Below are 60,975 nucleotides of genomic sequence, written 5' to 3' on the forward strand. Positions count from 1 at the left end.
TGCTGACTACACACTGCATTGGATGATGATGCCTATTTACATCATACTCATACAGGTGTTTCATAAATAACTGTCAAATGTTGGAGGTGTGCTTACATCTTAACTCACTTATTTTTAACAATAGGGCACGGTTCCTTGTTTATTTTGAGCATACATCTATATCAATGTATGCTGGATCCATCTGTTTGTTATTTAATACACACCAGCAATATTTGTTCATACAGGCTTGCGTCAGGAAGAAAAAGGAGAAAACTGAAGAAAGAAAATCCTCAAATATTTTGTTCCACCGCAAAACCTGATTTCCCGAGGGGCCTTCACACCTACTGAAGGTAAGACGCCGCTGCTGCTTGTTGTGATGAGGCCCCCGAGGCAGACCATCCCACCCCACCCTTCCTACCCTCTCCCTACCTCATTCTCCCTCTTTCCTCACTTCGTCTCATTGCCTTTCTCCCCAGTCTTTCTCTCTCATACTCTCACTATCACCCCTACCCCCCTGCCCCTACCTCATTCCACTCTCTTATCCTCACATCGGCCTCCTTTCCCTTTCACTCTTTCCCCTCACCCCCAGTCCTCTTCCTCGCCCCTCTCCCTAACCCACTTTCCACTCCCCCTATCCTCACCTTCACCCTCCTCTCGCCTCACCTCATTCCTCACTCCCTCTATCCTCATCCTCGTTCCTCTGCCTCATTCCCCACTCCCCCTACCTCATTCCCCCTATCGTCACCCTCTTCCCCCTTTCCCTTTAGCTAAGTCCCCATTCCCTCTAGCCTCACCCTCGTCTTCCTCTACCTTAGTCCCCTCTTTCCCTATCCCTCCCCTTGTCCCTCCCCCTACCTCATTTCCCGCTCCCTCTGTCCCCCTTCCAATCTCACCCCCTCCTGCCATCCCTTCCTCACTCCCATGCCAATCCCGGCCAACGCACACCTTACACCTTCCTGCTTCTCAGATGAAATGGGAACGCTAGAAATAGAGTCCGCCATTGTCGGGTACTTTCTTTTTGACCATATCATTCGCTTTCGTTCATTGTTACATGAGTTTTTCATTGAGCAAAACAGTGGCACCGATATAACCATGTGGTTCCAATGCCCGATTACATAAATGTCCCTCAAAGCTTTCCCTATCCCTGGGGCTACTACTACTATTACTACTACAACTACTATTACTACTACTACTACTACTACTAATTTTTTCAATCACCTCCATCCATTTGAGAATTATGTTATGAAGACCAAAACCAACTTTCCTCATGCAGTTCACTATTTGAAGTTGCAATGTGAAGGTTAACACTAACCCTCATATTACAAACCGTTGGCCCCAGGCACGCCAACGGCTGTGGTTACCAGTCATTTACTACTACTCTTAATATTTTATTCTTATTTATGAACATTACAGTGTGAATAAAGTCGATAATCTATTACAATCGCTGGGATGTGCGACTCTGGACCACAGTAGCTTCGTAATCCATATCCGCCAAAGAGACAGGCCTGAGGACTGATGATCTTGTTCCCTTGAGCCATAGGAGTACAGACTTTGCGAGGGAGAATGACAGTCCACATATCATCCAAGCCATAACAAAACTCAAGGGTTGACGCTTCTTCTCAGAAAGAACCTCCTCACCTCTGCCAGTCTCGAGTAGAATTTCACCGCCTCTGGACCCATCCCACTGATGTGAACACAAGGGGAGTGAATCGACCGTGGTCCAAATGTTGGATCCTTTCTTGATGTGTGTTTTTTTTTTATTCCTTTTGTGTGCAGCTTCGAGAGCCAGTTCACGATGACATGCTGCCATAGGATCAAGTATCCTAATATCGATTAAAGCCTTCTGCCGACGCGTCCAGAAACCTCGAGCACTGACATCCACTCTTGCATCATTTGATGTATATATTGGTCTGCGGATGAAGTCCTCGCCGTCCAGAGGTAGCAGAGTTGGCTCTATAGTGACATCATGGCATATTTCATGTAGCATTCTCGCAGTGTGGTCGCATACCTTATGATGTCGAGTGCAAACAAAGCCTCCCTTTTTGCAAACCATTGCATGCTTTGCATCAGAGGCAGTGCCACAGGCACAGTGTTGAGGTAAGTTCTCTACTGGCAACCCATATCTCAAGGCTATGGCGTCAGTGAATTCTTGTTTGTTGAAGTAGAAGGATTTTGGCTTGAGAGGCAGGGTTGCCAGCCAGTTCGATGCCCCAGCCTCCTGTCATATCAACTCTTCTGCACTGGTCTGGTGTCAAATGTTTGGTTATGTGCCGCGGCTGGTGGTGTTGTCTTGCTTCTAGCTCGTTGCTTATCTGTGTCTTTGTATCTTTCTGCCTTTGGTGGTCGATTTTACTCCTCTTAACCTGGGCACAAATCTTATGTGACAAGGTCTCGGTGAGCCTAAGTAAATTTCTATGTAGCTTGCCATGGCTGCTACTCGTACATTTATAATGCTAAGTTCCCCCATCGATGGTGGCAGTGTTAAAAGATCTCTCTCATCTGGTGTGGGGATAAGGCCATTGGTCAGTAATGAGAGGAATGATTCCTTGATAGCATCCTCCAGTGGCAGTAGCAGCAACTCGATGTTGGGGATGGTCCGCATCACGAAGGTCCACTTGTGCTTTACAACACACGTAAATGCGGCGTATGCTGCATGGGTTTCTGTTTTGGCGTGGCTGGGTAATTCATGAATTTCTTTTACCCATGTCTTTACCTTATCTCTCACATATTGGTCTTTGAATTCCTTGATTCCAATTACGGCACCTAGACGCCTCTGACCTCCTTTAGTCACCAGCACCCTAGTGTCTCTAAAGGCCTCCTGTGCACCTTGATAATAGGCTGGTTTCACGATCGAGATGAACTTACTTAAATTAGCGTAGTAAACTATTTCAGGGCCATGAGATGTTGGAAGACAGAAGAGGGAGCGTAAAGTGAACCGTAGACAGAAGGAAGAGGAAAGAATGGAGGAAAGACAGACAGACGAGGAAGGAAGGAAGAAAGGAAAGGGTAGACACTCAAAGCAGCGCTCCATCGAGTGAGTGGATGGTGTGCCCCACCTATACCTATATAATACTAATAGTGTATATTTTACAGTCAGCTAATAATCACTAATTGAACCTGGTGTCATAATATAACAGGATTCTCAAATTCAGAACCAAATGTTTGTCAATTGTAGTTTACCATTAAATGAACGTCAAAATTTGTTTTCTTTGATTCTTGTAAGTTTCGTCCTCTGTAAACTAATCAAAGGTAACTTTTATACAGTTCTTGTTCTTGCCTACTTAAGTCATTGTTTTAGCTCCTATAAACCTTTTTACACTTATTCATTGGTGTGAAGTGGATAATAGAGGGCAGGGTGAGATAAATCGAACAATTTTTATCCAAGTTTATCCAAATTTAATAGAATGGTTGAGGATCACCCCATGAAAACCGAACAATATTAAGAGAAATAGGCCAGAGACCAAGCTTAGAAGGCACTATCAATTTTTTAACCTTTCCCTGTGATCTTGACTTTTGACTTGTTAAAAAAAAAAAAAAAAAAAAAAAAAAAGTTTCCTCACTGGATTACCCTCAACCTTCCCACCACCTTTTTATGGCAGAGATTGTAAAGGTGCAGCAAGGAGTGAGCAGTATAAAGTGCAAGGAACGTATTGACACGAATGTAAGGGCTTCCATGGCCGGGAGCCATCTGAGTGTGCCTTGCGCATTAGGGAAGTTATTCTCTCAGTCATACACTCCTTTCTCATATCCTTTGATTAATGCAAACAAACCTTGGTTTAATCACGCTTGTTCTAATTCTGTCCACAACAAGGAGAAGGCCTATATAGTGTACCGGAGCCAGCCCACCCTTGAATCACATTGTTTTTATGTTTCTGCCCGGAATCGTGTTACAGGTAATTCTGTTCTTCGCTTCTGTAACCCGAATTGTTCCCGCTCCTTCTACCACCTTGCCAAAAACCTTCCTAACAATTTTATCCCATAATCCTTCCCTCCTCTTTTCTACTCTGATGGCTCTATAGCTATTTCCTCTACTGATAAAGAACATCTCTTCACTCAGACTTTTTCCTCCAGTTCCACCTTAGACGATTCCGGAGCTGTTCCTCGATCGCTTCCCCCCTCCGACTTCCTCGTGGCTGCCATTGAAATTTCTTCAACTGATGTATTTTCTGCCATCACTGGCCTCAATATTCACATGTCATAATGGGCCTGATGGGGTCCCTCCTGTTGTTCTCAAGAACTGTGCTTCTGTGCTTACACCCTGCCTAGGTAAACTCTTTCACCTTTGTCTATCAACTTTTACCATTCCTTCTTGCTGGAAGTTTGTTCTCATTCAGCCTGTCTCAAAGAAGGGTGACCATTCCCAACCTTGTAACTGTTGCCCAATTGCTTTAACATCCTGTGTCTCAAAACCTTTCAAGTCAATTCTTAACAGAAAGGTTCTAAAGCATCTTTCCTATCACAACCTTCTTTCTGATCGTCAGTATGGGTTCCGTCTGGGACGGTCCAATGGCGATCTTCTCACCTGCCTTTCGGACTCCTGGTCATCCTCCTTTCGGGACTTTGACGAAAGCTTTGCCATTGCACTTGACATCTCAAAGGCTTTCGATCGAATCTGGCATATATCTTTAATTTCCAAACTGCCCTCTTACGGTTGATATCCTTCTATCTGTGCCTTTATCTAAACGCAGCTTAATTCCTTTCTGGTCGTTCTATAGCCGCTGTTGTAGACGACCACCGTTCTTCTCCTCGAGATATTAAGTATGCCATAGCCTCATCCTTTGTTTGCTGAAAAAACATCTGTTGACATGGACGCTGTGGGAAGCGAATGGAAAGGTGAAGGGTGGAGTCATCAGTATATGAGTGAATATGGCTAGATGTACAGTTTAGAGGGTCACTGATGAATAGATGGCAGAGTATTGATGATAGGACAGAGCCCTGAGGAGCACCACTACTGACAGTCCTACGAGAAGAACGGTGGCCGTCTACATCAGCCGCCATAAAAAGACCAGAAAAACGGCAAGAGATGAAGGTACAAATAGAAGGACAGAAACTGCAAGAGGGTAGTGTGAAAATGAAAAATTTGTGCCAGACTTGATCAAAAGTCTTTGAGATGTCAAGTGCAATGGCAAAGCTTTCGCCAAAGTCCCAAAATGAGGATGACCAAGAGTCAAAGGAAGGTGGGAAGATCGTCAATGGAACATCCCTGGTGGACCCCATACTGACGATCAGAAAGGTTATGATTGGAAAGATTTTTTTTTTTTTTTTTTTTTTTTTTTGTTCAGAATACATTCCTAATGTTTAGAAATACAGGATATCAAAGCATTTGGGCGACAGTTAGGGGGCTGGGAATGGTCACTCATTTTTGAGACAGGCTGAAAGAGAGCAAACTTCCAACAGGAAGCAAAGGTACAAGTTGAGAGACAAAAGCAAGAGTTTACATAGACAGGGTGTAAGCACAGAAGAACAGTTCTTGAAGAAAACATGAGGGACCCCAACAGGCCCATATGCCTTGTTAGTATTGAGGCCAGTGATGGCAGAAAACACATCAATTGAAGAGATTTTGATATCAGCCACTAGGAAGTCAGAGTTGGGATGTCGTGGAGGAAGAGCACCAGAATCGTTTAAGGTTAAATTGGAGGTGAATGTCTGAGCAAATAGTTCTGCATTATCAGTAGAGGAAACACATATAGAGTCATCAGAGTGGAAAAGTGGAAGGAAGGATGATGAAGTAAAGTTGTTAGGAAGGTTTTTGGCAAGATGCCAAAAGGAACAGGAAGAATCCCAGTTTGAGAGTTCAGAGCATTAAGTATGAAAGAAATTATTCTTTACAGAGCGAAGGACAGACTTAGCAAGATTCAGGGCAGAAACATAAAAGAGGTGAGATTCTGAGGCGGGATGGCTCTGGTACCTTTTGGAGGTCCTCTCCTTGTTGTGGACGGCATTAGAACAAGTGTGTTTAATTATTTTTGCTTAGTCACAGGATGAGAGAAAGGAATATATATTTCCAGGCCCAAGAGAACAACCTCCGTAATGTGCTAGGCACACAGATGGTTCTCGGACATAGAAACAATATTTATTTCATGGAAAATCAAAGAAATTTTGCTGGAATATCAAAGAAGTATTGTTTGAGGGCCTCCCAAACAGCAGCTCCAAAGTGCCACTGCCGCCATTTCTTGGGAGGGTCCACAAGCATTACTGGAGCAATAGGACAGGTTAAAGTGATAATGCCGTGATCAGATGAGCCCAATGGAGAGAAAAGATTAACACCATTAGCAGATGGATTGGCTCTCAGGAAAAGGTCAAGTATGTTAGAACTCTCTCCAAGGGGGTCTGGGATACCGAAAGGTTGCTGTAACGCCCATCTCAGCAGTTACTTCAACAAACAAGGGATGAGGCTATGGCACACCTAATGTCTGTCTTGGCTCGTATCTCTGATTGGGGTAAAAATAATCTGGTTGTTTTTAATGCATCTAAGACTCAGTTCTTACACGCATCAACCCGACAAAATCTTCCACAGGTATACCCATTAATGTTTAATAATATTCAGCTTAATCCTGCATCATCCTTGAACACTCCTGGGGTTTCATTTACTCGGGATTTATCTTGGAAAGATCATATTACATCTCTTGTAAAATCTCCTTCCAAGAGATTAGGTGTGCTAAGCCGACTCCGTTCCTTCTTTACCCCTGCACAATTGTTGACTCTATTCAGAGGTTTTATCCGCCCCTGTGTGGAGTACAACTCTCATGTGTGGGGAGGCTCCCCACATACAGCTCTTCTCAATAGGGTGGAGTCAAAGGCTTTTCTTCACATTAACTCTCCTCCTCTTACTGAGTCCCTTCAACCTCTGTCTCTTCGCCGCACTGTTGCATCTTTATCTCTTTTCTGTCGCTACTTCAATGGTCACTGCTCCTCTGAACTGTCTGCATGCATTCCTCCACCTCTACGATGGGCGCTTAGCACCCGTCTAGTAGCAAACTCTCATCCCATTTCTGTCCAGCTCTCTAATGCAAGAGTTAACCGTTACTCCCAGTCCTTCATTTATGCACCAGGGCAACTCTGGAACTGTCTCCCTCTGTCTGTATTTCCCACTTCCTATGATCTCCAGTCTTTCAAACGCAGTGTGTCCAGGCATCTCGAAATGATCGGATCTTGAATTTGGCTCTCTCTTGTATTTTGTTTTTCTCTTGGAGGGAACTGTTATTGCGGGCTCACGGTCTTTGGTTCCTTCTTCCTCGCAAAAAAAAAAAAAAAAAAAAAAAGCTGCTCTAGATCATTAAGGATAGATGGTGGTGAACTCTGATGTTAATATGATCATTAGATGTGAAAGGGATGTCTGTAGAGCAAGGAAGAGTGGCTGCACGTGATAGGGATGAATGCAGAGAAACTGTGAATGCATAAATGATGACAAGGCCCCGGTGGGATGTACTTTCGCATCTAATTTGATCAGCTGATCAGGTCTGATGTGAGGAAGATGATGATGTGGTAGGGGTAAACCAGCTCTGTTGTTGGGCACTGCTGCGGATGTTACTGGACTGCACTGAGCAGTTGACCCTGGTGCAGTGTGGTGCAGTGTGGTGCAGTGTAGTGAGGTGAGGAGCAGTCCCGTCTCCCTTTAGAGGCTAAGATTTGAGTAAATGTGTGTGTGGATGAGTAATTTGGTGAGTGTGTCGTCCTGTGTCGGCTAAAAAGCCTAGGTATATAGATACAGTGTTCTATCTTAGAAGATTATATTAAAAAAAAAAAAAAAAAAAACAGCCAGCAGAATTAGGAGATCAATAAACAGCACAGATATATTTAGTCAGGGAATGACAGGCTAACTGAAGCCAGAGAGTTGGGAATTCAGAAGATTCAAGTTTAGGAACACGAAAGCAAGCTATGTTGTTGCATACATATACACAACCACCACCTTTGGCTTTGAAGTAGTGTAGAGAAAGAAGGGGCATACAGAGACTGGTTTGCTATTAGTCGCCTCAGACAGCTGAGTCTCAGTAAGGAAGAGAAGGTAAGGTTTAGAGGAAGAGGGGTGGTGTTCAACAGAGATAAAATTAGAGGAAAGGCCGCGAATATTGCAGTAATGAAGAAATAAGTCAGACAGCGGTTCAGAGCATCTCTCTTACCCGTTACACGGGAGAGGGGTGGATGGTGGTGCATGGCTTAAATGGTCTTCCCCATTGGGTGTTGAGATCCAATTTTCTTTTTAAAATTTAGAAAAGGAAGTGTGGTGTATTATGTCCATGCAGTTTGGTGCTGACAGCTGGAGGAAATTGTATAGAAGTGTACTGGCCTACTGTGCTACTGAAACACTGAAAAAAAAACTTCAGCAAAGGGGGCCGGTCAGAAGCTAGTTCCGAGGGCTGTTGCTCCAGCTGTCCCTATCATCAGTTTTCCCTCCACCTTGGGAGTACTGTCCTGTTCGACTGGTGCTACAGTCTACCCCTTGCATGTATCCATGTTTGTGTATGTGCACGTGTGTATTTTTTTTTTTCTTTTTTTTATGTGTCCGACTCTGGGCAAAGGCTCAGGGCCTATTTCTTGGGGGCAGTTGCCTATCCCAAGGCCCAGTAGTCCTCCTACACCTCCACATGTGTTCATATAATTATGTAAATGTACATGCAGATATGTGCGTCTGCATTAATGTGTATGCATCTACATGTGCATTATACATGTATGCTTATATGTATGTACGTACATGTACTTATGCATGAATGTATGCATTTACTTATGTATTAATGCTTGCACTTTTGTATATACGTATGTATGTACGACAGTGCAGTACTGATGCATGAATGTATATATGTAGGTATATAGGAATGTGAGCATGTGTAAGAGAATATGTAAATGAGAATGTACATATGTGCATGCACAAAATGTTCCACAGGTATACATGGCGTGTGATGAGAAGGGTGGGTGGTGAACTGAATGAAAGGAAGGCAATGATTGATTATGTGTGTATGGATGAAAGGATGCGAAAATGTCTAATGGATGCAAGAGCTTATAGAAGTTGGGGGAGTGGACTTTCTGACCACTACTTGGTGGTGGCCAGAATCAAGGTCCAATTAGGATGGAGAAATAGAAGAAGGGAAGGACGGGAAGAAGGAGTATTTGTAAGGAGAATGGAAAGGTTACAAGAGGATGAGAAAAATGCAGAGTATAAGAGAGAAGTGGAGGAACGATTGGGCAAATATGAATTGGAGCAGATGGGGGACGTGGATGGTGTGTGCAGGATATTTACAGAATAAATATGTGCAGCATGCTATGTTGTGTGTGGGATGAAGAGAAGACGGAGGGGTGTGCAAGGAACAGCGTGGTGGAATGAAGAGGTGAGACAGGCTGTGGCACAAAAGAAGAAAGCATACAATGAATGGATGAGAAATAGGGACGTGGAAGAAGTTGAGAGGCGGAAGAGAGAGTTATATGTAGAGGGAAAGAGAGAGGTGAAAAGAGTAGTAAGAGAGAGTAAGAAGAGAGCAGATGAGGAATTTGAAAGGAACTTGAGTGTAAAGTGGAGGGACTGTAAGAAAATGTTCTGGAAAGAGGTGAAAAGAGTCAGACAGGATGGAAGTGAAGTTAGCAGGGGAGTGAAAGATAAAAATGGTTGATTATTAGTGGAGAAGGGAGAAAAAGTGGGCAGATTGAAAGAACACTTTAAGGAATTGTTGAACATAGAGGATGGAAGTAATGCGAGTATAAGTGGCTGGGGAATGGCTGGGAGAAGGAGGGAGGTGAGAAGACGGGAAGAAATCAGTAGGATAGAAGTTGTGGAAGCAATGAAGAAAGTTAAATTGGGGAAAGCCCCAGGAATTGATGGAGTGTGTGGTGAAATGCTGAAGTATGGGGGAGAGATAGTAGTAGAATGGATGTGGAAAATGTGCAGATTGGCCTTGAAGGAAGGTGGAGTCCTGGAGGATTGGAAGTCAGGTATAATTATTCGCTTGTACAAAGGAATACGAGAAAAAGAAGTGTGTGGTAATCATAGGGGCATCTGTCTTCTTAGTATAATAGGAAAAGTGTATGGTAGGATACTTATTGACAGAGTTAGGGAGATAACAGAGGAATTAGTTGGAGAAGAACAGGGAGGCTTTAGGAAGGGAAGAGGTTGTGTAGATCAGATATTCATTCTTAGATCTTTAGTGGAAAAGTTTCTAGAGAAGGGAAAGAAGTTGTATGCGGCTTTCATGGATTTGGAGAAAGCATATGACAGGGTGGATAGACAAGGATTGTGGAAAGTATTAAGAATATATGGAGTAGATAGGAAGTTGTTGAATGCTGTGAAGAGTATGTATGATGGTGCTAAGGCTGCAGTGCTTGTGGATGGTGAACTGAGTGAATTTTTCTCTCTGAAGATTGGGTTGAAACAGGGATGTGTCATGTCTCCATGGTTGTTCAATCTGTACATGGATGGGGTAATAAAAGAGGTACAAGGTAGGGTAGTGGATGTTGGAGTGGCCCTGGTGAGAGATGGGAGTGTTTAGAAACTCCCTGTACTGTTGTTTGCAGATGATACTGTGTTGTTGAGTGAAGACGAAGGAGAGCTGCAAGGCTTGGTGGATGAGTTTGGGAGTGTGTGTAAGAAAAGGAATCTAAAGGTGAATGTAGGGAAGAGTAAAGTGATAGTCTTTGAGAGAGGTGTAGTCAGTGAATGTACAGCGAGGTTGGATGGTGAGGAATTGGAAAATGTGAGTACGTTTAAGTACTTGGGTAGTGTGATGAATAAGCATGGAGGTTTGGAGGGTGAAGTGCTTGAAAGGGTACAGCAGGGAAGAAAGGTTGCAGGTTCCTTGAAAGCAGTGATAAGAAGCAGGGAAGTGAGCATGGAAGTGAAAAAGTTACTACATGACAGTATTGTGCTACCAACTCTAAAATATGGAAGTGAAGCTTGGACGTTGCTGGAAGGACACAGGTCAAGAGTGAGAGCAGTGGAAATGAGTTATTTAAGAGGAGCCTGTGGAGTCACATGGAGAGGCAGGTTGACAAATGAAGATATAAAGGAGCGTTGTGGTGTGGATTTGGATGTGATAGGAAGCGTTAGGAGGAATACACTGAGGTGGTTTGGCCATGTGAAGAGGATGGAGAGTGAAAGACTAAGAGAGTGTATGTGAGTGAGGTGGAGGGGGGAAGACGGAAGGGGAGGCCGAGGATGAGATGAAGGGATAGGGTGGAGAGGTATATGAGAGAGGGGGGTGTGAGTTGGGAGCGGGGCAGTGAAATGGCGGGGGACAGGGCGACGCGGAGACGATTTGTTTGTGGCCACCCCGAAAGTGATTGAGGCGTCTGGTAATAGATAGATAGATAGGATGTGTGGTTAGATATATGGAGGTACTTTTGTATGTGTGCATATATGTATGTGCGTACGTTTTCATGTAAGTACAAATTTGTGGATGTATGTATGTTTATGTATGTATGTCTTAAAAAATGTACACAAGCATGTCATTGCGTATGGGTGTTTCCATGTTGATACGTACATTTGCTGTTATGTTTGTGTGCATGTGTGTATCCGCTAGCCCAGCGCATTTTGTGTGTGTGTGTGTGTGTGTGTGTGTGTGTGTGTGTGTGTGTGTGCGTGTGTGTGTGTGTGTGTGTGTGTGTGTGTGTGTGTGTGTGTGTGCGTGCGTGCGCGTGCGCGTGCGTGTGTGTGTGTGTGTGTGTGAAAATACTTATAGTCGTCGACAACACAGTACGTTAAAGAAAATCTATGAATATGTACTTTGCGAAAAGGCAGGCTGTATGCCTAAAAAGCATAAAGTGACACTGAAATGTATAAAGTGAAATCCCTCCAAAATTAACCAAACTCAAGGTCCACCCCTAGTACAAAATACCTGCATTTAGAACACGGCAGAATAACCTTACTTCGGTGTGGTGGTAGGGGTTGGGTGGGGGCGATGATGGTTGTGGTGGTGGTGGTTGTGGTTATAGTGGTTCTTCCCAAATACTGTCTTCTGTGCTCCTGTCCTGTCTTCTCTTTTATCTTCTTTTTTTTTTTGTCATCCTCAACTCTTCAGGTTTAAATCAGTCTGCAAAAATATATTCAGATTAATACAGGCTCTTCAGGCAGCTAACAGGAACACAATAATCTCCATCATAACCATCCCAACACATTTGGGGGAATGATAAAAGATTACAACATTTCCATTATTTCACTGAAGTGGGAATGGCACAGAAATAATAATACGGATAAAAATATTGATGGTGGGGGTGGGGGGTGGTGATAGGGGTGGTATGATGATGATGATGATGGAGATGGAGGTGGTGATTATGGGGGATGCTGGTGGTGATCATAGGGGTGCTGATGGTGGTGGTGGTGGTGGTGGTGGTGGTGGTGGTGGTGGTGGTGGTGGCAATTAGTGGTGGAGATGGTGGTGCTGGAGATTAATGGTGGTGGAGGGGTGATGGTGATTGTGTTGATAATGGGCTGGTGGTGATGGCGATTGGTGGTCGTGATGGTGGTGATAGCAATTAGTGGTGGTAGTGGTGTTGACGATTATTGGTGGTGGTGGGGAGGTGGAGATAGTGTTGATAATGAGGTGGTGGTGATGGCGATTAGTGATGGTGGTGATGGTGAATGCAGTGGTATTGCAGCTGCTGTTTTCTTCTGTCCCATCACCTCCTGTCTTTGTCTTGTTATCTCAGCTTGTCCTCACTTCTTTGGCTATCCTTGTCACAACTTATCTGAAAATGAACATGAAATAAGTGACGGAATAATAGTGGCCGTAATAATTAGGGCAATAATAACAGCTACAGTAATAATAGGAATAGCAATGTAATAATAAGTAATAATAGTAACAGTCTTAAGTAATAACAGTAACAGAGTAATAATAGTAATGATTGTGATAGCAATATGAGTAATAATAATAGAAATAGTTGTAGCCTAATAATAGTAATAGCACCAATACCTAGGGGAATCGGGTATGTTTTACTTTTAGGAGTTGAAGTACCTTATTAATACAGTACTTATTAATACAGCTTGCTTTCTGTACTCTCACTATTTTCATGGTGGTAAACAACTGTTCTATGTTCACATCTGTATATCATTATTATGTTCATCTGCCTCACCGACGTTTGCAATGGTGGACATATTAAAAACCTTCTCGAATATTTGTTATATTAGGTTAAATTAAACTGCCAGGTTATGTTAAGTTAGATTAGGTTAAAATGTAAGGTTAAGAAGAGGTACTAAAGGACTACCGAAAAGTATGTATAAGTGTCCGCGATTACACTCGAGAAACAGTTGATAATGGCGGGAGGAACATGGAGGAAAACAATAGGGAAAGAAATTTATCGCGGAACGTTCATTTACCACTCCTAAAATAACCAGAAAAATATAAAAGACTACCAGGAAGAAGAACTGATTTGGTAAGGTGCTTTTGCTGCTTAAAGTAAAACACACGTGTACCGGATAATTGTAATCACAGCAGTATCATTAACAGAACAGTAATAATAGTAACAATAGCAATAATACTAACGGTACTAGCAACAGTAATCCATAGTAATCATCGTAACAGTAATAATGGTAACAATTCCACAATGTACAATGAGCACTCAGGACAACGCCCTCACTAGCCGACTGGTCTAAGGGCCCTATGTCCTTGGCCTTCGATAGATTACCGCAGATAAGGATAGGCTAGTTTTTAGAATAAGTCGCTAAGGAAAAATTATTGCTACAAAGCCTCCAATGCCACACAAAGTAGAAAAACCTTTAGGAAACTATCAAACAATCATACCCAATCACAAGCTTGTCTGGAAGTTTGTCTATCTATCTATCTATCTATTGCCAGACGCCTTAATCCCTTATACGGGGTGGCCACAAACAAATCGCCTCCACGTCACCTTGTCCCCCGCCATTTCACTGCCCCGCTCCCAATTCACACCCCCCACTCTCATATACCTCTCCACTCCATCCCTCCATCTCATCCTTGGCCTTCCCCTCCCTCTATCTCCCTCCATCTCACTCACATACACTCTCCTCGTCAGTCCCTCACTCTCCATCCTCTCCACATGGCCAAACAACCTCGATGTGTTTCTCCTAATGCTTCCTATCACATCCACATCCACACCACAACGCTCCTTCACATCCTCATTTGTCAGTCTGTCTCTCCTTGTGACTCCACATGCTCCTCTCAAATAACTCATTTCCACTGCTCTCATTCTTGATGTGTGTCCCTTAAACAACGTCCAAGCTTTACTTCCATACGTCAGAGTTGGTATCACAATACTGTTATGTAATAACTATTTCACTTCCATGCTCACTTCCCTGTTTCTTATCACAGCCTTCAAGGAACCAGCAACCTTTCTTCCTTGTTGTACTCTTTCAAGCACTTGACCCTCCAAACTTCCTTACTCATCGCACTACCTAAGTACTTAAACGTGCTCACATTTTCCATTTCCTCATCGTCCAACCTGACGGTACATTCACTGACCACCTCCCTCAAAGATCATAACTTTACTCTTCCCTACATTCACCTTTAAATTCCGTTTCCTACACTCTCCCAAACTCATCCACCAAGCCTTGCAACTCCCCTTCGTCCACACTTAACAACACAGCATCATCTGCAAACAATAGTACAGGGAGTTTCCAAACACTGCCCTCTCTCAATAGGGCCACTCCAGCATCCACTGCCCTACCTTGTATCTCTTCTTTAACCTGATCCATATACAGATTGAACAACCATGGAGACATGACACATCCCTGTTTCAACCCAACCTTCAAATAGAAAAACTCACTCAGTTCACCATCCATACGCACTGCAGCCTTAGCACCTTCATACATACTCTTCACAGCATTCAACAACTTCCCATCTACTCCATATATTCTTAATACTTTCCAAAATCCTTGTCTATCCACCCTGTCATATGCTTTCTCCAAATCCATGAAGGCTGCATACTACTTCTTTCCCTTCTCTAGAAACTTTTCCACTAAAGATCTAAGAATGAATATCTGATCTACACAACCTCTTCCCTTCCTAAGGCCCCTCTGTTCTTCTCCAACCAATTCCTCTGTTATTTCCCTAACTCTGTCAATAAGTATCCTACCATATACTTTTCCTATTACGCTAAGAAGAGAAATGTTCCTATGATTACCACACACTTCTTTTTCCCTTTCTCTTTGTATAAGGGAATAATTATACCTGACTTTCAATTATCCGGGACTTTACCTTCCTCCCAGGCCAATCTGCACATCTTCCACATCCATTCTACTACTATCTCTCCCCCATGCTTCAGCATTTCACCACACACTCCATCAATTCCTGGGGCTTTCACCATTTTCACTTTCTTCAGTGCTGTGTTTCGGAAAACAAGCTGTCTCAATAAAACACCTCTCATCCTGGCTCAAGTCCATCCATGTTTACTCACTTGCTACTAGAGTGTACTAAGTTAATATATCGTGATTTTCTTAACATATTCTTTACCTGTAATAGAGAAGAATAGCCCAGAAAAGCCACCAGCGCTCGTTCCTCCACGGCACGGCTCTAGTTAAAAACTACTGTAACACACATTATACTTATTCTCCTGACAAATTAACCCATACTGGCTTACGTACGTTTTAAAGTTGTCTAAATTAAGATGCCACGAGTTTTTGTACATATTATTTACCTTAAATGAAGAAGTACGTCCCAGAGAAGCCGTCTGCAACCTCACCCCTCGAAAGGAAGGCCTACACTGAACACGTCAAATGTGACGTCATGAAAAATTTCCCTGATTTCTCGGATACCTCTTCCAAAAATTAAACATAACGCCTAACTTGCAACTCAACTAGGCGATGATAGAAAACCGGGGATTAAAGGAAAACGTTAAGATAGAACGCGTCAGAGAACATGAATGAATGTAAACTTTAGAAAGAACAAACGAGTGTGCATACGAGAGAAGATAAGCTGTAAAGAACGTAAGTTTAAAAGAGAACATGAACCTGTGAAAGTACGACTTAAGAAACAGACAGACAAACGAGGAAGTAAAGGAGAGTTGTGGCGATGATGTGGATGTGGGGTTACGTGGAGAGACAGACAGACAAATGAGGAAACAAAGAAACGTTGTGGTGGTGATGTGGATGTAGAGTTACGTGAAGAGACAGACAGACACATGGGGAAGCAAAGACGAGATGTGGTGTTGATGTCGATGTAAAGTTACGTGGACAGACAGACAGACAAATTAGGCAGTAAAGAAGCATTGTGGTGTGGATGTGGAGTTACGTGTAGAGACAGAAGCAAAGGAGCGCTGTGGTGTTGCTGTAGTTATGTGGAAAGGAAGACAGACGAAAGTGAGAAAGTACAGGAGAGCTGTGGTACTGATGTGGATGTGGAGTTAAGTGGAGAGATAGAGAGGCAAACGAGGAAGTACAGAAATGATGTGGTGCTGATGCAGATGTAATCGGAAATTTTAAAAGAAATACTTTGGGATGGAGGAGACTTACTTTTATAGTCATACAGAAGTGCTGGGAATTGCCTGCCAAAGTTGTCCTTCTGCCATCCACCATCCTCCTTTTCTGGGTCGGGGAGGGGACTGTTTGGCGTATATATAGCCAGGGTGATCTGTTTCTCGATGATACCAACTTTAGAACATGAAAACATCCCTCTCCTGCATCAAATATATAATTACAGCCTGACAGGGACGTAAGATAACCTCTCTAATATAAGCCTGGCATTTGCATCATCCAGTTCTCAAAACATCACATGCAATACACAGACAAAACTACACCAATATAATCCCCAGAACTTTTATAACTGGTATAAGTAATCACACCAGCTTTAAATGCACAAAAGTATGGGAAAGAGTCAGTAAATACGAGTGATGTTTTACCTACAAATATGGTGATGGGGACGAGAGGCCAAGAAAATCAAGAGTATGAGTTCAATAAAATCTTCAATCATTTAATTATTACTTAATGATAAAGATGTAATATTGTACTAATTCGGAAAAATTCTGTCATCATTTCAACTAATTTTTTGTGCAACGTATCACTGATATAATGTACGGGTAGGTTTGTAATTAGCGAAAGAATTTGACCCACTGCCGACCACTGTGCTCTATAATATGGACGGTCTTTTTCCGCAGCGAGCGTGTGACTTACGGTCACCATATTGAAACACCAGCACTCGTGACCTCCACAATAGTTTTTGCTTTCTCTGTGTCAATGGTGCTTCTGTGTATACATATATATCATATTAAAATTATATATATATATATATATACGGATTATGATATTTCTGCCCAGCCCTAGGAATTATACTGGGTACATTTAACAATGAGCATGAATCAACAAACGTCCTAGGTTGCTGCAGTGCACAACATGCCTTTTTTCTTTCTCGTTTTTCTTTGTGACCTCCTTAACTTAATGGCTGTTTAATTATGATAATAAAAATAAAACTGAGGTCGATGTAAATGCATATATATGAAAATAATGAGTATTTCGCGATCGAACATTATGTAAGGACATAGTATAAAGCAAATGCATCATTATCTATCTGTTTATCTATATCTATCAGTTCATTATCTGTCTATCCATCGCTGTCTATCTATCCATCTAGCTATATGTATCTGTGTATAAAGATCTATATCTATCTATCAATCTGCATCGTATATATATATATATATATATATATATATATATATATATATAGAGAGAGATAGATAGATAGATAGATAGATAGATAGATAAATAGATAGATAGATAGATAGATATATATATAGCTCAGTGGCAAAATGGCACTGTGGCTTTACATCCTTCCCTTAACACTTCCTCATGACTAGCATCATATACTAGTGTTAATCCATTGTTACAACCCAGCATTCAAGATGAACTGATGTGAATTTTAGGCCTGGCTGGAGTAGAAGGAGTATAATTGAAAGATATGAATGAGGATGGAGTGAAGTGGGGGAGCCAAGATTTTCACGTGTGAGTGGGGGTACTGTGTTCATAAAGGTCAAGAGAGAGAGAGAGAGAGAGAGAATAAGTATTTGACTCATATCACTGAGCATACTGTAGGTACATTTCCCATTCCCGATTTTTTTTTTTCTTCGCTATGTTTTCCAAACCTTGCCTCACTTCATCCTTAGGTGGGAACAAAGATTATGATGATGATTATTATGATAAACTGAGGTGCGCAGGTGTAAGCCTCTAATCCTTTATTATTTATGGAATACCTAAAAAAAAAAAAAAAAAAAAATCCGCCGACGAAGTTAGAAGTTATATTTTCACCCATATCTCTTGTCTGCCTGTGGTCAGTATATCTCAAAAAGTTGCCATCGGATTCCATTAAATCTGGTTGGTAGGTGGAGAGTGAGTCAGGGAAAAGTTTTTTAGATTCTGATGTGGATCAGGGCCAGAATGAAGGAAAAAATATCATAAATTTTACTTGTGTTGGCGGAGGAATGTGGTCTATGAATTCAGACCAAAACAGTGGAATTAAATAACTATGTGAAACCGTAAAAGTATTTGTTTGGTAGAAATGAGGAAAAACAACAGTAAATCTTTAATTTTATTGTCACTGGCGGAAGAATGCACTCTCTGATTGCTTTCTAGTTGCTAGATATGATCAGCCTCCATCTGAGATTGTAGTCAGCAATGATATGAAAAGGTCAGAAGGGATGTCATCATTATATGCTTAAGAAATTATTGTTAAATATTGGAGGTTTGTTCACACCCTCGTTCTCTCAGTTTCAATAATACGATTTAAAGTGAAATACGCTAAATAAACAGCTGAGAAAAATCAGTTACGAAATCTTCCACGCTAAAGAAAATGTTGTGCGACCCCACTGTATCGCACTAGCCACGAGATTATGTTATATTTCCTGTCCCGGCTCACCATGAAATTGTTTTGATGTTAATGATCTTATCTTGCAGGGATATAGATCGGATTTAGACTCGGATAATACATGGCTTAGGCTTCGTAACACCTGTCCCATAACCACTTATTTTTCATACTGCACATTTACATACTCTTGCATACTACTTTACTGTGTTCGCACCGACATAATTTGCACCAGTAATGTATGAGACGATAGTAAGGTGCAATTTGAAGAATAAATCGCAGGCTAAATGGCATTATGAAAAATTCCAGAGCCACTTAAAGTACCAGCATATCATTAACGTCCTTTCTCAATCTCATAAGGATAAAGTATAGGTGTTATCGGTGTTATCTGGCACGGGGAAGGGGTTCAGGCTATTCAAGATGTTATCAGGATTAGCGTTACTCGGTCACACGTCACTCAGAACTTCCGTCTTCTGTTTCTTAACCTTGAAGATAACAGCAATTCGGGTCGGTATCTCGGATTATTGGGTCAGTGAGTTTGCCGTAAGCTTTATGACGTTCGAAGGACATTCCAGAGATTAAAGGCAGCTGTATATAAGCGGTGAGGTTAAGGCTGCACAACTATAGCCAGACAAACAGCCAGGAAGTTGCAGCAGGAAAACCTCGTCTCCTTCTCCTTCACTGATCATCATGGCTGCCTACCACTTCCTCGCTGCCTCCTGCCTGCTGGTCCTGCTGGCGGGCTCTGCTTCAGCCTGTGACCTGCCCTACTGTAAGGTCATCGCGGGTCAGGAGGTGGTTTGTAAGAATCCCAACTCCTGGTTCGAATATCACCCACACCCCATTGATCCCACAAAGTTCATCCAGTGCACCACCTACGGCCCGCAGGTAAACTGATCAGACTGTTGGACAAAGTTTGTTCTCCCAGCAGTACAACTATGGATCTAGATGTTAATTAGATGATAGCTTGGTGTTTTCTAGGGGAAGACTAAGCCATAGCAATACTTATATGTCTACCTTTAGGACCTTCCTGCAATCGATAGACATCAGGGTCGCATTCTAAATGGCACTGGAAGCTTTGTAGCACCTCTTCCTTAGCGGTTTATTTTATATGATACACTTTAACATTTGTTTTGTTGTTTAAATTACTTTGGTATCGACATAGTTTGCATGAGTAACGTACAAAAGAACAATGAGGTGAAATATGCAGAATAAATCGCTCACCTAGAAATGTTGCGAAATCTCCGAAATAAATAAATAAATAAATAAAATGCGCTGGTTAATCTCAAGTCCTCCTCTTCTTCTTCGTGCCACAGGTGATGAGCTGCCCCACCGGAACAGTGTGGAACCAGGCCGCCTACAGGTGTGACTTCCAGAACAATTTGCCATCCAACCTGAATCCAAAGTTCAAGGCGACAACGAAGGCGCCCGCAGCATAGGTAACGTTTCACAGCCTTTAACATCGACAATTCCGTGACATTATTGTATTTTTAGTAGTTTTACCTTCTACAAACGATTTTATTCATCTGCAAAGCTTTTCGAACTACATGAGTCAGATATAGGCTTGATTAATCCTTTCACTACTAGAGTTTAATAAAATCGTTTAGAAACAGCAATAATAATAATAATAATAATAATAATAATAATAATATAATAATAATGATAATACGTCATCAGAGACACAAGTTCCCTTAATATTTCACCTCTTCTACTTCTCACTTTCCTCTGCTCGCTAATATTCTCAAGCTGAGAGAGGCCAGGTGTGTTTCCCTACCTGCAGATACGAAAGTCAGCCTAATATTCCACCTCTTCCACTTTTCACGTTCCTCTGCTGGCTAATATTCTTAAACTGAGAGAATTTGGTGTGCTTCGCTATACCTATAGATACAAAAGCTAACCTAATATTTCACCTCTTGTACTTCTTACATTCCTCTGCTGGATAATATTCGTAAGGTGAGAGAGGTTTGGTATGTTTCTGTGTCCGTGGATGATGTTCTTTGATATGATGTGTCAGGGAGGAAAGTGATGGACATGTTTTAAAAGTGTAAAGCAGATGTAGTGGAATAGTGACCCAATTTTTGTCCCTTACTGTACCAGCGCCCTCGTATCTATGACTTTATGTTCGTGTTCTGTGTGGCATAAAAGGCTTCGTAGCACCTCTTCCTTAGCGATTTAGTTTGCATTTTACACGTTAGCATGCTCTGGTTATTAATATCCTTTAATTGACATGGTTTGCTGTAATAATATGCATGAGAATACTGAGGCGTTACATGCAGAATAAATAGCTATGGAAGAGTTGCCAAGAAATATATATATATGTATCCTTCAAACTGCAGCCACAGGGAAAGGGCAGTACTATGGCACTCATAAGTTGGGTAATGATGAAAATTAAATATATGGCAGGTACACCACAGATTATTTCCACGTTATTAGGCAAGATTTTCAAAGATTTACACACACACACACACACACACACACACACACACACACACACACACACACACTAAGATGAAACTGCAGGAAATATGTGACCAAGACCGCAGAACTGTCACCAAAACATTAACAGCACAAACTCTCCCTGCCAACAGTGTGGACCAGACGATCACCTGGAGTCTCCTGGCTAGTGCAAACAAAGGAAACAACAATGCAGTTCTGCGAGGTTCTTAACACGGATACGAAATGAAATCAAACGTGGCTGAAACATAATTCTCTTTGGCCTTGGAATTTTCGTAACACGCTTTCCTGAGCGATTTGTTTTGCTTAGAGGTTTTTGTTTTGGATATGAGTTCATTGGTGTAGAGTGAATATGTATTGTATTACCATCTGGCTCCACTGATGAAAATAAAGTCGTATAATGGAAAGCACATTCACCCCTTTATATCCTTGTTTCATATACATATACTGTACTCTCTCTCTCTCTCTCTCTCTCTCTCTCTCTCTCTCTCTCTCTCTCAGACCCGTAGCCAGACTTTTTGAAGGGGGGGGGAGTCTTTTCTGCTGAATCTGGACTTAAACTGCAGCCGGTTGTTCAAAGGTCTGCTGTATGCATGCTACGAGAGTCTCAGTGTATGCATAAATGACTCTGAGAAGCAGCACAAAACTTCTGAACAAGAGTGACTCTTTCTGCACAGATAATAAAAAAAAAAAAAAAATGAGAAATTGAACTTTTATGCAGGTGGGGGGGGACGTCCAACCCTCTCGACCCACCTACCCCCGGCTACGGGTCTGTTTTATGTTTTATATTTGCAGGTTATAGAGATGTCTTGTTAGTTCAATAAAGCCTGGAAGAGGTATCAGGCCTTTTCATTCTACCACAGCACATATATTTACAGTACTTACAGTGTTATAGCAATGTTATTAGATAGCAATGTTCAACAGAGGCCAACATATGAGCACTGGCCTGGAGTTTGACAAGGTTACCTGAAAATGTTTTCTTTGGAAGCGCAGTTAGAATATGGTCATTTTTAAGGAGCAACACGCATATAGAGCGACAGCTCATGTATAAGAATTCCCTCGAGGATTCTGCAGACATAGGAAATGCAAGAAATAGGAAGCAAGCCAGAGGAATTTCAAATGGGGATTGGGACGTCCTGTGAGTTCATTCCTTCGGGAGAGTACCCTCAGGGATTGCCATGGATCCTGAGCAGTAAGTGGTAGTGTGGCACAGGCAATCCCGTTATCACCTAACTCGTCACTGGTGATGGGGTGAATAAGGTGAAGGGATGGCATAGTACGGGTCTCTGCAATGAGTACGATGCTGCTTTTACTGTAACTTGACCCAGATTTTTGTCCTTTTGCAACTTATATCAGAGTTTAGTGGCAGATAAAGACAATACCACAGCTCTACATCCTGTCCACATAACTTCTTCTTGGCTGGCATCATGTCCTAATTTAAATTTATTGTTACAATTGAGCATTCAGGGTAAGGGGATGGCAATTTTAGGCCAAGTTAAAGTATAACGGGTATAGTCTGTTTTTGCTGTAGCTGTTCTCGCCCATCTTCGCAACCCTCCTTGCCTCGCCTCTCCTCTCCTCTCCTCTCTACTTCTGGCCTCACCAGGTTCATGTCCGCCACCTCAGCTCTCCTTTCTAGGTCTCAGAAGATGTTGGTCACTCCCGACACTATCAAGTAAATCGTCTAATCCAAGCTGCCTGCCATCTTCCCCTCCCTGTCATTCGCCTCCCTGTGTCCAAGATGGCTTACAAGGATTTCTCACCAGGGTGGGTTCTGCTTTGAGGGAGCCCGGATCATGCCAACACGCAGGCAGTAATTTATAGCATTAATCAAGAAAAACAAATAATAATCAGACAACTGTTGGAAAGTGCATGTGTTGTTGCACATATGATAACTGCTGTGGTAAATACAAATCTTGTGTTCTGGACAACATCCAAGCCCTCAGTGCAAGCAAGATAGTTAAGCAGACAAGTTAGCAGTGCACAAGTTAAGCAAGTCGAGCGCCTTTGTCAAGTTACACACACCACAAAGCCAGTCAGGAGACAGGACGTGTGTGCTGGGCAATCCCCAGGTCCTGTCCTCCCCACTTACGTTTTTTTTTTTAACCAGCACATACACCACTGACTGGGCTAATGTATGGCCCGACTTGCATTATAGGTGCAGGGAATCTTCGAACGAACGAAATGTCAAGTTAGCATTCGTCAAGTCTCCAGTTTAGATGTTCAGCTAATCTCCTCTTGAAATCTGGCAAAGTAAGAGATGACTAGACCGCTGAAGGCAAATTATTCCAGAGTCAGGTCACTGTGACTGGATCTCCTGATTATTGCGCTCTCACCACATGGCTGGATTATTATAAGTGGCTGTTCTCTGGTCCTTGCAGGAACTTGAAGCTCAAAAATATCAGAAGGCTGGATGGGTGACAGTCCATTAAAGATCTTCCACACCTTAATAAGGTCAGCCCTGAGCAACCTTCCACGCCCTGAAAGTAGATCAAAAGTGGTAAGACGAGTACCAGAGTACAAATGAAATAATCCAACAATTTGTTCTATCCACCGAAGCTGCACCCCTTCCAACAAACCGATATCCCCTTCTGGCTAAACGTGTTACCATACCAAGAACCACAGGGATAAGAAACGAGTGGAGAATTGTAACTGCCAACGCTCATGTATAACATGGTACTTCAACAATGAGAATGGGTTGAGTTTGGGTCCTGGAAATGAGAGCACGTAAGAGGGGGAACTATAGAACATTCCACGCGTTATTCAAGCTTTTGGAACCCTGGTTTAACACCACAAGTACATTGTAGACATTTTCATATATTATATTTCTGTTTTTCTTCGTCTGTATATCACTGCAACTTTCAATACAGGCAGAAATCAGTATAGAGAAAACATGAGTTAGCTTACCTTTCTCCCCAAACCATTTTGATACCATATAACCATAAGGATAATCATAATCACTGACTCCATTGATCTGATACCAGTTTAATAACGCAAGAATAATCATTCATTAGCTCCATTAATCTGATGTCAGTGTAATATCACAAGTATACATAGGCGCTGAAATACAGTTACAGAAGACTGGATTCCAGGATACAATAAATTCTAAAAAAAATGTAATGCCCTCTGCAACTATCATTCAACACAGATACAGTGCAATACTTGTGCTGTAGTTTTCCCCCTGGATGCAAAGCCAAGTACAGGTATCATATAAAACTAGATACATTTGATTACAGTACATAACCGCATTTCCATACAAGCTAAGCAACAGATTACAACCACTTATAATATACACACAACGTTGATTAGTGTGCATGTATAGATTACCACAAGATTATAATATGCACACATGTACGTTATATGGTGTGCATGAATAGATTACAACCAGCATTGATAATATGCACATATATACGTTGTATAGTGTGCATGTATAGATTATCACAAGCATTGATAATAAACATACATGTACGTTGTATAGTGTTCATGTATAGATTACCACAAGCTTTGATAATATGCATATATGTACGTTGTAGAGTGTACATGTACAGATTGCCACAAGCATTGATAATGTGTATGTTGTATAGTGTACATGCATAGATTACCACCACCACTGATAATATGCATACATGTACGTTGTATAATGTGCATGTAAGCCTACTTCCAATACTGTCAAAATATACTTGGCATTTGTTATTATAATACACACAGAAGGCATATCAAACATAACGTGTTACAATAGCAAAATTTGTGTTCTTTAAATTAATCTCTTTCGTAGTATAATTATGACGTCTTTATACTTCCGTCATGGTTATTCCTTTATTTTTATTTATTATGCATCCGTCCACCTATGGGTGAGGAGGCATTAAGTGATTGGTCTGTCCGTGCGTGCGTGCGTCCGTATGTGGGCCCATGCGTCCGTAACACTCTTGTAGGTGCGATATCTGCTGAACCCAACGACGGACTTCGACCAAATTTTTGTCAGTGATACAGTACGGAGGGGCGATGAACTAATTAGGGCAGCAAGGTTAAGGGGTCAAAGGTCAAGGTCATATGGGTGTGGGTGCTATGTATCCTGAACCCCTCGACGGATTTCGACCAAACTTTTGTCAGTGATACAGTATGAAGGAGCGATGAACTGATTAGGTCAGCAAGGTCAAGGGTCAAAGGTCATATGAGGTCGACTTACTTTTTCTTCAGTCTCATTTCAACCCACAGTGAACCCTGCCATGGAGGCTGTATGGCGAATCCATGTGCAAGGCTTGGCGGAGGCATACCGAGCAACGCTTTGTATTATCAGCTCAGGTCCCTAGTTGACGGCGTTAGATTTAATTATTTACATATTTCTTTCCAGGTTCGGCTTGTTTGTTTGTTTATCTGTCTGTCAGCAACTTGAGGGCAAAACTAATGGATGGAATTGCACCAGATTTGAAATGATGACCGAGGACTGCGAGGAGAACAATTGATTAACTTCAGGCAAAAGGAGTCAAAGGTCTAGGTTATGGAGAACACGTAAGGAAAGGATGGTTATATCTTAGCGGGGGTATGTGCTCTGTGATTTTGCTTAATTACTTCACTACGATGACAATTTTTTTGTTCCTGCTGTCTCAACACGGTTGTATATTCACTTTTCGAACTACAGCTGTTTGACAATTATAGACTCCAGGAACCCCTCCACTGCAAGAAAACTTATATTAACTGAATGAAATCGACCGTCATATAGCAATCAGATAAATATGTAAAAATTAATAAATAAAAGATAAGTAAAAAATACGTCATCAATTTGAATGGGTTATATTTTTGATGGATGTTACTAATTTGAGAGGAGGCTTTTCGATGAGGAAGGACAGTATAATTATCGTGGCCCCCTTCGCAGCACAGCAGGTTTATGCTAACCTCACAAAGATCTCTAAGTGACGTAGCCAGGTTTCCACAGATGAGGGAATGGATGGGCAAGGATGTGTTCTGGGGAGGGGCCACTGCTACACAGAGTACAAACATTGAATCAGAAATTTCCAAAGAGAGGGGGGTGACAATGGGGGCCAAGGGTTTGGCTGGGTAGGTCAGGCTCTCCCTCCCAGGCCTCCTTCATAGCTACACCAGTCTCTAACACCATCCAGGTCGGTTGGTGATCAGGTGTTAGTTAGACAGGAGGGCTGATTTGACAGCAGGCCACGGAAACTCATTCTTACCTTATAATTAAGGCTCACTGGAGGCTATGCAACCACGAGTTAGTATTCAAGTTATGACTGGCCCAAATTCTTCATATGAAAACAAACCGCCTGCAGAGTTTTCTAAATTTGTTGAATAAAATCGACTGGTGGTGCTCCAGTCAAAATGAAAAAGTCGCTATCGTAGTGAAGGGCTTAACCATTTTAGCTCCATGACCAACTGTATACTTCACTATATTCTTGCGTTCTACAAACTGTTTTATTCAACTTTGGAAAGGCTTTTTTATTGAAGGATATTGAATGAACACTGTATTTACCCCCAGCAGTTCCGAAAGCTTCCACTTCCCGAGCTGAATTAAATCCGGAGATAGTAAGAATAAATAATAAAACACATCACAGTAAAGGACTTAAGTTCTGTCAAAGGACCGAATCCTAGGTAGTAAAGGAGGCTTCGTAGCACCTCTTCCTTAGCGATTTATTTTTGTATATTACACATTAACTTTCTCTTGTATGCCAGTTCTATCGTTTTAACATACAAGAGGGTGCTGGGGTGTAACAGGTTGAATAAATCGCTAAACGATGTAGTGATACGACATTTTCAAAGCCACTTATGATACGACCCAGAGAGGCCTCGCCCCACTTGCATCGGACTGGTTCAAATAATGGCGGGGAGATCAAGGCGCCCTCAGCATCACCAGCCGTATTCACAAAAGGATCTCAATTAATTCTGACGACTCCTGGAGGCAGATGGTGGAACAGTTTACTACTATTACTGTTTCCACCACCACCGGCACTGCTACTGCTACGACTAATAATAATAATAATAATAATAATAATAATAATAATGATGATAATAATTAGAACACCATAAAATTGTCGAAGAACAGTTCTGGTAAAGAAAAACTTACAACACCCATTGAATGCTAGAAGCCGAGATAAAAAGGGACAATGAGGTCAAGGTCCTGTGCATGTCACCTTATGTCATCACAGTCTATAAGCCCAACAAGTTTTGTAGCTCTGGCTGTTATTCTTCATGGAAAATTAGGTGACATCCGGAATACAAGGAAAAGTCCCATTTTTTGACCCCAGACGAAGTCAAGGTCACTGATCTTGTGCGAGTCACCTTAGGTCATCACAGTCTGTAAGTCCACCAAGTTTGGTGGCTCTAACTTGAAGCTTTCATGGAAAACTAGGTAACATCAGGAGTATCAGGAAAAGTCCTAATATTTGCCCCCAGGTGATCTCAAAGAATAATCAATCGATTAGAACCATAATCCTTCTCGCACTGCGTCCGCATTAGAGCTATTTTGTAGCAAAATTTCGGCTTTCTTGATTAAGCAGTGCTTGCTATAGCGTGGCTGACTCACTTTTCTGTGTTCCGGATAATATCCGGAGATCTGATTGACGGACTGCCACCATATATGGCCATAATATGCGGACAGCTGCCCAACTAGGCAGACCAAGTTTGAAGGCTCAAGTCCATATAGCCTTTGGAACATCGAAATTTTAAAATAAATGTGAATAATACTAATACTGATAAGAATAAAAAATAAAAAAGATCCCACAATGGTGTGGGAACTTTAAAGTTACTTGCCCTCTGACAGGGCGGAAGTTTGATCCCAGACTAAGATGGAACAGTACGATTACTTAAATTTAGATAAAACAGACTTTACTGATCTTCCACAAGACCCACCGATTAGCCGTAATTAACACCCTCGTTAATACCATCACACCAGTTCGGACTAAGACAGCCCAAACATGTATTCAGTATGTATGGTTTACATCAGCGCTGAAGAGGTTAGAGGGACCGCTGGGTGCTAGGGAATTCACCACCATATCTATACCCAGAGGCAGACACATCAAAAAGAAGTCTTCACTGCTGATATAACCGGATTAGTTTGGCATGACCAGATTTTCCAACTTTAAATTCAGTTTAGCTATTTGTGAACGTAAGTGTATGATAGCTGTATGTATGAAGATAAATATACACAAGCAACTTTATACACAACCTACGTTTAAGAAAGTTTATTAAATACAATCCCAAAAATACCATATAGAATAAATAACACCAGGGTACAGGAGTGACTAAATACAAGAACTGCTAAATAAGTTATGACGAAAACATGGGAAGCGTTCGACGTGGCATTGGGGAGCTTCTTAACAATTTTCCTCAGGGATTAATTTTGTGTTTCACCTAAATTGCCTTTTTTGTAATATTTATATCGTTTTAATATCGACTAAATTGGCGTTAGTCCGTATAAAAAGAGAGTTATGGTGTAATAGACAAAATGAATTGCTTAAGAAAAAGTTGTGCAGTATTCAGTGCCATCTACAACACGATACTAACGGTCTTACTATTAACACTGAGTAAGGAAAAGTGTAAAAAATTCCGTGTTATTTTAAAGTTATTTATAGAAGTCGTATAACTGGTGAATGTGATCAGCCTGTTAGTTTATATGGTCACTTATGGAACACATATAACTGTTGAATATGATCACCCTGCATCCCTCATTACAGACTACAATCAGCAATGATATAGAAAAGTCGGACATGTTTTATTAGAGTCACCTGTTTCAGAAATTATCAACTACTGTGTGCCTGTCCACACCTTTGCTCACCCACTTTTAATAATATGGACCCAAATACTGTAAACGTGTGTGCCTACAGCCTCATCCACCACCCAACCACAGAGGGTGGTCTAGTGGTCAGAAAAGCATTATACTGCGTGAAGGGACGTGATGCTCAATCCCGGGCAGGGGCAGGTAACAATCCGATTGTTTGGAAATCGTTAAACAGATCTCACTGATGCTTCACAAGACCTACCAACATGTAAACACTCCCGCTAATTTCATGACACTGTTATTGAATGACAGCACTACAGCACTTTAGTTCTAAACTGACCAAGGTCCCTGACCTCTTTAAGCTCAGTTGATGGCCAAGTGCTGTCAATCTGGAGTCGACTAACCTAGCAACTAAGGAGTCTCATCACTGCCTCACAGCCAAGGCCCATTAAATTTCAGCGTGGGAGTGGTCCAGTTCTGTCATGAGAAGGCAAACCGACTATAACTGTCTGATCCTCGTGTGGTGAAAGGGATTAAACACAACGTCCATTAACATTTCAACAACCAGGCGTTCCCTCAAGACTGAATGAAACCGTCTGGTGGCAGCAAGAACAAGTTAAGCGCATTCAGAAAGCGTATACCTCCACCAACGCCTCTACCAAACAATTCAGAGCATAACTGCAGAACTTAATCATCCCTTCCTTGTCCCATGACCCACATATTCACGAAATTTCATTGAAATCCATCAAGAACTTTTTTTAGATTTCTTGTTGATAAACATACACACAAACAAAAGCAGGTGAATACGCAACCTCCTCCAGCTTCGCTAGCGGAGATAATTACCCCCTATATCACATAATCATGTTGAAGGTTTAACAGGAAGGCGGAGTGGAGATTAGAGGAAAGAGATGTGCTCTCCAGGAAGTTATTAATACGCTGGTGACGCTGGGAGAAGCAGGTATCTTCTCTCCATTTTGATTTAATCCCTTCTGTCAGATAACTTTTTTTTTTTTTTTTGCTTCTGGGGGGGGGAGACTTCTGGAGATGGAGGGGTTAGATATAGCCTTCCTTAACCCCTTCAGTACTAGACGTCATTCCAAAGGCAGAATAAAATTGTCTGATGTTTGGAAGAAGAAACCGAATAAGGGCCGGCTTTATGCTGAAAGGTTTAACAAGAGCCAGAGCAGAATTTTGAGAAAGGTGGAGAACTGCCCTGGCGGAAGGTGGAGAAGCTGGACACGTTGGGAGAAGCCGATATCTTCTCTCCCTTTTGTTTCATCCATTCATCAGAGAACGTGTTCTTTTAATTAATTCTTGCTACCTTCAGACTACTGTTTTTGTTCCAACTGGACGGCTGGATATGGCCTTAATTATTGTTACAGTTGCACATGTGTCCACCAGCGCTGAAAAATATTACGTGGTGGTAGCAACAAGAAATTAAAGCTGTCCTCACACTGAAAGGTTTAGCATGCGCTGGACTTGACATTTGAAGGCGGAGAATTGCTCTCGACGAAGTCTGAGAAACTCGAGACGCTGGAGGAAGCAGACATTTTCTTCTCTCCTCCTTTCCCACGGTCGCCGCAGAGGGCTGAGGCAACCTTCTTGGTGGTGGCGAAGACAGTGGGGAACTTGCGTCTGAGGTACATTCGCTTGGTGTCATTGGCCAAGAAGAACACGAAGATGAAGAAGCCTTGCAGTGTGACGAGGATGTCTGTGAGTGCCCTGCAACAAAGAGAATTGAGGTGGTATGTTTCTTTTAATAAAAGTAATAATAAATAAATCAAGGCTGACAGCTTGAACAATTTGTCCCTCTGAACTTTGAGATACCTGGATACGCTGAGTTTTAAAGACGGGAGGTTCCAGGCAGTGGGAAAGACAGACTGATGAAAACAGTTCCAGAGCTAACCAGTTGCTTAACTACACGAGAGACTGACAGTACCATTTATTTCTTACAAAAGAAAACTGTACAGAAAAGAAGTGCGTGCATGTGGTTACAAGGGTGCTGTGTTCCCGTTAATGGGGTGGGGATCCAAGACCAGTGAACAGAAGGGTGGCATTAGTATAGAAAGGGTTGAAACATCGCAACGAAAAGAAAACGAGAGGCTGAAGGGCGTCATTGAAACATAAGTCCTTTACTTTGGTGAGCTCCCCTTATACATGGGACCTGTATCGTACTCCACACAGGGATTAATTAAACCCAAGTGCAAAGTCAGTGAAACAAACAGGCCAGCATTTTGACTTTACGCTGGTGAGTTTCCCACATAGTGAAAACTGTACTGTTCTTCACACAATGGATGAATAAGGCCGCTGTGCAAAGTCAGCAACTGAGCAAGGCTAAAGAAAGCATGGAGTTGGTTCAACACACCCAACCTCAACAAATTGAATATGCAGACGTAATGTGATTTTTTTCAAGAAAGATCTTTATAAAATGAAACACCAAAGACATTGACAGATGATCAAGGATTGAGGTGTGTGGTGCTAAATGGGAGGAGGAGTGTTATATGGAAGACTATGGCCTGTTGAAAAATAGAGGAATCATCTTCATCATCATCATCATCATCATCATCATCATCACCTCTCCATTTCCTAGTCAAAGATGAAGTGAGGTATGGTCCAAAAGGCAAGGAAGAGGGGGAAAATTATAGAAGGAGAACTAGTCAACAGCATGATCAGTGAAATGAGTCACAAACTCATTAACTCATCATTCAAGCCCCTGGAATCCTGACTGCACTTCATAGGCTTAAGACATATCTTCCACACTTAGATTCGTCACTCAGGAGAGAAACACACACACACACACACACACACACACACACTTATACCCCTTTCACCTTAACTTGGCTCAGGCTTTTGTTCTTAATCAGTTTATTTCACTACATTTCTACATCCTTTCCACAGCACTTCTTCGTAACAAGTATGATATTCCAGTTTTAGTATCATCACAATTGAGACTTTCTGATGGAGAGATGGTAGTGTTAGGGAAAGTTAATGTGAAAGGAGTAAAGTCACTGTTTCACTCACCATATCCCCTCAGTGAGAGATCACCTTCAATATTCCGGCTTCCCATTACAGTATCTATGAGGTGGTGTCAGGATTCCACGGTCTCGAATGCTGACTGAATGAGAGTGTGGCCCTGTTAACTGAGCAGACTTTAGTTCTCTCTCTCTCTCTCTCGCTCGCTCGCTCGCTCTTTCTCTCTCTCTCTCTCTCTCTCTCTCTCTCTCTCTCTCTCTCTCTCTCTCTCTCTCTCTCTCTCTCTCTCTCTCTCTCTCTCTCTCTCTTTCTTTCTCTCGACCCTGCCTTACTCCATCCTTAGGTGGAACGAAAGGACTGGATGATGATGATGATGATGATGATGATGATGATGATGATGGAATATGATGATAATGATGATGATGATGATGATGATAATGATGATGATCATGGAATATGATGATGATGATGATGATGATATACTCAGAGCTGCCAAGACTCACCACAACTCAGGAGGGGGAATCTGCCATGAGAGGATTTCGAAGACCCAACAGGCTGACATCAGCACCAGGAGGCAGAACTGATGCTTGAAACTGCAGAGGGAAACAAGAAAATATGGTTTAAGACTCTCTCTCTCTCTCTCTCTCTCTCACACACACACACACACACACACACACACACACACACACACACACACACACACACACACACACACACACACACACACACACACACACACACACACACACACACACACACACACACACACACACACTCTCTAGGTCTATCTGCGTATGTAAGTATATATCGATCAATCCACTTCTATATCTAGCTATCATAGGCGTATCCATTACTAGGAATATGCGGGTGGGGGCGTGATTCTTGGCAAAATTATTATACTTATTGCATTTAAACAATTATAAAATCAAAATTCACTCTTATTATACCTGTTTTAATAACGAGAGTACAATAACACAGGCAAATGCAAGTGCAGGAAGATATTGCATGCATTTTGGGAAATACATTGTCTTTATAAGTTATCATTGCTCTGCCGTAAATAAAATCGTTATCGTCCCCTCTCCTCAATTTATATCTCTTCTAGGTCTATACATCTCAACTTATTCGCTTTCTGTACTTATTCAGCCAAATTATTTCGTGGCACAAGTTCCTTAATCAACCGATACTTTTTCTGCCCACAACTCAAACTGCCACAGCTTCGCGACCGTGATGACCATGATCGTTACTGCTACTACTACTATTACTAATACTATTACTGTAACCACCATCACCACTACTACTAATACTACTACTATTACTACTAACCAATCCTTTTTCTCCCACAACTTACTCTGCCACAGCATCGCGACTGTGCTGAGCGTGGTCGTTGTTCAGCGCCTCTGCCTCCGGCTGCTGACCCACCAACTGCTTCAGGCCAGGGGAGGTGTGCTGGAGGTGTCGGTAGTCCCCGTACGTCAGCATGTTGAAAAGGATGTTGCTCGCGAACAGCACAGCGGACGGCCCGTAGAAATACACCAGTAGCTCCTTAGTGTCTGTGGAGAATATAGGTTAGGTTTAGAGACCGTAGAATTAGGCTAGTTGGGAAGAAATCTGATTAGGTTAAGGGGACCATAAAAGAAGGCTAGTAGCTCCTAGTGTCTGTGGATCTGTGGAGAAGTTAGTTTAAATTAGGGGATCGTAGAAACTGGCTAGCAGGGAAGAAATCAGATTAGATTAGAGGAAGGTAGAAGTGGGCTAGTAGGTCTTTAGTGTCTGAGACGAGTGTAAATTAGGTTAGACAGTGCTGTTACTTTACGAAGGAATGCAAAGGAAAACAAATATCAAGTGAGTTTATGGTCTTTTCGAAGCCGTTTGTTACTGAGAAGACAATGGCTATGATTTTTAATTCTGTGAGTTGAAGATAAAGTTAGTAAAGAAATAAACCTGCTCCCCCCACCAAACCCTCCATCCGAAGCCAGATAAGTAATGCTACAGGCGGACAGGATATTGGATAGCCTGTAGAAGCAGGTTTGTAAGGCCAAAGTGGTAAGAGAGAATAAGAGAGTTCCTTAGTATATAAAAACTCTACTTATTACACACAAACAGTCCTTGCTAGGTCAGATCAAGTTAGTATAAGGTTGCAGGCGAACAAGACGGTAGATGGTTCGCATAAGTGGCTAGAAGCTCATTGAGGTGTGTGGAGAAATTCGCCTGACCTCTTTAGTGCAGTGACGTCTTTTCTGTTTCATTGTTGCGGTTGTCTGTTTTATTCTTTACTATTTTATTCCCTGAAGGAGAGACTTATTGCACTGCAAGAGTTATGATACAACCTTCATTAACCCCTTCACTATATGACTGCTGGCTTGTTATCTAAAGTCACTATTTCTCCACCAGATGTTAAGGATGACACACTGAACACCTGTGAGTATTTTGCCCTGTTATTCTAGACTTACTGGCCACCCTGTGTGAATAAACAAGAGGCGCAGGCGGTCAGACATATGGGCCACCCTGTATAAATAACAGAAAGGGGTGCTAGTAATTCTCCTTACCTGACTAGAATATTGCCGTGTATCTCTACGTAACTACACTCCACTCGTGAGCCATGGTTTTAGCCACCCACTTCACCCAGCTCAGTGCAAAAATGAGTCAACGCTAAGGCTCTACATTCATTCCACATCACTTCTTCGTGGCTGGTATCATTCTAATTCTTCGGGACGAGCAACATATTCTAGTGTTAATCTACTGTTACAACTCAACAGTCGAGATGGGGGGATGGCAATTTTAGGCTGTCAGTAAAACGAGTACAGTCAATCTTTCATTCTCCATTATCTCCATATTACAATACAGACTATCATAACATTCGGCATTTCTAGTCATATCAGCTTGCTTATAGTCTTTTTACCTCAACTTGGCCCAGATTTTTGTCCTTTTGCAATTTTTATTTTTTGTTAAAAAAAAAAAAAAAAACGCAAAAGGCAGAATAAGACACTACTATGGCCTTGTATCCTTTCCATGGCATTTTTTCGTGACTAGCATCCTATTCTAGTATTAATCTCTTGCTATGAGTCGGTATTATGAAGGGATGGCAAATTTAAGCCAAGTTAGAGTCAAAGGATATAACCAATCTCTCAGTCTCCAAGTTCACCCCGTTATAATACACAATATTATAAGTTTTGGCATTTGAACTCATGCATACCAACTTGCTTACACAGTCAATCTCTCATTCCACATTATCTCCCCTTTACAATACACAATATTACAAGTGCTGGCATTTCTCCAGGCATTTCCCAATAGTCATAAAAGCCTGCTTACCTCCTGGTATTGGTTAGCGATAGGGATAGTAGTGGTTAGTCAGTGGAATTCCCGGCGTCCTCACTTTCTCTATAGCGGTCACCTACGTCACGATGGGAAATACGCTCCCACTAGCCTTCATACCCCAGCCACGCGGTTACCCAGAATTTGTAAGTACACAGGAAATAGGTGTAATATACAAAGCAAATGGACAAAGAAGTGCTAGGACGCCGCTCATAGAGTATACGTGCAAACAGTCAGCAAGAACATAGCATACCTGGGAACCAACACTTTGTCACTCCCAGGCGGGGTTTGATGATGCCGTCAACGTCGTCTGGCGCGTAGATGTGCATCAATATCGTTACCAGGCTGCAAGGGGGTGGTGGACAGGAAACACACATTAATACACTGGACGAAAATAGGGACCTAGATTGTAAAATGACGATTGTGTGTTGTTGTTTGGGGAGATGTCTGATTCTCTCTCTCTCTCTCTCTCTCTCTCTCTCTCTCTCTCTCTCTCCACACACACACACACACACACACACACCACATGAACTGCATCCTTACTGACACCAGTTTGAAAGGCGGGAGAGAAAGCTGAACAGCTCCGTAGAGTTTTTATATGAATGAATGAATGATAGAAATTAGACGAAAACTTTAACCACTTTATCATCATTATTACCGTCATCATCATCATCTTGACCATGATCATCATCATCATCATCATCATCATCATCATCATCATCATCATCATCACTCAATTTCCCATTAAACAGTGAAGAGAAAACATCATCATTATCATCCCCACCACTCAATTTACCATTAAACAGAGGAAGGAAAATGATCATCATCATCATCATCATCATCGTCATCATCATACACACCTCTTTTCCCAACTAAAGAAGGCGTTAGGTGTAGGAAAATGGAATGACAAAGTATAATATTGACAACTTTTAACACTACAAGAGAAATGGGCCACACAATCATTTACACATCCTTCAAGCCACTGAAATCCTGGCCACCTTACAAATATATCCATCCATACGTTACTTTTTCCAGTACAGACGCACTTTGACATAGGCTAACCTACCTGATAACAAGAGGACCACCGTAGGCAAAGAGCATATAGCGTCCCACAGGCGTGTCAGGGGATGGTTGCTTCTTGCTGAGACTCCTGTAGGGGAAAAAATTCAATACACTACCTTCACAAACTATACTGTGTTCACGCTAATGGCCTAAAATTGCCATCTCTCCATCCTGTGTGTGTGTGTGTGTGTGTGTGTGTGTGTGTGTGTGTGTGTGTGAACACTGTAGTATTTTTACACAAACTATAGTCGGTTTGTTTTCCTCTGACAGAGATCCCTCTCTTTCAGCTCAGTTAATAGCCACATGAGGTCAGATTGGAGGATAACTTTGACTAGTAACCAGGGAGACTTACTAATACCACATATCTAAGGTTCATCAAGTTTCAGGCAACCATAACTTAGCATTCAAGTTGTGAGAGTCGCCCAGTTCCCTCAGATGAAAACCAACCATCCGCTACAGCCCATCTTACATACACTACAGCTTAGTCAGATTTTTCCTCCTGTATAATGGTAATCGATAAAGAGGTAAAACGTATCCATTATTACCCCTCTGACGAGCAAAGGACTGAGGATATTTAATAGGGTGCTCCGTAGGTTGAGCTCCAATAGGAACTCACTTGGGGGATCTTCTGTTTTGTAGGGATGGCTCAGTCTGCTGGTGTGGGCGTGCGTGTGTCAGTGAGAGTAGGAAATGAGTAAATAATGCAAGACATAATTACAACATTGACCGAGCCGTCCCTGTAACCAAAAAGATATCACACAACAGTGTAGAAGAGGGGCGTTACATGTGGACTGCCCTGTACGATACATAATAATGACATGGTGCCTCTGTCTGTCTGTCTGTCTGTCTCAGTACCTTTCTCCGGTACAAGCAACATCAGTGAAGTGTTGGAGACGGATGCCCTCACGTGCTACCACCAATATAGCAGTGCGGCTACACTGCCTGGTTATACGAACGTCTCTCAACTCCCTCCCTATCCCCCAAATGGAGAATGGTGGACTGCAGAAGGACAGCTTACGTTTGCAGTCCACCGGGTTCACTTTTCAGATGAGTCTTGGGCCACAGCAAGAACAACTACTTTAATCCGTTGACGCATCATTTCATCATACATCGCATAGCACTACGTTACAAAATATTACCTTTCAATAAAAGTACTACAGAGTACTGAGTTACATGCCATTAAAAGACATTACAAAAGCAATACAAACATGAAAACAAAGTGCGCATACCTCCGCCAATGCAAATGCCATTGAAATGGATCTGGATCCCTTTCCAGATCCGCGCCAAAATTTAATAATGTCTTTCTTGGTCTATGGACCATCTTTCTACAAAGTTTCACTGAAATTCATTGAGAACTTTTGGAGATATTATGAGGAAAACTCCGGATCCGGATCCGGATCCTCCCCCAAATTTAAGCATTTTTCCCTGGTCCATGGCCCACTTTTCCACAAAATTTCCTCAAAATCCGTATAGAACCTTTTGAGTAATCCTGCTGACATTAAGGCAGACAGTCAAACAATCAAACGAACAAACACAGGCAAAACCATAACCTCCTTGGCGGAGGTAAATATTGCAAAAAACAATATTCTGACCTGATTCTCCTCCAGGCATCGAAGCAGAGCACAGTGAGCCAGAAGAAGGTGCACAGGTACCAGAACTGCATCAACATACCTGTGCCAAGAAGAAGGAGAAGAATTAATGCCTATCGAGCTCACGTGGGATTTTAAGACATAATAATATTTTGTAAGGTTTAAAGTGGCAGGAATTCACTAAAAAAAGGGGAGGGGGACCTATCGACTGCGAGAGGGCATTAACACTCACAGGGTCCTACGACTGCATGACCAGGAGTGAGGGAAGAGGGCAATCTACCATCAACTTTTTTTTTTTATATATATATATATCACCATTATCATCATCATCATTTTTTCATGTCCCTACTTTTCAGGATCCATTAGCCTATTATTACTATTATTATTATTATTATTATTATTATTATTATTATTATTATTATTATTATTATTACTATTATTATTATTATTATTATTATTATTATTATTATTATTATTATTATTATTATTATTACCGTATTGTTATTATTATTATTATTATTATTATTATTATTATTATTATTATCATTTGTGGTGGGTGGGGGTGGCTCACCATCCATTCATTCGATGTAGTGCTGCTCTCTGGTTTCTGCCCTTTCCTCTCCTCAATTCTTCTTTCCTTCCATCCTATTCTGCCTTTATTTCCTTCATTCCTTCCTCGTCTTTCTGCCTATGGATGACTTTAGACTCCTTCTTCTGTCTTTCTTTCTCTTATTCTTTCCTATTCCTTCTGCCTGTGGGTGACTCTACACTGAGGTACAAGCCAAATGGTTTCCTGTAAACCAGGAAACATTTACTACGCTGGGTGGTAACCATATAATCAAATTTTGGCACCTGGTGGTTTAGTGGTTAATTACGGTGCTCCAATCGGATTGAGCCGGTGAAGGTTTATATCCAAGGGGTGGTTGGGGTTTATTGCACACGTAATGCCACTCAGGGATGAGTTAGACTGGTCACTCTCATCTTTAATGTCAGGACCAACTTGCCTAGCCCCGGGTTCCTACGCTCCTCATGGGGCAACGTAGGATTGGATGATGATAATGATGATCATCATCATCATTATCATCATCATCATCATCATCACCATCATACCCTTGTTTCCCACTGATATGAAAGTGGTGGGAAAAATTCAGAAACAGGAAAAGGAAAAATTAGTAGAAATGAAAACGACCACCACCATCATTATCATCATTAATATCATCACCACCATCACCTTCTCTACCATCATCATCATCATCAACATCATCATTATCACGCAATATCCCATTACTATGACGGAGCAAATCCTGAAGACAAAAACACTAATGGGGGTGAGAAATTAAGAGAGAGTTTGAAAAACCAGTTATCAGCACTACTACTCACTGCGACCCACATTTTCCTACCACACATATAGCCCTCTCATGACTGGAACAATTCTAGTATTCGATTTCAGCTAACGCGAGCAGGTTTTAGATAGCTAAGAGGGAGTTATAGACAGCTGAGGATGTTTATACTAGTGCTATTAACAATGAAATATTTACCAGAAGCGACAACTGGAAATCAAGTAGTCTGAAGTGTTTTCCATTTATTTTTCACCATCTGCCGTCACTTCCTCTATAACTTCCGTCGCAGATTAACTCCTTCCCCCCTGTGAGGTCACTAATCTTCCTCGAGGGTCATTTGCGACGGAAGTGTCATAGGGTAAAAGTTTTAATAAATGATGCGATATAAACAGACAAAACTTCAAACTACCAGGATTCCAGATGTGGCGTCTGCTAAATATATATCTATTAACCCTCTTACGGTCGGGATAACTCCAGTATTCTGTTCACACTAACATCAAACGATTTTAGTCACCTGGGTCAGTACAACAGCCTGAGTGTTGATACCATATAATCTGTTCCTTTACCTTGGCCTTGGATTACCATTTCTCCACCTTGAATGCTGAGTTATAACAATAGATTAACGCTAGAATATGATGCAAGTCACGAAGAAGTGCTATAGAAAGGATATAAAGCAACAGTACTGTCTTTTTCTGGTACTGAGCTACGTGAAATTTCTAAGCTACAAGACGATGAATTTCTGGACCGAGTTAAAATGAATAAAATAGAGAACCATTAACCCTCTCATGGTCGGAACAACTCTAGTATTCACTCCAGCCAAGGCCAGGCAATTTTATTAAGCTGAGTGAGTCATAGGAGCCTGAGCTGTGAGGACGCGAGAGAGAATACATTGTGGTAGTATCAGCATGTGACAGGTAGTGAAGTGTGTGCATGTTGGTGAATGAGTGAATCACTGAATTATATCGCCACGCTAACCTGACTTAAGCCTCTAACCCCTAACATTCAGGTGATGGTCAAGTGTAGCCAGACTGGAGGGATGATATGACTAGTAACCAAGGATAATAATCGATTTTTATGTAAGCAACACATGCATTATCAACACTCTTCAATTCCATGACGTGTTTTTTGCCTGATTTCTTCTATCCTCTGACGATTCTCTTTAACTTTGCACTGACTTTTTGAATTGGAGGGGTTACACACAGCCTCCATTAACCCCTACACTACCATGGTGCTGTGGAGGGGTTAAACACAGTCCCCATGATCCCCTACACTACCTTGGTGCTGTGGAGGGGTTAAACACAGCTTTAACCCCTACACTACTATTTTGTTTATTACACCTTACTGTCCCATTATGTGTTATTTAAATCTTCTGATATCACCATATTCTGCATATATAACGTACAGATTATATTACTCAGCTGCATGCAAAAAGAAATCGCTAAGGAAGAGGTGCTAGGGAGCCTTCTCAACCAACAGTGGGAATGAATTTTTCTTAGGAATTTTGAGGTCATATTAAGAGCCGCACTGGAGGCTTCGGAACACCTTTTCTCCAAGCGATTTATTTTTCTTATTACACCTCACCATTCTCTTGTATGGAATTTACATCGTGTCAATACCGACAAAGTTTGAATTCATAACAATGCAGGAGGACAGTGAAGTGTAATTTGTAGAAAAAATCGTTAAAGCAGAGGTACTACGGGATCTCAGCCACTTCGACCCTTAAACTAAAACAAAATAAATAGCTTAGGAAGAGGTGTTAGGTGGCTTTCTTGCTCGACGAGAATACAAGTGAAGGCCATTCCCTCAGCTGGTCCCATAAAACCACACGAAACATAAAGAGTTGGAGACCATGAGACAAATGGAAATGAACCACTGACTGCCACTGTACCTGGAACTATATTCTTTTCACTTTAACCTGTCTCTGATTATCGTTCTTTTGCACGTAACTCAATGGCAGAGTAAGATAATGCTCTATGTCATTTCCACAGTACATCTTCGCGACTAGCATCATATTCAAGTGCTAACCTATTGCTATAACTCGGCATTCAAGATGGAGAGATGAGGATCTGAGGGCAGTTTAAAGTAAAAAGACTATAGTACAATACTGAAAAAGTGTACGAGGCACTAACCCACAGCGACGCAGGTTGCATCGTCCCATCTGTTTCCGAATGACTGGAGGAAGCTTGTGACGAAGGCAAACATGAGAGAGGTGGCGTGGAAGAGCTGACACCATCCCCCTCTCTGCAGCAGGGTGGGCACCATGCAGTAGCAGGTCACCATCAGAGCCAAGGACACCAGCGAAATACATAAACTCACAGGCATCAAAACACCTCTAACCTTATCCCACGTTGAGGCCGTTTCTTGGCACGCCAAGGCTGAATATTCAAAGTTGCCCCTGTAGGCAGGAGAGAAAATGAATTAATATGATGATGACAGTAGACGTAGGGCCGTGTTCACAGTCGTCCCCAGTGCTGCCCTCAGAAGCCTACACAGCTCCGAACACACGTCATGGTTTTCACAGTTCTCCCCAACCTAACTAGCCTTCCAAAGGCTTCATTTGGAGGCTGTGTTCGGGCTGTCACCAACAGTTATTGGAACATTCTTGGGAGAGGGTTGGGGCTCCCCGACAAATACATTCAAATCAACTGAGACAAAAGAATCATTGTCTAATGCATATTTTTCATCACTGATTTGAAATAAAATACCCGATGTGATAATGCTGAAATAACTGTACACTCAGCGAAGAAAATATATACACTTTTAAGAGACTACTCGTATAATTTACCTGAATATAAGGCAACTAATCGTAGTTTATTTCGCAGCCTGTTGGAGGCTCCACAACAAACAAACCCGAAATGAATAAAAGATCACTGTCTAAAGCATTGTCATGTGGAGAGAATGGAGAATGAAAGACTGACTAAGAGGGTGTATGTAGGTGAGGTGGAGGCATGGAGTTGAGAGGTATATGAGGGAGGGGGGGAGAGTTGGGGGGAGGGTAGTCAAATGGTGGGTGACAGAGCGCCTTGGAGGCGTTTTGTCTGCGGCCACTCTTTGCGGGATTAGGGAGTCGGGCTATAGATAGATAGATAGTCAAAAGTATATTTTCATCAAAATTTAAATATCAAATGTCTGATGTAATATTGCTGATATAACTAACACTTCCCGTTTTAAAAATACCTCATGATCATGTGCGAGCACCAATACTATGCCTGTTAATAAACCAAACCATCACTCATTAGACGTTACTCTATATTTGTTACTTTTCCATAGTTATTTTCACTTACGCCTTTCTTACAACACTCAGCATTTACCATATTTCAACTTACTCCCAGTATTTCAAGAAGGTGCGAGGTGAAGTTGCCATTAGTTAGCCCCTTCGCTCCGATAACTCTTTTCATTCTTTATTTTTGCTGCCTTTAGACTAATTTCATCACACCTGAATATATTAGAGTTGTATCACACACACACACACACACACACACACACACACACACACACACACACACACACACACACACACACACACACACACACACACACACACACACACACACACACACACACACTTAGACCAGATTCTAGTTCATCACTGTGGCTTCTTACCACCGCTTCTTTGCTGTTTATTCTGCAAATGTTCCGTTAATATCTTCTTGTACGCAACACAAAACTGAGTTGCTTCTCTTGTTGCTGTTAAGGCCCCAGACTCAAATGAAATGTGAACCCGACAGACTGCAGGCTTAAACTGCCATCCCTTGCAGTTTACCACCCTCCTTTTATGGGATAAGAGGTATGGTAGGTGAGGGATGTTTATACAACCATACAGTTGAGCCGCCTGTTTACATCAGTGCCACAACAAGAAAGCGTCCCTCTTCAGCACAATAATAATAATAATAATAATTTGCAAAAGCCAAAGTAATTCATTAAAAAGGAAGTCCTGTGGTGGATCATAAGCTTACAAAAATACAACAGGCAGCAGCACACAACACACGCCATCCCACATCAAAGACACTTTTGACACACCAGCACTCCGGTTTCTAAGTTATCAAACAACATAACCAAACCTAAATTAACCCAGCAGTAAAGCTAACTCAGCTTAGCCCAGCCTAACCAACAAAACCAAAACTAAACCTACCCTGACCGAACATCAGGGTCAGGGAACCCTAGTCCAGTCAAACATAACTTAAGCAACTAATTAACTTGACCAAAGCTAACCAATCCAATCAGCCCACCAACATATCCTATCTAAGCTAACCCAATGACAAGACCAGCCTAACCTAACCAGCCCAGGACTACCTTAAAGCCTAACCCAATCGATTCTAACTTAAACAACCAATTCATTTAGACTAAACCTAACCTAACCTATCATCTACCAGCACAACCAAAACTAACAACAGTACAACCAGATCTCAGTCTAAACTTATCCAACAAACAATTGATTTGACCAAACTTAATCAATTAACCTACCAGCAAAACCAGGGCCAGTGTAACCTAACGTAATCTAATCAACGTACCTGCCGTCGGTGAAAATGTCGCTGCAGTAGCGGGTGGGCGGGAACACTCTGCTGCCAACGTTCAACTGTCCATAGGCGTCGATGGAACCATTCATCACAGCCATACGAGGCACACACAGTGGATACCCAACTACGGTGCTGTATGAGGATTTTGGTCTAACACTGAATGGAGGATCGTAGGCAATATTGGTGCTTGGGTTTGGGACACAGCTGTAGCGAGAAGTATCCATCACATCACCATCTTTGCAGCACTTCCGAATGCATGTGTTCCCGTCGCAGGCTCTTTCATGCGTCTCCCAAGGGTCGCTGTAGCACAGTTTGACCGAGTACTCTATCTTGCCCCAGTAGGTCTCAATAGCATCCACGCAGAAGTCATTTGGGAAGGTGTATTTATCGCTGGTGTAGTGGTCTTCAATCTCCCATACGTGCACCATGCCAGTTGGGACATTCAGTAAATACGATTTCTGAGCACGCAGAGGCACGGTTTTGATGGGATCTTTGGTACAGGTGATGGTGTTGATGTGGTTCTTCATGACTGGCCACGGAACAGCGGCCACAGAAATATCAGCCGAGACAGGTGGATCTAGGTGGCTGGGTGAAGAGGCGGGCTGGCACTTTCCATTTTCGTTCATGGCCTGACCTGGTGGACAACAGCGAGGGACAGACGGAGGAGGGATACAAGCCTTCTTCATGGCCCAGGAGACGTGGCCATTGTCATCCATGTAGTGGCTGACGCAGTAGTTGTTGATTCTGAGTCCAGCCAGGTCGCCTACATCACCCATCAGCAAAATATCCCCACGCCTTCGTAAATGAAATTGGTTCCCGTCGAAACTCATCTCTCGGTGGCCATCTTGGGTCTCACACTCTGGCTCGTATACAACAACGTTTAGACTGCTTACCGGTATCTGTAAAAAAATAAAATAAAGTAAAATAAAAGAATTAATAAGCTTTGGGCATTGTCTCTCAACTACACAAGAGCCAATTAGACAAACAATCAGTGCCTATCAACCAATCGGGGATCATTAAGGCAAAGAATTAACGTATATCGACTACACGACTCATTAACCTCTTCACCCCGAGGACATCTCTACAGTAAAGCAGTTAATTTTAGCTTTAATTTCTTCACTTCAAAAATACTCCTAAGATTTAAAATGGGGTGAAAAAGAAAGTGCATCATAGGACTGAAGAGGTTAATACAGGCACTCATTTCTGCTGAGTCTCAATCTTCCCCAAGAACACGACCCGCGATAATCGAAACTACGTACAGTACTTCAACGTTCCCAATAATGCTGCTAGATGGACAGGGGCTACAGGAAAACAAACTGAGTCCACCAGTCTGACCGGCCACATCACACACACACACACACACACACACACACACACACACACACACACACACACACACACACACACACAAATAACCAAGAAAAGAAAGGATATTAAGAACCCAAATCAGGTAAAAAAGTTCTCTCTCTCTCTCTCTCTCTCTCTCTCTCTCTCTCTCTCTCTCTCTCTCTCTCTCTCCACGATCAGTCAAGGACAACCACTACAAAGAGGAGTTGTTGTATCTTTGATCGCCTCACTATGTGTCTATTTATCTGTCTATCAGTCTATTAATCTATCATCCTTTATTGCCCTCTCAGAAAAGTAGGGGCCCGGGGCTAGGTTGCTTAATGTAGACGCTTTAAGTGTCAATTTACTATCTCTAAGTGACGTTATCCGATCAGTACATCTCAAACACCCCTTGGATGTAAACCCTTAAGTTGGAGCCTCTTAACACACTTGACCACCAGGCGTCCATTTGGTTATATGGTTACCACCCAACGTAGTAAACGGTTTCCTGGGCTACAAGAAACCACTTTTTTGTAACTCGGTGTAAGTCACATGAAGATTGCACTACATCAACATCGTGGATGGTGAGCGTCCCCATTTAGTAAAGAATATAGATAGATAGACAGATAGATAGATATTGACTGACTGACTGATGGATAGATGGAGGGAGGAGGGGACAGGTGGAGAGAGAGATAAATAGGCAGACTGACAGATAGACAGATATAGGTGAATGAATAGATAGATAGATAGATTAGATAGATATAGAGGGATAGATTGTGGCCAAGTAAATGGATGGATGGATGGATGGATGGATGGGTAGACAGACAGACAGACAGACAGATAGACAGATAAATAGATATCCCATAATCAACCTCTTGGGCCCTATGTCGTGCTGTTTATTTTGTTAACTCCACACATGAAAGTCAGCAAGGTAAATGTTATGCTGTAAAGAGGTAAAGTCCAACAGGTGTGCTTGATAATTGGACAAGTGTGGCAGAGCAGCACATCACTTTCTATACTCTTTTCACCTTAACTTGACCTAAAACTGCCATCTGCCCATCTTGAATTATCCGTCGTAACTAGAGATTAACACCAGAATATGATGCTGGTCACTAGATAGATAGAGAGATAGGCTGATAGATAAAAGGGAGTAGACAGACACAGATAGGTAGACAAATACAGTAGATAGATAGATAGATAGATAGATGGGTAGACAGATATACACATAGACAGAAAAACAGTCGAAAAAATAGACAGATAGATAAACAGACAGACAGACAGAGAAAGAGATACATAGACAGACAGACAGATAGACAACTTATGGATAGAAGATGCTGTTGGGGTGACGAACGGTGTGACATGAAAAAAAAAAAAATACAGAATGCAGGAAAGACATCATTTTTAATTCTCTCATGGTGGGAACAACTCTAGTACTCTATTCCAGCTAACGCCAGACGATTACATTCACCTGACAGTGAGTCCTAGGAGTCTGAGAGTGTTAATAAAGGCAGGAACAATTTGTGTATGATACTGGGGGGGATTTCAGTAAGTGGAGAATGGAAACTAACAGACAAGATATGAAAGCCGTACCAGAATGGAAAGTCATCATCATCATCCTTATCCTCCTCCTCCTCATCATCATCATCATAATCATAACTGACATATAAGAAATGGGGTGGCGTTTTTATTGTTGTCACCTCAGTCTCCTCAAAGCGTGAAGCCGCTGGAGTACTGGGTGCAGTTACCGTTTTACTACAATCCACCATCCTCCTCTCGTGAGATAGGGTCGGAGTTGAGGAACGATTGTATAACCGAGTAAGAGCCTAGTTAAGTAGATGCCACTACGTGAAGGCGTTCCGTTAAGGGATAGTGTGACATAAGATTCACAGACAAAGATTAAACATAAAAATAAGGGACAGATTCCGGAAACGAGTATGTTACCTTTGACGTCTTGTATCTGTTGTCTTCGCCAATGATGTAGATGTCGCCTGGATAACGTTGGCAGCCATTTTTGGTCAGTACTTCCTTAGCACCACATCGGCATTTCACAAGCTGTCCTGGGATGGTTGGAACCCTGCCATCAACCAAAACAATACCCTCCTTTCCACTGCTCTCGGGGTCTTCAGTTTTTGATCCTTCTTCAGGCGACGTTCCCTCCGTAGAGTGACCGTTTTGGTGTGGATGATCCGGTGCTCGTCCTTGTGTGGTGCTGGAATTCGTGATATTTGACTCTCCTTCTCCGGTGGTTTTATGATTGTTCGTGGTGGCAGAGGTGACTGTGGTTGTGCTGAAGGAAGTGATGTCTTGAGCACCGAGCACTGAACACAAACCGAGTATGAACACCACGCCAAATGTGTACATGGTGGAGCTGGCCATTTTGCAGTCTTTTCTTTTTTCCCGTCTGGTTCCTAGTGATAAGTCAAAATTAACAATACAGCTTTCAAAGTTCTTATTTCCACTAGCCTAAATATTTACTGGAATACACCAGCACCAACCTGACCCCTTGGCCTGCGGTGGGTTCTCAAAAAGTAACTGTGTGACTTTAGGAGGAATAAAATACGAAGTCCACAATTCGCGGGTAAACTTAATAGATTTAAAGTTTCCGCGCACAGCAGACTAACGACCTCTTACGCTGAACTTTCACACGTTAAATGGGTCGTTTGACATCGCACTTCCAAATACACAGGTTTTCAGGATCTTGGATGATATCACAGGGTTTCCAGTGCAGGCAAGAGTCGCGTGGAAGAGAAAGCTGTGTTCAGTACTTGAGTTATATTACGTAGCAAGACTGGTTAGAAGGCAGAGCAGGGAAGTAGCACACCCTACTCCCGCCAAAGCTTCCTACACACTGACGTGCCAGTGTTGTTAGCCTTGCTTATATATTATGCAGTAACTCCCCACCCCCTCATCCCTCCCAGTGGATGCTTCTCGTTTCCTCTAAATATCATTTCCTTTCCTCGTGCATTTCTCTCCCTCCTCCCCTCCATTTCTCCCCCCTTCCCCTCCATTCCCCTCCATTCTCCCCCTCCTTCACCTCCATTTCTCTCCCCAATCCCTTCATTTCTCTCCACCTTTCTCCTCCATTTTCTCCCCTTCCCCTACCTGCGCCTTTCACCTTGCATGGGGGAGCGAGTGGTGCAATGGTTATCACATCCAGCTCGCATGTGGAGGAGTCTTGGTTCGATTCTGGGGCCGGACAGACAATTGGACTCAGTTTGTTACCCCTTCCGCCCTTGTCCCAGTTCACCCAGCAGTTGAATTGGGGACCTGGATTTAAAACTACTTCTGGTCGTGTTCTAGGGGATGTTTGGGACTTGAAAATTGTCTCTAAAAGGGCCCACCTGCAGCCAATGGACATTTTTCTTGCCCTTGTCCTTGTCCTTGTCCTACTACTTATTGTTTTACTTTCTCTGTTTCTTATTTTCCTTCTTCTTCTTTCTCTGCTTCTTCTTCTTCACCGTCTTCTTCTTCTTCTTCTTCTTCTTCTTCTTATCTTCTGTTTCTATTGATTATTATTGCAGTTAACATCATCATCCATAATTGTTGTTGTTATTATTATTATTACTTTTGTTATTATTATTATTATTATTACTTTTGTTATTATTATTATTATTATTATTACTATTATTATTATCATTACTATTAATAATAATAATAATAATAATAATAATAATAATTGTGTATGTGAGTGAGGTGGAGGGGGTAAGAGGGAGGGGGAGGCCAAGGGAGATGGAGGGATGGAGTGGAGAGGTATATGAGAGAGGGGGATGTGAGCTGGGAGCAGGGCAATGAAATGGCGGGGAACAGGGCGACATGGAGGTGATTTGTTTGTGGCCACCCCTTACGGGATTAAGGCGTCTGGCAATAGGTAGATATAGATTATTATTATTATTGCTATAAATATAATTATCATTATTATTATTATTATTATTATTATTATTATTACTATCAGAAAAGTGTATTTGTATGTTGAATAAATATTTATACAAACTACAAGTCTGTCAAGGAGAGCTGTCGAGCTAAAGGCGAAATGCTTGGGTTAACTTTAGCTTGCTTTCGCTCTGAATCTTGATTTTTATTAACAGTCCAATTAAACACAAAATTTTGACCGGGTTTCAGATAACTAGGTGCGTATGAACCTATATGGTGATACAATTATAATATTTTCCTATTAAAAGTGCCGATTTGGTGACGATTCGGTATTTCGTGGCACCCCTTGCATTCAGCCTCACTCCAACGTTACCACCTCCCCTCCTCCACCTCCCCTCCCTCCTCCTTCCCCTCCACTCCTACCTTCATCTCCTCCTCCCTCCACTATCCTCGCTCCATCTTTTACGCCGTCATCACTACTTCCTCTCCACCCCTTCCTCTACCTCCTGCTTTTTCCTCTTTCCACCTTCCCTCCTCCAACTCCTGTTTCCTCCCTCCACCTCTTCCTCCTTTCTTCATCATCCCTCCCTTTCCCATACCATATTTCCCTCCCTCCTCTTTCCTCCATCTCTTCCTTCCTGCTTCCACCTTACCTCCTCCACCTCTTCCTCCACCTTCTTTTCCTTCTTCCTCCTCCACCTACTCCTTCCTTCCTGCTCCATCTCCTCCTCCTTCCTCCCTCCTGCACCTCTACCTTCCTCCTCCTTCCTCCCTCCTGCACCTCTACCTTCCTCCTCCTTCCTCCCTCAACCTTTCCTTTTCCTCTTCCTCCCTCCTTCCATCTTCCTTTCTTCTTCCATCTTCCTTTCTCCACCTCTTCATCCCTTCCCTCACCTTCCCTCCTTCACCTTTTCTTCCCTTCCCTCACATTGTCTCCTCCCTCCTTCCATTCTCTTCCACCTCTTCCTCTGTACTTCCATTTATAGTAATCCTCCTCCTCGCTCCTTCACTCTTCCCCTCCCTCCCTGGTCATAGGACTCGCCCACTGCGTCCCTGGGTTGCCACGCGTGCGATTTTGCTAGAAGGTCACCAGCCCCGGATCAGCCACACACGTCACCGATGCTCAGCTCCGTGGGCAAGTGAACCAGCCTTTGACGTCACTCCACTGGCTATAGACGAGAGGGTTATCGTGTGACGTCATCAAACCTTAAATCCCCCATCATGGCGGACGTAAACAAGCGTGCGCAGCCAGCAAAATGGTAAGTTCTTGCAATGTCCAAGACTATGACACTTACTGCACTTTGCCCAAGATGTTCGAAATCGGAGAGAAAACACAAACGAGTGAGGAGAGGAGACGCTTGTGCCTTGCTGCACCAAACGAAAATGAAAGCTATTAGGAGAGCACGTGAATGAGAATATTATTTCTCGAGTGGCAAATATTTTCGTCATACTGTACATCCGGCACCAAAAGTCCTGTCGCCCCCCCTAACTCACTCTTCAAGGACCTAAAAAATCCGTGTGGTGGACGTGTAGCAAACGACGACTTATGACACTGATATGAGGCCAAATGAAGTCAGCAGTGTCGGTGGCTGCCGATTCACCACACTGATTTCAAAAGTGCATGGAGGATAAAGCAAAATAAACGGCAGGACTTTTGATACGACAATTAGATTAACAACTAGTGTGATGGCTAACCTACCATTGCCATCTCTACACATTCCCTAGTAACTGGTTGTGACTGCACGTCTCTAACACATCCCAGAACCATCTAACTGTAAGCATCAAGACTCCCGTAATTTTTTAGAGTCACGGTTAGTTAAGGGCTTGCTGTCAGATAGTGATGTCTGGGTAAAGTACGCGAGGAAACACATTCCAGTCGCTTTTTCGTTATTTTAATTTTTCCTAAATGTTGCTCCCTCCCTTACTGAAATTCATCCTTGTAAATAATTATCAGGAGCTCTAAGCCGACTCATACATGTGGCGTTAACTTCTGAAAAGATTACAATGAAAATTTTGTCGGAGACCCAGTGCATTGTGATTTCAGTGTTTACCATAATTTCCTCTCAACATGGCTGCGAATCCAAGCTGGTGATGTCAGTACAAACCTTCTTCTTGTTCTCTGACAATGATCTGTAATCCCTTCCAGTTTACCTGATGGCCATGTGTAAGCAGATTAGAGGGTAAGTTTGCCTTGTAACCAAGGAGACTCACATCCATGCCATTAGCAAGGCTCATTAAATTTCGCCCAAAAATGGCTTAATATTCGACTTATGGGAATGGCCAAGTTCCGTCACAAGAAATCAACCCAAATTGCAAATTTACTGTCAGCTGAGGGAATCTGGTAAGTCGTAACTACATGAAATTCACTGAGCCTTGGTTATGGGGTAGGGATCAACGCTTCACTCTGACTACACTTGGCCATTCACCGAGCTTCAGGGGGTTAGGAGCCGTGGGTCAGGGTAAATGCTTTACGCACTGTTTTCAGCTCCCAGTGCACAGACAGCATCAAAATCCTATCGCCTCTCCTGAGTTTCTCTACATGAAGACAGAGAAGCAGGAGAGGCGTCAGGACTTTTGATGCCGACCATACTACCCCAAAATAGAAGTCGATCGTATTCTAAATGGCATCGTGGTCTTCGTAGCACTTTTTGCTTAGTAGATTATTTTCCATATAACATCTTAATTCAGCTGGAACCGTCTCATATCGTGTTACTCTCGATACACTTTGCATGAGTAACATAAAAGAGGATGTTGAAGTGCAATTCGTACAATTATATCCAAAAGAGGAGGCTTTTATAAGGCCTCGTACGCCTCTTACAGTACGATGCTGTGAGGCCGGCCTGTTGTTAGTGTTCCCCTGTGTGTCATGTGTGATCAGTAACAATGCAGAGTATCTCTATATTCTTGCTTTAACCCCAGCCTTAAGACAAGGAACAGAAATTCACTGTCAAAGTTTACCAGAAGAGAAACACACACACACACACACATACACACACACTCACACACACACACAGAGCTCACTGTCCTCCCCTTTCCGGCTCGCATATTATAAATCCCTGCAGCGTACACGAGCGAAGGAAACTGTAGCCGGAGAGAACGTGCAGTCGACCCTGACGTCACGAGTACGTCATTTCTTGTCCTTGGTCCGACACTGAGCGAATACTTAAGGAGATAACTGCATTGTTTTGTTTATACTGACCCACATGATCTGGAAGTAAGAGGTCTGTGTATATATATATATATATATATATATATATATATCAAGTGAAGATATTAATGGACATAAATTTTCATTCTAAGTGGTTAACGAGATTTCGTGACACCCCTATAGTAGCGATTTTTTCTACACATTACACCTCAGCATCTTCGTGTATGTTACTGATGCAAAGAGAACTAAGATGTTACAGACTAAACAGCATGGCAATGCAGCATAAACAGCTACAGAAGTGGTGCTACGAAGCTTACTATGCCAATTTCAGAGCAGATGAGGGGAAAGCAGAGTTGGCTGAAACGTCATCATTCTGTTATACTTCACTCGAACTTGCCCCAGATTTTCGACCATTTGCATCTTATTACCTCAGTGACAAAAACAGTATTACGGCTCGACATCCCTTCTATAGCACTACTGTATCATTAGCACCACTTTCTAGTGTTGATTTATTATTACAACTCAAAACTGAAGTCCAAAAGATGGCATGTTTAGGTCAGGTTAAAGTAAAAAGGGTATAATGACGCTCATCTTTGACGTCACTGGTAATGCCTGAATCCATACCCAGTGCTCATCCCGCTTCCCGATTTCCTCCTGTTGACTTTTTCTGCTCAGTTTTGTCCTACTTTCACTTGTTTTGAAATATACTGTCAGCTACTGTGGAAAAAAGAGCAGTTATTTTCTTTAATACTGAATCACACATAATTTGAGACAGTATTCAGCTGTGGTGCTGAGAAATGTCAAATGCCACAGTGTTCATACCGGTGAAGGGAGAAAATGATAATATAGTTCGCTGGAATGCCATTATTTTGTAGTTATATTACTTTTTTTTTTTCCAACCTTTCACTACAAAAATTGGCTTTAAAATGACCATACCACGTTGAGTGCACCGCTTCTTGTCCGATCAGCGATGTTAAGCAACTTTGGGTCTGGTTAGTACTTGGATGGGTGACCGCCTGGGAACACCAGATGCTGTTGGCATAATGTTTTGTGGCAGGTGGGGGCGCTCACCATCCACTCACTCGATGTAGTGCTGCTCTCGGATATCTGCCCTTTCCTCTCCATCCTTCTTTCCTTCCATTCTATTCTGTCTTTCTTTCCTTCATTCTTTCCTTGTCCTTCTGCCTACGGGCGACTTTACACTCCATCTTCTGTCTTTCTTTCCTTCATTCTTTCCACTTCCTTCAGCCTGTGGGTGACTCTACACTGAGTGACAAGCCAAATGGTTTCCTGTGCACCAGGAAACCATTTACTACTCTGGGTGGTAACCATATAACCAAATTTTGGCGCCTGGTGGTTTAGTGGGTAATTATTGCGCTTCAATCGGATTAAGCCGGTGAAGGTTTATATCCAAGGGGTGGTTGAGGTTGATTGCTCATGTAATGCCACTCAGGGATGAGTGAGGCTGGTCACCCTCATCTTAAATGTCGGGACCAACTGCCTAGCCCCGGACCCCTACGCTCCTCACGGGGCAATATAGGATTGGATGATGATGATGATGATAATTTAGGGGCAGGAAAATGCATCAACTAAAGCGACGTTATTTAAGCCAGGTCTTGATCTAATCGTCTGCTAAGGTTCGTTCACACTAATTTGGCCCAAATTTTTGTCCTTTGGCAGCTTATTTCACATGCTTCAGTGAAAAAAAAAAAGTACTACGGCTCTGCACTCATAATAGAGCATTTATTCGTGACTAACACCGTATTCTCTCAATTCAAGATCGAGAGATGAGTAATTCTGGGCCAAATTAGGGTGAAAGAAAAAAAGTAAAAAAAAAAAAAAAATCAGTCTTATAATGCAGAAAACAGAACGACAGGAGCACAGAATAAATCCTTCTTGTCTCTCACCCTTACCTTAAAATTTGATCCATAATTTCCTACTATTTCAAAAAGTCAATCATATCGTGGAGAAAACATACTATAGTCGCTTGTTTTCATTTGACGGAACTAGGTCACTCAGCTTGAATATTAAAGGCCGAGTGAAATATAATATGCCTTACTTACGAGGGAAGGATGAGACTCCTTGGTTACTAGTCCAATTTATCCTCCAGTCTGAATACACTTGGCCATCAACCGAGCTGAAAAGGATTAGGAATCACTGTCAGATGAAAATGAAAAAATGTTACTGTATTTAAGAAGCACAAGTAGTGTAGGTGTTAATGGGCTATGTGAAAGTGAGACGTGAAGGTGAGTGTGAGGGGACTAAACTGCTCTTGAGAGAGAGAGAGAGAGAGAGAGAGAGAGAGAGAGGGAGAGAGAATACATTTGTGAAAGGGGATCAGTGTGTGTGTGTGTGTGTGTGTGTGTGTGTGTGTGTGTGTGTGTGTGTGTGTGTGTGTGTGTGTGTAATCTTCCTTCTTCTTCTCCATCTCATCATCATCATCATCATCATCATCATTATCATCATCGTCGTCATCATTCTAATTACCACTGAAACAGTAAATTTATCAATTTTGTAAACATCCTTGCGGTTGAGTACTACTTTTGAATTGCCTAGTATATTCTAGAGGAAATTTGCAAATACTCAGTAACTGAATGTACTCAATCAGTCAACTAATCATTCTGTACAAAACGTTACCACAGTAATAATCTTACAGTGACTGCTATAATGTAAGAGAGTATATGATGTACGGTATATGTCATATACAGTAGAGCGTATGCTCTGCACATAATAATATCAGTATAATGACTGTTTTTACCTCCGTCAACGAAGTTAGAGAAGGTTATGTATTCACCTATGTCTGTCTGTCTGTTTGTCCAGACGATATCTCCAAACGTTCTCAATGAATTCTAATGAAATTTGTGGAAGGGCGGGCCAGGGGCAGAGGAAGAAGCAATTAAATTTGGGGGCGAAGCCGGATCCGGATCCGGATCCTTTTTAATGGCAATGACATTGGCGGAGGTATATATGCGCTCTCTGAGTGCTTTCTAGTTCTTGTAAGTGACTATCAGGGTCCTTCTTCGAGGGAACAATGCCTTGCCGTGACAAATAACCTTGTGCATCTTAACATCTTGTGTTACTAACCCAGGTGCATGATACTGTACTGCTGATTATTACGGCTATGGTATGATGCATGTGGAGAAGTCAGTGATGATGATGATCGTGGTGGTGGTGTTGATTTTTGTTCGTGGTGTTGATGTACGGTACGATAATGTCTGACGGAAAATTATTCCTGCAGCGAAAAACACACACACACAAATATCCGTTATATACAATATATATATATATATATATATATATATATATATATATATATATATATATATATATATATATATATATATATACAGAGAGAGAGAGAGAGAGAGAGAGAGAGAGAAACCTGTTGAGTGTGGCAGTAAACACATGGTATACAAGGCGCCAGAGGGCTGACGCTGAGAGACAAAGAAAAAAAAATAGTAGGAAAATTCTGAAGAGAGAGAGAGAGAGAGAGAGAGAGAGAGATTTTAACCTCTCCATTGTTAGTCCTATCAGACGATTTTCTTCGAAAGAAACCCTTTCGTACTGACGGGGTGAACGAGAGCTGGACTAAATGTTTACAGATAGAAAAAGTGCTGGAGAGGGATGCCTTCATGTGGTGGCATTGATATAGCCGTTCGGCTCCACTGCCTGGTTGTACAAACGTCCCCACCTGGTTCCCTATCCAGCAAAAGCAGGAGGATGGAATGCAGAAGGGCAGCTTACGCCTGAAGTTCACCTTGTTTGCGTTTCGGATGAGTCTGGGCAAGAACAACAGCGACGACAACAACAACAACAACAACAATAACAACAGCAAAAACAACAAAAACAACAATACGCAACATCCCTCAACCTGGTGGAAAATGTGAAATACGTCCTCATAGTGAAGAGATTAGCCACAACACTGGCCTCATCCAAAGGCAATTATTAGGCTAAAGTGAAAGATATTTAGATATTTTAGTTCGAAAAAAATAAAATAAAAAATAAATAAAAGCCATGGGGGAGAAAAATAGACGACAGTGCACGTCAGTTTGTTTTTATCTGAGGGAACAGGACCGCTCTCTTAAACTGAATACTAAGTTGTTGTTGTGTGGAATTCGATCAGCCTACGCGCCACCAGAGTCGACCTACCTGACCTCCTGTTCCTGACGCAGTAACAAAATGGCGGGTTCAGGGCTGACCGGGTCCTTGAAGAGAGGTCAAACAGGTATGAGTGAACACGGCTGGATTAGCATTGCCTTCACCAACAGTATAGCGCTTGTATCATATGCACAAGAGTACAGAAACATTAGTTGTGATGATAAAAATGAATGAATGATAATAATAATACTAACAACAACAACAATAATAATAATAATAACAATCATCATCATCATCATCATCATCGTCATCATTACAACTTTTCTTTCCCCTCCTATAGATGGGTTGAGACAGAGACCAAAAGGCAGTGAAAGAGAAAGCACGACAGAGGGAGAAAAATCAACATCACACCCAGTGAAATGGGCCACATATTCATTCACTCACCATTCAATCCCCTGGAATCTTGGCTTTACCTCCCAGGCCTAACCTAAGATATAGAGACGCCACAGTAAAGAAGCTAACCGAACAAGAAAGAGAATAAAAAAGAAAAATAGAACTATGCACTATTGGTCAGGCCTGAGAGATGGGGGTCAGGATTCCGGGAGTTTGAATGATATATGACTGAGTTTGTGGCCCATTTTCTATAGGGTGCATGGGATGATTTTCTTAGCTGCAGATGACAGATTGGTAGCGGTTGTAGCGACTGAGGTTTTTCAAGAACACACACACACACACACACACACACACACACCGCTCGCTGGTGCAGTGGTAACGTTCCCGCTTGCCAACTGGTGGACGGGAGTTCGCGCCTCGCTCAGGTTGCGAAAAGTTTCACTGACGAAGTGGGTGGTTACTGTCCCCCTTGAGCAAGGGGACGGGGGTGTGCGTGTGTGCAAGTCACAGCCTTGTCCTTAGATCGGACTATATGAGCTCTCAGCTCCCTTCCGGGAGGGTAAAAGCTGACGATCACGACCATCAAGTGATCCTGACCGACCCGGTGAATTACACACACACACACACACACACACACACACACACACTGTAGATCCCCCAAGTAAGCTAAGGAAGGAGCCATAAGTATAAACATGAACTGGCAGGAGGGAGGAAGGTACTACGAACTGAGGACAGAGTTTCTAGAACAAAAAAGTTTCCCAGAACAGATGAGGAATGGACAGAGATGGTATAATGGCATTTATGGAACCGTTAGCCAAACAAGTGGAAGGATGGCTGTACCAGGTTATTCCCACAACAGATGGAGAACCAACAGATATCATAGTGTATTTGGAATCCTAAGCCCATCAAAAAAGAAAAAAAAAACATGAGGATGGCTGTTGGCAGAGCTTTCCCACTACAGATGGACAGTGAACGGGGTTGGCATGATGGTGTACTGATGCTTTAGCCAAACAAAAGGCAGGATGGGTGTGGTTATGACATTCAGGGTGGGACCGTCTCGGAGCGTACACACACAGGGAAACTGCCACAGAGGTCACTCAGAGGGCAGCGTCCACCTATTTTTTTTTTTTTTTTTTTTACCAAGAAGCTGGAGCTGACCCGTGGATCTGTCAGTTTTTGAAGATTATTGTACCGAGAGACAGTATACACCAACAAAGAAAAAATGTGGGAAGGAAGGCAAATGCTGCCAGACACTGGGAATAGACCTTAGACACCTTGAGAATTATATTGTACGAGACACCACACAGTCATATTCAGATTACGAATAACTTCCTGTCCCCTAACTCCTTCAGTGAAATGACGTCTTAGATTTTACGGTATTCTTGTTTTGCCTTCACACTAGGGTAGACTTTACAATCGCAGAGGTTGGATATAGTCTTCACCAATTCCTTCAGTATGAGAGGCATTTCCTGAGCTGAATAAAATTGCCTGAAGGTATTAAAAAAAGAAATACTGGATTGGCAGGGTTAAAGAGAAAAGCAAAGCATAGTACTAATAATTACGCCAACATGTCAGCCATTTTATGGTTTTCTTCTTTTTTATACGTCCGACGCTGGGAAGTGGCTTGACAACCCATTCCTTGAATCCCAGCAGTCCGACCTATGCATCATACATTTCCACACGTCACCACTATGGCGCCAGTACCCACCATCCATATTGAATACATGCAAAGGAACTCTAATGACAAGCAACATTGTTCAGATTAAAGTGACTTACTGTTATCTAGGGAAATATCTGAATTTCAACTCATATACAGATCCTGGATAGAACAGACAAAACACTGCTTCCAAAAAACTTTTCTATACTCCGTTTTTTTTATTGAGGCGAAGATGCACTTGACAGGTTGTTGATGATTGGCTGAATGCACCATGTCCAAAAAATATTTACTAACTCAAATTTCCCTCTCAGATAATTGTTGTCAGTTAATAATGCTAGATTATGAAGTAATGTTGCATTCAGCCAGTAATCACTAATCTGTCAAGCGCATCTTCGCCTCGATAAAAAAAAATTGAGTGTAGTATTAAGGCGAGAGAGGACAAGAACCACACACCGCTATTTGGCAGGTCGGGTGTGAGGGTTATTGAGGAGTATTCAACGGTATTTAAGTGACAGGGTTGTACTGAAACCAGCTCAGGCCTTGGGAGGCATTTCCACCAGTGTGCATGTAGTGTGGAAGGTGAAAAATTTGTGTGTGTGTGTGTGTGTGTGTGTGTGTGTGTGTGTGTGTGTGTGTGTGTGTGTGTGTGTGTGTGGTGGGGGAAGGGATCAGCTATTGCTTAAATAATTTTCATCTGATTTTAACCAAACTAGAGGGAAGTGTTTAGAGTCAGCCAAGGGACTGACCAATAGTTTTTGAGAACAATCTGATTTGGTCAGCTTAAACAGGTCGTACTTAGTAGAAGAGTTGAGGGTTAGTAAAGAACGAATCACCTGATTTCGATTTAGAAAAAAAAAGTCAAAGGTCCAGGACAAATGTGTTGAGGGTCAGCCAAAAGGCTGACTTGTTGTTTTGAGAACAACAGGTCAAAGGTCATGGTCATATAGCAAGGTCAACTTAAACACTTTTATGCAGTTCAGACTAAACTTCGTGATAGGGTTCATGGCACATGAAGAACGAAATGATACAATTTTGAGAACAACCAATAAAAGGTCAGGGTTACAGGGAATAATCAAAGGTTAAGGTCTCTTGGTAAAGCCTGTGTAAACGGTTCTAGGCTGATTTAGACCAAGTTTGGTGGATGGCTTGAAAGTAGACCAAGGATGAAGGAATTGTTTTGAGGCTATAAGTCAAAAGTCAAGATCATAAGGCAGGGTCACAAAAACTTTGATGTGATCTGGAGCAAGCCTAGTGGAAAAGACTGAGGGTCAGGCAAGAATGAGATCATTCAAGTTTGAAAACAAAAGGGACGCTCATCGAGCACATCTTTCCAACAAGGGCAACGTAATTTCCAAACCACTCTTCAAAATGGATTAAGCTTTTTCATCACTGATTAGGGTTTCACAAAAAATGCTTTCCGGATCCAGAATCTGTAATACAATCCGGATCGGCCCCCAGAGTTTATCGATTGTTCCCTGGGACATGGGCTATCTACCCACCAAAGTTGGTTCAAATCCCTCTTTTAGCTTTTGATTAATCCTGATAACAAACTAACAAACAAACAAATAATCAAATAAACAGGGGTGAAAGCATACTTTCCTTGTCGGAGAGAATATTCAATCGAAGGTTTGTGTCACAGGGCAACGTCAAACATTCTGCACAGATCATTTGTAAGGTGCAGGTGTTGTTCTTCCTGAGTGTACTTTTTTTCACTGTATTCTTCTTATGCCCAGACGATTTTATTCTGCTTAGGAAGGATTTTCTGACCGAGGGGAGGGGGTGGATATGGTACTTTCTTCTACAGCAGTAAAGATAGAAAGCTGCATCTAACTTCTTTGGGGGAAATAAATTGAAATTGAAACGAAACGCCGAGAATTCGGGCTTCGAGCTGTAGACCCAAAACGTTGCTCGGTATGCCTCCGTCAAGCCTTGCACACGGACTCGCCATACAACCTCCACGACAGGATTCACTGTGAGTTGAAATGAAACTAAAGATAAACTAAGTAGACCCCATATGACCTTGACCTTTGACTCCTTGACCTTGCTGACCTAATCAGTTCATTGCCCTTTTATACTGTATCACTGATAAATGTTTGGTTGAAACTCGTCGAGGGGTTCAGGATACATAGCGCCCACACCAATATGACCTTGTCCTTTGATCCTTTGACCTTGCTGACCTAACGAGTTCATCATCCCTTCATACTGTATCACTGACAAAAAATTGGTCGAAATCCGTCGATGGGTTCAGGAGATATCGCGCCCACCAGAATATTACGGATGCATGGACCCACGCCCGCACGCACGCACCCACACTCGCACGGACGGACAGACCAATCACTTAATGCCTCCTCCACCATAGATGGGCAGAGGCAAAATAAGAAATCATCGGAGTGATGAGGTTAATACAGTATACATAAGAGAGAGAGAGAGAGAGAGAGAGAGGGAGGAGGGGGCCTGTAATTATAATATTTTATTAAGCTTGGCAGAGCCTCCTATAATAAAAAAAAATATTAATGAATGTTATATCCAGCCTCTTCAGTTTGAAAATTTTTGTCCTGTGGTAATTAGAATCATATGGAAATAGCAAGACTGGAACATCATACGTCATCGAGTTGAAGGGATTAAGTTTAGAGAGAACAAGATCTACACATCGATACTTGTGAGGTTTGCTATGAGAATTTTGAGAAAGTATTTATCACTGGCATGAGGTGACAGCGTTGTATTGTGACACATTGAGGTCAGTAGCGGCAGCATGTCACCCTGGCCTCTTCACCTTATCACATAT

At 42.2% G+C, this 60,975-nt stretch overlaps 1 protein-coding gene and 1 pseudogene across 1 annotated transcript; one reads left to right on the forward strand and one right to left on the reverse strand.

The window, feature by feature from the left end:
* Positions 1-29,669: 29,669 nt before the first annotated feature.
* LOC145418170 (putative G-protein coupled receptor Mth-like 1) lies at positions 29,670-47,411 on the reverse strand. The gene is made up of 9 exons (XM_080286691.1): positions 46,966-47,411; positions 43,693-44,597; positions 41,311-41,576; positions 37,845-37,923; positions 36,257-36,340; positions 35,444-35,535; positions 33,227-33,428; positions 32,382-32,471; positions 29,670-30,627 (listed from the first exon to the last, which is right to left on the reverse strand). Exons 1-9 carry the CDS (start codon positions 47,398-47,400, stop codon positions 30,369-30,371), a joined length of 2,412 nt encoding a protein of 803 aa, XP_080142817.1. The 5' UTR covers positions 47,401-47,411; the 3' UTR covers positions 29,670-30,368.
* A 5,553-nt stretch (positions 47,412-52,964) lies between these two features.
* On the forward strand, positions 52,965-53,083 carry LOC145418176 (5S ribosomal RNA; annotated as a pseudogene).
* Positions 53,084-60,975: the final 7,892 nt, after the last annotated feature.

The sequence above is a fragment of the Coenobita brevimanus genome, chromosome 112 (assembly GCF_032717465.1).
Source record: "Coenobita brevimanus isolate Jiangsu-jjx chromosome 112, ASM3271746v2, whole genome shotgun sequence".
In the NCBI taxonomy this organism is placed as follows: domain Eukaryota; kingdom Metazoa; phylum Arthropoda; class Malacostraca; order Decapoda; family Coenobitidae; genus Coenobita; species Coenobita brevimanus.

Bases quoted from the DNA above. Each gene is read 5' to 3' on its own strand.
- LOC145418170 (XM_080286691.1), bottom strand. From the start codon at position 47,400: ATGGCCAGCTCCACCATGTACACATTTGGCGTGGTGTTCATACTCGGT. The intron at 35,536-36,256 runs GTAGGTTAGCCT...ACCCCCTTGCAG, and splicing joins GGTGGTCCTCTTGTTATCAG to CCTGGTAACGATATTGATGC. The intron at 33,429-35,443 runs GTATGCTATGTT...TATTCTCCACAG, and splicing joins GACAAAGTGTTGGTTCCCAG to ACACTAAGGAGCTACTGGTG.